Raw genomic sequence first — 72,089 nt, 5'->3', positions numbered from 1 at the left:
ACCTGTCGCAAGGTATTCTTCCATATGGACGATTCTTGCTCTCTCAGCGCAGATGGGGTGGCACATTCATCAGATGGATGTGAAGAGTGCGTTCCTCAATGGAGTCATTGAGGAGGAGGTGTACATTGAGTAGCCCGAAGGTTTCGAGATATTCAGCAGCGAGTCGCATGTGTGCAGGCTCAAGAGAGCGCTGTATGGGTTGAAACAAGCACCACGTGCTTGGTACACAAGGATAGACAGTTATTTCACGAGACTTGGATTCTCCAAGAGTGAGGCGGATCCTAACCTATACCAGATTGTGGTGGAGGGTAAGTTGCTTATCATTGTACTTTATGTAGATGATTTGATTCTAATAGGTGATGAGCTGTTGATACTTTCATGCAAGGATGATCTTGCTAAGGAGTTTGAGATGAAGGACTTGGGCCTCCTTCATTATTTCCTGGGATTGGAAATTTGGCAGTGTAGTGATGGACTATTTGTTTCTTAGGGTAATTATGCTTGGGAGATACTGGAGAAGTTCAACATGCATGGCTGCAAGCCTGTTGATACTCCTCTTCCTGGAGGTTGGAGGAAGGAGGATTCCACTTCAGCAGAAGAAGTGGATGCCACTGTTTATCGATAGTTGGTGGGGTCGCTTATGTATCTGGTCAATACATGACCCGATATATGCTATGCTGTTAACCAACTTTCACAAGCTATTGTTAAGCCAACCAAGCTCTTTTGGAAGGCAGGCAAGCATGTATTGCATTATTTGAGAGGCACATCGGGATATGGATTGTGGTATAGACAGGAGGATGAGGTGAAGCTATGTGGCTTCACGGATGTAGATTGGGCAGGGAGCCCAACGGACAGAAAGAGCACATCAGGAGGGGTCTTCAGTATCGGGTCGACATAAGTTTCTTGGTACAACAGGAAGTAGAGATCCGTGGCACTCAGTTCAGCAGAGGCCGAGTATATGGCAGCAAGTTTGGCTGCATGCGAGGCTATATGGATGAGGAAGATCCTGGTCAGGTTGTTCGGTTCTCACTTGGAGCCTACTATGATTTATTGTGATAACCAGAGTTGAATTAAACTCTTGGCTAATCCAATATTTCATGATAGATCCAAGCACATTGACATCAAGTACCATCATATCAGAGATTGTGTGCAGCGGAGACTCATGTTACTTTCATACATTCCAACGGAGGATCAGGATGTTGATATCTTGATGAAGGCACTCACCAGGAGAAAATTCAAATACCACCGAGTTAGGATAGGGGTTGCTGATAATCCATATCTTGTTGAGAGGGAGTGTTGAGAATGCAACAAGATGATGGAGCTTAGTGGAAAGGAGTCGCCTTCACTAAGTGGGCCCGCAGGCTATTTTTGGCTCAAAGTCTATTTTTAGACATATGGATCATGGTCTATGAGTTGTAGGATGCTATTTGTGGATGATTGGTCATGTTGGTAAAAATAGATGGAATTCTATTTTTAGACATATGGGAGGTTTCTATTTTTAGACTACCAAGCTAAAATTAGAACAGTCGAATATTATTGTCTCATAATAATATTTAGACTATAAACATTATCTTATCCTCTTGGAGCATTTCAGTTTGAGCTACAGATGTGGCACATGCAGCTGTCAGAAGGAAATATGCTTTTCTTGTGGGTCAATTGAGCTATTGCATGCAGGACTTCAGTTAGAACTCATGTGGTTGAGTTTGGTGGAGTTGATTGTGGAGTTGATGGAGTTGTGTTCAGTTTGACTTGGTTGAACTAGTTGTATTTTAGTCTAACTAAAGAATACAATAGTGATGAGTTGTGTGAATTAAATTATTAATTAATTCACTAATTATTAACTCATAAAGCAACTGAAGAATACATCAGTTAACTCAGTGCATGTATAGTTCAGTGGAGAAATGTGTTAGAGGTTGAGATTGCTATCAGTTGTGACTATAGTGTGACTATAGTTGTGCATGAGATTTGCAGATGCATGGATGGAGATTGCCAATGATGGCTTGCGTAGTATACCATGGGAATTTGTTTTTACAGAGTGGATGACTTCTCTTGCAGATTGCGCAGTGGAGGCAGGCAAAGCAGTGGAGGAGATTTGAGCTGTGATTGATCAGATCTAGGTAGTTTTGTGTGTAACAGGTGGAGATAGTACTGAGTACTTGTGAGGAGTATTTACTATGTATTTTTACATGTTATCTATCATTATAATATACAGATAGCACTGTGGGGTTTTCAGCTGTATGCTTTCCCCGGGTTACATACTGTGTTAATGTGTGCATGCGATTGATGTTTCAATGTTTTTGATGCTGCTAAATTGATGATCAACGTAGAGGAGGTTATGTATTGTGCATGTATTCCACAATAGTGCATAATCGGGATAATCTTTGTGAATAAGTGACTAATTATTCAAAATTTCTACATCTATTGTTTATATGATGTGCGAACTTATATGATTGTGTTGAATAAGAGAATATAAGATAAAGTATATGTTTACGCCAAGATAACTAACATTCATAAGGAGATAAGTAAGATCCATGATGTACCTTGGGGAAATAGTGAGGATCACTACCTTAGCAGCACGAAAGCACCTCAACCCCTGGTTAGGGCTGCGCGAAGGCAATTATTATAGATTGTGGAGGCCTTGCAGGTCAGGGCAGTGCACAAAGTGACCTGTGCGAAGCCATTCACAGTTGGGCTAAATCGACCCCTCAGACATCTCAAGGGTGCAGAAAATTGGTTCCAGCATCCCCCCATACTGCTTCGGGTGAGACCTCAGTCTGCACTCCGCGTGCTGTTGCCGAAAGGCCCAGTAGTGTAGGGATTTGTTTGGCTAATTAACTTTGAACCTAGGTCAGGCCCCCTCAAGCCAACAAATGTTTCCATTGCTGGGACAGGAATCTGCATAGAGATGTCTGATGTCATAACATTGAAACCCAAATAAGAAGGAAATTGAAGGTTGGTTGGACAGGAGAATTCATGAGTTTGTGGCACAGGAGAATAGGAATCCACAACTGAAAAAAGAAGAGTGGTTAGACTGCTACCTATACACAGAGGCCCATGAAATCTTCTTTGCATCTTTCCCTATTGAGCTGTACTAGTGGATCGAGAAGCTAACAAATAACCAAGGAAGGCAAAAGCTTGATGATCCTATTGCATGGACCCCAAAGTTGGTGCGCAGATTGGAAGCATCGGAGGATAAGATTGTGCATGCTATTGATCATTGGCTTGATCAGATTATAGGAGGATTCATTACTGAGTTCGCGGTAGATAATTCAGTCAGCTATAGTGAGGCAGAGTGACCCTTTCTCAAAGGACTGCAAAGTAAGTATGTAAAGTATTTGAATACTTGGATTAAAATGTTATTTTGTGAAAAGAGGGTCATGCAATTACCTTGATGTTCGGAGCTACGCGAAGTGGAAAAACCTACAGAAACGAAGGAAGTAAGGAGCCAGAGAATAGCCCTTTGATTTCACCTCCGCGAGGGGATGAAGAAGAGCTCGCGAAGGTCTCTCCGCGAAGTGCGATCCATTTGATAAGGTAGAGGATTCCATGCATACCACCCCCACCCACACCACCACCAGCTTCACTGCCTTCACCTCCATCTTCACCCATACCACCTCTCCCACCACCACAAGTCAATATGGAAAGCACGATAAAGTTGCCTATGTTTAAGGGAGTACGAAATGAATATTTGGACCAGTTTTGATTTGTGATAAGAGCCGTATGGGAAGCACAAGGAGTTACAGATGAAAATATAGAGAAAGTGACACTGGTTAGCGCCTTGTTGTTGGAAATAATACTTAGAGGGGGGGTTAATCAGTATTATCAGGTCAATTATTTTTCATTTCACAATCAGATTTTTATACGCTACTTCAGTTAGTAAATACCGCGTATGTACGCAACTTCAGTTAAGGAAACAAGTGTATATGAGTAGACTTGTACTTTAAATTATTCCTCAGATGTTGATCATTAATCTGTGCATCAAACCATATGAACAGTAACCAGGAACCAAACACCAATCCTGAACCCAGAATACTGCAGCAATAAACAGAAGCAGCTAAAACATATTTCATGAGAACCTGCGTGCATACGCTTCTGTATTAGGGCCATCCAGCGTATATGTTGTTTTACGTTAGCGAACCGGCGTGTATACGTGCCTCTGCTGCGCTGAACTTGCGTACAGATATATAAAAGATAATTTATCTTTTTACTTATTCAGACATTAGTTATACCTAGATTATCATATTTATAGATCACATCATGCGTCAAATATAACAGATCAAAGATTTCACAAAGATACTTCTCTTAAAACAGCCTTAAGATCTTGACCCATCAATAGAACTTATCCTTCTCCTTGCACTCAGGTTCCTCCTTGATTCAGATCTAGTTATGCACCATAACCCAATGACAGTATTCTCGATCTTACTCTTCATAAGATATTCAATGCTTCAGTTGATCCCTTGCCAAATGATCTCCTTCCCTTTTTATAGACTTAGGCCTTACTCACACCATGGTCTAAAACCATAGAGATCTAATACTAGGGACTCAATACCTGGGTTCAACACTTTGGATGCAATACCAAGGACCAAAACCATAGGTTCAAATATGATGAACTAAATACCATGAACAAGCCATAAGTTTTCCCACATGTACACACTTTTATTTGCATGAAAGTGTGTGCATATGTATACATGCCTTTTGATCGGTACACCCACGTGTATACACGATTTTGTTAAGATGAACCTACATATACCTCATTTTCTTTCATTCTGAGAGCCTGAACTGTGATCTGCCCTTTTAGTGAGTTACCATCAAGGGCAACACCTATGCCATAATGCCAACACTTGCAGGACCACGCGCTAACCTGGTATATTATGCATTCTAATGAAAATCCGAATGCGGGAATCATAGATATCCAAATTGCGCTAAACAGGGAATTTAGCAAGCCGAAGTTAGAGGCACAGTTGATCATTGGATTCAAAGAGATCACAATGTTACCAGGCGAGAATCCTTGGGAGTTGGATCAGAGGCTGAAGTGCATGATTTGTGAAGCTAATATGAATCTGACGGATGGATAGCACTGCAAATGGTTTGCAGTGTCACTAATGCCACATCTGAGGAGCGTGCTATTGCAGAAGAAGTTAACGGCTCAGGCAGAGGCCTTAGAAATTTTGATGAGGCTTCATGATACCACGATGCAGGATCCTAAATTAGGATTTCAGCAGATCCACACACAATTGAAAAACTTATGCCTTGAGATGCACAGTCTGAAACAGGACAGAACAACTCAACTGAAAGTGCATGAAGAGGTGTGGTGTGTAAAATGCAAGGGTCAGGGTCATGATAAGGACCACTGCCCAGTGTTCGTGAGTTACCTTATGGGAGGAGGACTGATGTTGTTAAGGCCGAAAGCATAAGCAGGACCTAGCATGATGCTTACTTTGTGGTGTGTGATTTGTCAAATAGGAGGGAAACACGCTATGGACAGCTACCATTTGTTACAGAAGTATACACAAAATTCACAGCAATTGTTCTATAACTTTTGTAGATCAGTGGGACACGATCAGTGCACTTGTAGAAGCTATGAGTTAATTTTGGATAGAACTCCCACCTATAAGGTTCAGGCTGAAACGCGACTCCTAGACCCGAATATAGGAGTGGCGCAAATATGATTTCACGGGCGCGGACGAGGCCGAGGTGGAGGAGGACCTGGAAGAGGTCACAAACAAATGATATGCTACAATTGCGGGCCAGGACATTATGCCCATGATTGTATGAACCCAACACATCCATCATGTATGTATTGTACCTTGTTTGATCATGAGATGGAAGATTGTCCTACGCTGATAGCTACGATACATGACAAGGGAGCGCTACCACCTCCCCCAACTCAGAACCTGCAGATGATGAGGTCTAAGATGCGCGAGGAAGATTCAAATGTGAACATTGTGCTCTGAAGTGGAATCGCGACGGGAGATGATAAAGGAAAACAACCTAAAGATAGTACTTGGGTTTACAAAGCTCCCGTGAAAGAAGTAGAGTTTGATTTGGAGCGCCTTCGAGAAACCTTTATGGAAGCTAAGAAGAGCTTCACTGATGCCTCCACTTCAGGAAGCAAAGATAGACCGGAGTTGAAGATGGAATCATCTATGCTTACGACGTTCTTGGAAACATGCATGAAGCTATTGCACGATAGTAAGGCTATAAAAGGATCGCAGGAACTCATTAACAGATGCGCTGGGACCGCACCAGGAGAATTGCGTGTAGTTTGGAAGATTGGAAAACATAAGACTAGGATAAAGAGAGAAATGAGGCTAACCACGCAGATTGGAGAATATGAGATGGACCAAGTAATTCTAGACTTAGGATCAGATGTCAACATTCTGCCGAAGCAGACATGGGAGTGCATGGGGAGGCCTATGCTGCAGGGGTCTCCTATTCAGCTGTGAATGGTGAACCAACATAAGATAATACCCCTGGGATGATTCCAGGGAATCATCATGGATATTGAAGGAGTGAGCATGCTAGCAGACTTTGATGTAATAGAGATTGTTGATGACAGCAATCCCTACCCCGTGCTCTTAGGAATTGATTGGGCCACTGACATGAATGGGGTGATTAATCTAAAGAAGCGCAGGATGATTTTTTAGAAGAAGTCTCTGCGCATAGTGATACCCTTAGACTATGTTGAGGGATCACGCCAAACAAAGATGGTGTGTGACTATGAAAGCGACGACGATTTGGACTACATCTACAAGATAATTGCGCAAGAGAAAGATGGGGTAAATCCCACCGCGGACAGACGGATCTCATGGGAGTGTGAAAGCTCCTATACTTCGGATTCAGGTGAGGAGATAGAGCGATGTCATAACCGATTACATAAGGTAACCACGCTTAATTGCAATATGATTATAAGATCACTACACTGAATATCGACAGAAGTGAGAGATCTGCCTACTTATGATGGTTTAAGTGAGGTGGATGCCTTCTTGAACAGATTTGAAAGGGATGTGTCAGAAAAACAAAGTTTCTAGCCCTTGAATTGGGTACTGTGCGCTACGTCTGCGAGGTGGTGGGGTACGCATAAAGAAATCTTTGAAGACTGGCGCACATGTAGGAGGATGATGCGCACATGGTTTGGAAAGCCTAGGGTGTGATTGGCCAATAAATACAATGGACGAGATGGTCTGCACGCGCATCTGTCCAGGTGGGTACAAGCAGGTGGCAAACAACCTGCGTGAATGCACATGAACTTTGCGTTGGGAAATACGGTCAATAAGCATGTGTTGGGGGGGGAAATGTGTAAAAAACTCCTTGAGTTACAATGAGAGAGTGTGGAGAGAACAATCACACAAAAGGTTATCCATGCGGAAGCATTGAACAAAGTGCGTGAAGTGTTGAATGAGGTATGTAGTGCGTAGCGAAATGATTGGGACCTGCACGTACCAGCAGTTTTATGGGCTTATAGGACAACGTACAAGAAACTGATGGAACAAATGCCTTCTAGGCTGAGCTATGGAGCAAATGTTGTAGTGCCGATGGAGTATATCATGCCTAGTCTGCACAGAGTAGCGCCTGTGGATATGACGGATCACGGAGCCTTGGAAGAAGGGATCGCGCAGTGGGAAGAGCTCGAAGAAGAACGCTTGGGACCTTATGAAGAGATCCAGTAGGGTGATCTTAGGCTCCAAGAACTCATGAATGAAAGCACTCGGTTCAGGAAGAAAAGTTCTCTTGCAGAAGAAAAAGTCTGGAAGCTTTAGGAATAAATAAAGAGGGACTTTCTTGAAAAAAACCGTGGTGATAGAATAGGATGAGTGCGACTACGTTGACAAACTTGGGGACTACCACCGAGATTTTATCGGTTTAACGCATTGGATGGGACCGTATGTTATTAAGGAAATCATAGATGGTGGCGCGGTGCAGTTGATGAAGTTAAACGACAAACTCTTTCGAGGAAAAGTAAGTGGTAGTCGGCTAGAGCTGTATACAGGTGGTTTGACCACCTGACTAGCCATGGGAAGCACAGTATTAGCACTCCACATAGTTGAAAGGAGGCGCAAGACTATAAACTACTCTGCCCAGGGGCTGCGTGATGTCAGGACTGCATGCAGGAGCGAAGTGTCACAGGGTCCACAACAGCACAAAAGTAGTTGCGCTGCCACACGGGTCAACTGGGAAGTGATCATTACAGTCACTATTCATGATGTGATGCTTGGTTTGAGACCAAATGGAGCGGGCGACAGGCATTTAAGGCAAACTTTTTGGACTAGATTTGGAAAAATATGCTGCCAAAGGAGCATTAATGGACAAGAATTGGAGGGAGCGGTCGAATTTGAATTAAAAATGCACTATAAATTGCAAAGGGCTGCCCAACAAACAACACTTAGCCATTTGAGAATTGAGCTGTCGTGCACCCAGAGATTTCTAAACCCATACCTGTTTGACCTGTTGGGGTTGAAGGCGTTGTTTGAGCACCTACATGAGTGGTTGAGAGATTTGTGGAACAACAAGATGGCAACATCTAAAGAATCCAGGGATATTGGAGAGATGACCGTTGTGCACGACGAGACCCAAGAAAGATAAGTAGCCCATGGTTCCAGTGCGTGTGTCCCCTAGAAACTCGCTACGAACTAAACTGATCATGGAAGAAAAGGGGAAAGCGATTAATTTGGAAACTAATGAGGAGGAGGAAGACCTTGAGGATATCCTGATAGAAGAGGAGGAAGACAAATACATGGAGGTGGAAACCGAGGGCGCAGACCCTCTAACCAAGCTACTCACATATGTTCCTCCACAGAAGGGGAAGGCAAAGGTCCCTAAGGACCTAGATGAGAACAAGAGCTCTCTGCAAACTCCGTTGCTACCCGATGATATCGTTTTTCAAGGAGCACACTTGGGATGGGTGTCGCGTCTCAAGTTTGAAAATTGGGATCTCGCGAACCACCAAAAATTCCCACACTTGGCAACCGTGCAGCTCATGAGGCCAAAGAAAAACACTGCGGTGGGAGTCATAGAGTTGGAGCCGCACAAGTGGTTGCACGAAGTAGAGAAAACAGGGTTGTTAAACCTGCTTTGGGTACAACATTACCATCATGCCCTAGTAACTATCTTTATCATCAGGAAGCTACTCTGCCTGCTGCACGATGGATGCTTGTGGCTGGAGGAGCCCATCCCCATCATGGACCACCTAATTCATATAATTACCCAACTCCCTTGTAAGGGGGAGGACCCAACAGATATTTTTGAGGCTAAGAGCAACAACTTGGCCATCGCGGAGGCCATGAAGGCAAAATTAAAGCTGGGCAAAAAGAAGAGAGCGTATGTGATCTCCAGTATCAATAATAAGGTAGTCAGAGTTTCCACCCAGATACTGGTTGGCAAGGTTATGCGGAAGTGCCATGCGGATGAGGTGCTTGCGCTGATGATAGCACTTGATGTGCAGTGCACGGAGGGGGTCCATTTTAATTGGTCAGAGTACTTTTGCAAGGAGTTCCTAGAGAATTTTCGCAAGGCACAGGAATAGGGGAAGACCTTCCACTATGCATGGCTTCTACTGTCCATAGTGCTAGTGGCTTGGGAATTGCCTGAGGACAGCCAGTTCCCCACAATTGTGCGGGATCTTCCAGATGTAGTGAAGTACGCTTCACTGTAGGCCACTAAAGACGTGCAGAGGATCTGAGACAGTAAGATATTCTGGGTGTTCATGGAGATGAACATTAGAATGAGGATTAACTGTAAGCCACGGTTATCGCCCACTATCTATAATAGTCCACAAAGCTTTACAAAGTTCAAGGTAGACTTCCATCACGTGTATATCAGGGTGCACAAGGACCCCGAAAAGAAGTGGAAGGAGCTCCCATACCTGGCCACGGATGATGTCATATTCATCGCACTTGAGTCGTGGTTGTCGGAGTGGCGCACTCGAGCCATCTCCACATTGGAAATGGAGAATTCGGCTGCACAAAGGAAGAAGGAAGAGGAAAAACTATGGATGGCACAGTTAGCAGAGAAGAGAAGAAAAGAGGCAACAACAGGAAAGGCGCAAGGGCATGGGACGATGTGAAGGCAGGAGCAGAACAACAAAAGGCATCCAAAGAACAAAAACAGGCAGTAGAGAAGGAGTGTGAGGGCCATAATTCAAAATCGCCTGAGGAAGAGCCTGAGACAGAGGAAGGTGGCGCAGACCCATAGACAACATCTATGCAGTTGAAGCGCCAATGCTCGAGAGAGTAGGTGGGGCCGCGGAAGAAGTCAAAATCCTCCAAGACTTCTTTCGACCTGATCACCCTCTCCGAGGGGGATCTGCATGACATAGGGAAGACGGTGCGCGATGTCACCATGGATGCCCTCCGACAGCTCGTGGAGGAAAGTCATGTGGTATTGGGGGCCCTCTAGGCATAGATATAGGAATTGCAGATGTGCACTCCTCAGGTTGGTACTCTATTGACCAACTTCATAGTAGGAATGACCGCAGTTAAGGAAATGTTGCACGCCTGCATGACCAATACTATAGTGTTTCCAGAGGGGGCACTAGTTATAGAAAATGAGGCCAACAGGCTTATGGTCAGTGCACGAAAAGGAGTGTGGATCAAAATCGCTGCGCTTCCTCGGGAGACGCTCTATGTTCTACAGGATGGAGTAACTGCATAACTATGGGCTAGGGAGGGCCACACGCTACAGGTGTTGAGTGAACAATGAATTAACATGGAACAACTAAGCCAGAAATGCGATGAGGTCGTAAAACAGAATAGGAAGTTAGTGCAGGTGGTTGAAGAGGCCTGCCAGATGGTCCCTGAGTTGGCTATCCCAGCAGAGGCACGCATTCGGAGGTTAGCAGCAGGGGTGCATGAAGCACAAGAAGAAATGGCTAAGGTTCAACTGGAGGTGAACCTTTAGATCGCTGAGTTGCAGTTGAAGGTGCAACCTTCAACTACACTAGAGGTGAGGGAATAGCGTGCTAGTGCCATCACAACGGGAACAAAGGAGATTAGTAGTGCAGTGAAGGACTACACCAAACTTTTGGAAGAGTCATTCGAGGTCCTCACCACTTTGTAGGAGGACCTGAACATATAACACTTAGAAACAGAGGTGCGTGAGCTGCACCAAAGATATTATGATATAAAAGGGATCACGCAGATAGTTTCCCTTACATAGAGGCTCGCACAAATGCAACAGGAAAAAGGACTCAAAGCGTAGGTAGACGCGGCGTGACATAAGGAAGCGATGTTGAAGGTACGTGTCCAACCATGGCTCAATGAGGCCTTTGTCATTATAGCCTCGATTGAAGCCAAGATCGTGCAGATGTAGGGAACGTAGGAGAAGATGCAAGGTATCAGTTCAGATATCATGGTCTTTGAACAATGCATACATGAGGTACAATAGGAAACTTCTTAGTGTGCTTCCGACCTTACAGTAGTTCGGGCAGAGTTGGGAGGTCTCCGCGTGAAGATCTCCGCACCGACAGAGTGACTCGAGGCCGAGTCATGATGTTTGTGTTGGGGGCCTGTTGGGCATGGGATCCCCCAAGGGAAGTTTTGGGGACTCCACGTTTTGTGGGCACGGAGTGCAAATTTGTAAATGAATCAGAGGGTTGTCTGCCCTCATTTTTGTAATGTAATGTTGGCTCTAGAGATCTACCTATGGTCCATGGACCATGGGATTGTATAAATAGAGCAAAGCTCTAAGTTGTAAATCACTGAATTAATTGAGGAATGAAGATGAAGAATTGAGTCTTATCTAAGTGTAGTGTCGAGTCTTGGGTCGTAGAATTGGAGAAGGCTCTACAGCTGAGTGCATAGAGGCATAGTAGTCCGCAGCTGAGTGTGCGGACCCTTGTAGATGAGTGTGCAGGGTAGGTTGAGTCTGTAACTGATTTAAGCATTAATAAAGAGAAGTTTTATACCATTCCTATGTATTTATTTACTATTTTCTGCATTGAATGTATTGGGTATAAATTACATTTCTGTTGTTTATATGATGTGCAGACTTATATGATTGTGTTGATTAAGATAATATAAGATAAAGTATCTATTTACGCGAAGATAACTAACAATTATAAGGAGATAAGTAAGATCCATGGTGTAACTTGGGGAAATGGTGTAGATCGCTGCCTTAGCAACACGAAAGCACCTCAGCCCCTGGTTAGGGATGCGCGAAGGCGATTATAACAGATCATGGAGGCCTAGCAGGTTAGGGTAGTGTGTGAAGTGACCTATGCGAAGCCATTCACAATTGGACAAAATTGATCCCTCATACATCTCAAGGGTGCAAAAACTTGGTTCAACATCCCCCCATACTGCTTCGGGTGAGACCTTAGTCCGTGCTCTGCGAGCTATTGCCGAAAGCGCCAGTAGTGTAGGGATTTGTTTGGCTAATTAACTCTAAACCTAGGGCAGGCCCCCTTAAGCCAACAAGTGTTGATTGATTTGAGTAGTAACCAAAATTTTATTCATTGTAAGATAGACAAGGAATTGAATTGCTTCTTATATCCAACACCAGAGTGTCAAGTGATGGTTGCAAATGGAGGAACTATAAATTTCTCTATAAAGTGCCATAATATCAAGCTAACTATGGGGAAATATGTATTGAATATTCCAATTCTTTCCATTCCAATGGGTGGTGTTGATGTTGTATTGGGAGTCCAAGGGTTACAATCTTTGGGGATGATAGATTTTATTTTTCAGGAACTTTTCTTGATTTTTTTTGGGAAGGAAAGGAAGTTGAATTAAGGGGTATTGTAGGGAAACTAGGAAAGATAATTAGCTCTAATGGCATGAAAAAGATTTTGAATAAAGAACAATGGGGCATAATTGCACAATTATGCTCATTTGAGGTTCAAACATCAAAATCATATATTTCTCCATAGGCTCCAAAAAATCTTGGACAATCATTCCAAGGTATTAGAGACTCCCAAAGGCCTCCCACCTATTCAAGATCATGATCATGCTATTCATTTGATTCCAGGAAGTGTTCCTCCAAATATTAGGCATTACATATATCCCTATGCCCAAAAAGTGAAATTGAACGTATGGTTGCAAAACTGCTAGTGACTGGTATAATTCAGCCTAGTCAAATTTCTTTCTCTACTCCAGTAGTATTGGTGCACTAGAAGGATGGATCATGGTGTATGTGTCCAAATTATAGGGAGATCAACAAACTCACTATTAAATATAAATTTCCCATTCCTGTCATTGATGAATTATTGGATGAATTACATGGAGAAATTTACTTCACCAAGTTGGATCTTCGTTCAGGATATCATCAAATTAGAATGAAGACTAAATAAATTCCAAAAATAGTATTCAGAACTTATGAGGGTCATTATGAATATTTGGTCATGCCATTTGGTCTTACTAATGCACCTTCCAAATTTCAAGTTTTGATGAATTCCATTTTCAAACCCTTCCTTAGAAAATTTGTGTGAGTACTTTTTGATGATATATTAATCTACATCAAGTCTTGGAAGGATCATGTTCAACATGTTAATAAGGTGCTCAAACTATTGGAGGAAAAAAAATTATATGCGAAAACCTCCAAATGTTTCTTTGGAGTACAAAAGGTGGAACATTTGGGTCATATTGTATCTCATGAGGATGTTAAGGTATACCCTAACAAAAGTATTCCATTAAGGAATGGAAAATACCCACAACCATAAAGCATCTTCGAGGATTTCTCGGGTTGACTAGGTATTATAAAAAACTTGTTAATAATTATGGGAGAATAGCAAGACCTCTAATAACATTACTAAAGAAAGATGAATTTTTTTGGACTCCAGAAGCAACTAAGGCCTTTGAACAACTTAAAGAGGCAATGCGTCAAGAACTGATATTAGTTACGCCACACTTCAAAAAAAACTTTATTGTGGAATATGATGCCTCTAGAAATAGAATTTGGTGTTCTTCTAATGCAAGAAAGAATACCCATTTCTTTTGAAAGTTGTCCAATCAAAGGAAAGTATTTACGAAAACCTATTTATGAGAAGGAAACGTTGGCAATACTACATGCACCAAAACAATGGAGACCTTACCTAATGGGAACACACTTCAAGGTAAAAGCATATCATGATAGCCTTAAATACTTTTGGAACAAAGATTATCTTCAAAAGAGTAAAAAAAATGGTTCATAAAGATGTTGGGTTATGATTTTGAAATCATATACAAAAATGGGAAAATGTTGTTGCAGATTCACTCTCAAGAAAGGATGAGGATGTGGAAGCATTGCTTTGTGTCATTTCTATTATCCAACCTGATTGGATAACTGAAGCAAGAGATGAATGGAAGAATGACGATGAGAAGTGGACACTCATTCAAAAGTTGCAGCAAGATCCTAGTACATTTGATATGCTCATCTTGAAAAATGATTCATTATGGTACAAAGATCACTTATCTCTTTGTAATAATTCCTGACTCAAGAAAAAGGTTCCTTTGGAATTACACACCCCCCCCTTAGGAGGGGACTTGGGATTTTTAAAAACTTACCACAGGGTCAAGAAGGATTTTTTTTGGGATGTCCTTAAATCTAATATTCATAAGTTTGTGGAAAAATGTTTAGTTTTCCAACAAAATAAAGTTGAGACAATTAAGACCTCGGGTCTATTACAGCCTTTAGCCATTCCAAGTCAGTGTTGGGAGGAGGTCCCAATGGATTTTATCATAGTTTTATGCAAGTCTGAAGGAAAGAGCATCATCATGGTGTTTGTTGATAGACTTACCAAGTATGCACATTTTGTGCATTATCTCATCCTTTTAAAGTTAGTACAGTTGCTACTGCATTTATGGAAACAATTCAAAAGCTACATGGAAAACCAAAGATTATTTTAAGTGAAAGAGATCCCAATTTCAATGGAATTTTTTGGACGAAATCATTTTCTTTTCTTGGTACTCAATTAGCACATAGTTCATCTTATCATTCTCATTTTGATGGGAAAACTGAGATAGTGAACAAAATTTTGGAATGATATCTTCATTGCTTTGTATCTGATAAACAAACAGAATGGTTCAAGTGGTTACCTCTAGCTGAATGGTGGTATAATAGCTCCTTCCATACTCCAGAAAAAATGACCCCATTTATGGCACTTTATGGATATCATCCACCATCCATCACACCATCTTTAAGAGAAAATTCTAAGGTTCAAGCAATGGAAGATCACATCGAGCATCAACAAAAATTTCTCTAACTGTTAAAGGGTAACCAAAATTTGGTGCATATTGAATGAAACAATAGGCATATCAACATCGCAGTGAAAGAAGTTTTGATGTAGGAGATTGGGTATTTTTACGGCTACAATCATACAAACAAATGTCCATCAAGCAAGCTAAGAATAATAATAAATTATCACCCAAGTACTATGGTCCTTACAAGATGTTGCAAAAGATTAGTACTATGGCATACAAATTGGAGTTTCCTGCATCTTCTCGAGTACACCTAGTTCTGCATGTTTCATGCTTAAAGAAGGATATTGGTGACAAGCTCCCATATTAAACAGTGTTTCCAGAACTTGGAAAAGAAGGAAAAAGGATATTTGAGCCTCAAGAAGTCATGGAAACAAGAACTCGATAGCTAGGGAATCGATTAATTTCCGAGTATCTCATTAAGTGGAAGAACTTACCTGTTGAAGATTCCACATGGGAGGATAATTTTTTTATATAGAATCATCTAGAACTACTCAAGCATTGAGGAAAACACTTTTTTGAAGGAGTGGGACGTGTTAGGTCCTTATAATACTAGTGTATTCCCCTTATTGTTATTATTAGTGTAACCCCCTATTATTATTTTTGTGCCCATGTATCCACCATGTTATTTTTGTACCCCATAGAAGCCCACTATTGTTATTTTTGTTCCCTTACATTATTATTGTTATGTAGGCTCCGATTATATTATGACCCCTTAGATTCTTATATATACCAAGGAGGTCTTATCATTTGTATCATCCAATAATTGTTCATTTGTGTAATGTAAAGGAGGTTTCCCCCTCAAAGAAGCTAATTTTTAAGTTGATGATCTATCTTCTATTTTGTGCGCTGGTTGCATAACATTGAGGGTTGTTACAATGTTGTTTTTATATATCACATTTAGAGTCTTGATGGAATTTTTAGGTCTAAAACTTAATTTGCCATATTTTCTTCTCAAAACTTTGTCTAGGATGTTAAGAGCTTACCAGGCCAAGCATAAAAACCCAAACAGTCTCTCTTCCATCATGGATTAATTTATATATTGGTTAGGTTTTACTTAGATCAAATTGGTGAAAATTGGGCTTTGTTTCTTGATTAAAATGGTTATAGCAGATCTCTTCCACTTGATCCATTTCAGTCCTCTACCACTACTCTCAACCCCTCTCTGATTGATACAACTACCCACGACCGAGGAGTTGCAATAGGATGAATGTGAGTATTTTCTCAAATGATAGGGTTAGCCTCTTCAGAGGACATCCAAATTAATGTTTCCAAAATATTGACTTCCCTCCAAGCTACTGGGCATTGAGCCAAAACTCATGGTTCCAATTATGGTTGCTGAATTATGCTACCATTAAGATATTTTTGGTTTCAGTTATTAATTTCATATCTTTCATTTGATGTAAAGGTCATGTGGAGACCTATGATGTAATAATTGTCATATTCAGTCATGTATGGACTTTTAAGGTCATGTCAAATATGTAATCCCACTTGGTTGGGTGGTTGAGTCAAATATGTATCCCCACTTGGTTGGGTGTTTGATTTACTAAGTATGAGTCCTTGATGATAGAAAGTTCATACTCAGTTGAGTTATAGAGTCATGTTCTTCATTTGAAAATCTTTCTGAAGATTTAGCATGTGCTCTAGGGGAGCATGGCTAGTATAGTGAAAATCAACTGCAAAGGGGAAGTTTTGGTTTGCCCTTTGCCCTTGATGTCAAAGGGGGAAAATATCTTGGTGTTTGATGTATCTAATAGGTTTCTATAGGCTGAGGTGATCAACACCAACATGGTTTCCATAAAGTCCAAAGGGAGAGATTGTTGGCATTATGATGCATGTCTTGTCCTTGAACAATCTAAACTTTGAAATGGGAATTATAAACTCAAAACGAGAGCTCTAGCCAAAAAAAACCCGAAAAAACATCAAAACAATGCTAAAAAACGAAAAGTGTGTATACTGGACCGATGTTTTTTTTTAGGGTCAATTTTGAACATGTTTTAAGAATGGTAGTGAAAACGAAATTTTCGTGCAAAAAACACCTTGAAAACGAAAAAGTGTTGATATTGGAACAATGCTTTTTTCTTTTAGGGTCAATTTTCAACATTAAAAAAAAATGCTAGTAAAACTGAATTTTTATGTGCAAAAAAACAGTTTTTTATGAGGAAAAAACACATTGATGTTTTTGGTAGAATAACATTTTTCTTTCCTAAGTATAAATTCACCATGTTTTCAACCATAACATTCTAGATTAAAAAAAAAAAAAAATGGAACTTTTTCAACCATAAAATTCAAAACCACGAAATTATGAACAAATTACATGACTAAATTAATCAAAATGTCATTAGTTGTATATTGAATGAAACATACATTATATCTCTAATTTAAGGTTTCATTGTAGATATTCTAAATAATAAAAATTATCATTTTACGACATATAATCCAACAACATAAAAATAACTCATAACTTCTGATTTAACACCATATGGAAAACAAAATTTTTATTTCAAGATATGATGCAAACGTTAGTTATATAAACTGTCTTAGACAATTATTCAAAATCAATCATATTTTCTTGCACACCATCAAAATCACATCTTCATATGAATGGCTGGATGCTGATAAAGATGTTCGATATTCTTCTCTTTCATCAACTAGTGCCCCATCTAAGTCCACATGCATGCCCACCATTTCAGGTTTCAAAATTCTTCTAGATCTACCACTGGTTTCAGTAGACTCCCATTTCAACACTGTTCCTTTTGGTAACAACCTTTTCAGAATCTCCATCATCTTGAAGCAAAGATTTCCTCTCTTTGTTAAATTGAAGTCATAAAAAAGTATGTCAAAATCCTCCAATTTTAAGATGTATGTGCGGCGACGATTTATAATTGTACCCTTTCTTTTTCTCTTTCCACCATTTTTTTTGTCAACTGCCATCTCCGGCTTATACACACCATTGAATGGGTGTGTATTTGTGGCATACCAATGTACTTCAACATCTATAACATCCTCATTTTCTGTAAAGACCCTTATAACCTTAGCAACCTAGAATGGATAACCATTGGGATCTCCATCCGCTAGCACTTCAATCATGCAACCCTCCTTAATATCCTGTATTGAACCCTTGTAAAGGTCTTCCATGGCTTCACGTTGTGCACGAGATCTTCTGGAACCAATAGACATCTCTCTTTCCTATGCCTGTGAAGAATTAATAATACCTTGAGATTGTTGTTGTTCAACAATGTTTATTTCCTCATGTTCATTTGACACATTTTGTGGCCAAATAAATGGATTTTTCAAAGGTATATCTTGTTGAAATGATATCACTTTGATTATTGAAAAATGACTCCCACCAAACTGAATCAGCAATGTCAAAGTACTCATTTGTATATCTAATACATTTTTTAATTTCTTCTAGGCAATCAAAATAATTTATATCTCTATTCTATTTGCGTGCATTATGAACTTCACTAACTGATTGTAATAACAATATTTTTGATGCAAATATTGGATGATCTAGAATGAACTTCAAAAATTCCAAACCTGATGACGGTGCACATTCTGCAGTAGTTGAATACTTCTTGCCCCATATTAGTGTTTTTGCATCAATTTGTTTGATACGAAATTGATGTTGGAAGCTAATGTCATTAAGTTGTTCAATGAATTTCTCCTCACCATGCGATCCAAGAATAAACCTTTTCATGTCAACAATTTCTTCCAACACATCAAAAGTAGGCTCTGGCATGTATGATTTCTTAATACATTCAATTAATGATGGAAATATCCCAACTTCCTTCCTCCTCAATGTGACTGAAAAATGACTGACCATCTGATCAATATGGTCATGAGTGTGCCTAACAAGAAGGAAACCAACCTTTACCTTCTGAAAATTTCTCAATTCAAAAAGCATGTTAAGATATCCAAAAATAACCTGATTTTTGTTTTCACGGAAAGTGTTGTCTAATTGTAGATACAAAACTTCAGGAAGATTACCAGACCAATGAGAAAGCACATCATGAATTATGGTTATTGTTAGATTTGCATCATTCTGAATATTTGGAGCTGTGAAGTACACCCTTGGCAACATTTTCCCATTGAAGTCCATACAACCGACAAAGTGATACTGAATAAAATTTTCCTCTTGTAAATTTTTGGGTGTGCGAACAAAATGTGGCAAAAGTGTATTTTTCTGGTCCATACCATCAATTATCAAACCTAGATATTTATTTGGATTACCATAGCACTTCTTTCGATGCTTGTACAAATTTTTCCTTTCACTTGTTTGTTGTTTGCAATGCTCCTGAAGTTCTTTGGCAATTGAATCTACACAACATAAAAGAAAGCCATCAAGAAATATGTTTTCATAGTTGATGACTATACAATTTTAAAAGTTAAAGTTATGAATGCTTACCTCTTTCTGACCCTTCACATTTGTCCCTTTTTTATTTAAGAGAAGCACATGTACTGCAAATCCCCATCCTTGTCTTCTTAGGAATACAGACATTGTTGAATTCTTTCTTCCATACCTTCACAAAATATTGATATGTAATAAACTGACCATGTCTCTCAACACCTTCTGCATATTCTTTGTATAAGTTGTATATTTCTCATCTTGAAAAATTATTTGGAATATCTATTGTCTCTCTATTTGGCATACACTCTCCATTCTTTGAAAATAAATCTTTCATCCATGACATTGCAGTATTTGATAATGGCCCAAACTGTCATTTATGACGTACTTCTTAATAAAATGTGGGATCCTTTTCCAAATTTTCTTGAATTTTCAAGAGACGAAAATTCCCCATCAAATGAAACATTTTGAAAGCCTTTATACAGATAAATAAAGACCCAATATGATAATCATAACTTGACAATGTAGATTGCATGCACCCAACTAAATATGAATTTTGCATGTTTTTATTCATTGACAAATATCTCTTCCTTTTCTCTAATGCAAATTTGAAATCCATATGTTTCAAGCAATCTTTTTGACAACATTCACTTGAAATGAGAGCGCTGATAGAACTTCTTCTCGTCAGATATTCTGCTCTACCCCTTGTATAACTAGAACATCTTGCATTGATATGAAAAGGTCTGCTCCAACTCCTCGATATAATTGTTAGGCCCCTATACTACGAGTGTAACCCCTTATTGTTATTAGTACAACCCACTTGTTATATTGATGTACCCATGTCGTGCCCATATTGTTACTATTGTGCCCCATAGAAGCCCACTATTGTTATTATTGTGCCCTTACATTATTATTGTTATGTCAGCTCTGATTATGTTATGACCCCTTAAACTCCTATATATAGAAAGGAGGTCTTTTCATTTGTATCATCAAAGAATTGTTCATTTATGTAATGTAAAGGAGGTTGCCCCCTCGAAGAGGCTAAATTCTAAAGCGTTGATCTATCTTTTCTATCTTTTTCTTGAGCTAGTTTCATAACAACAATATTTCTTCGCAACATCTCCATCATTGGATCATCATTTGTATAAGCATTTTCATCATCATTAAGAGGAATGTTATCCACACCATGATCAACTGTGCTTTTCAAATACTGACTTGGAGGATATTCTTCATCTTCCCCTTTTTCAGTGCTACTATCATAGTCCTTATAATTGGGACTAAATGGAAAATTTGACTCGATGTTTATATTCTTCCTCATGTGCATTGTAAGTGCTGCTCTCATAGTCCATAGAATTAGGACTACATCGAAAATGTGACTATTTACTTACTGAAAATGCTACATCCTGTCCTTTTTCACTGCTACTCTTATAGTCATTAGGATTAGGACTAAGTGCTTCATCATGTCCTTCATCACTACTACGCTCATAGTCTATAGGATTAGGACTAAGAGGACACCGTGACACTCCATGCTTTTGAAATTTTTCATCATGCTCTTCATCACTACTGCTCTCATAGTCCATAGGATTAGGACTAAGTGGACACCGTGACACTCCATTCTTTTGAAATTCGTCATCATGCTCTTCATCACTGTTGCTCTCATAGTCCATTGGATTAGGACTAAGAGGACACCGTGACACTCCATTCTTTCGAAATTTTCCATCACGCTCTTCATCAATGCTGCTCGCATAGTCCATAGGATTAGGACTAAGTGGACACAGTGACACTTCATTCTTTTGAAATTATTCATCATGTTCTTCATCACTACTTCTTTCATAGTCCATAGGATTAGGACTAAGTGGACATTGTGACACTCTATTTAGTTGAAATTCTTCATCATTGTTGCTCTCATAGTCCATTGGATTAGGACTAAGAGGACACCGTGACACTCCATTCTTTTGAAATTTTTCATCATGCTCTTCATCACTGCTACTCTCATAGTCCATAGGATTAGGAATAAGTGGACACCATGACACTCCATTATTTTGAAATTTGTCATCATGTTCTTCATCTTTGCTGCTTTCATAGTCCATTGGATTAGGACTAAAAGGACACCATGACACTCCATTCTTTTGAAATTCGTCATCATGCTCTTCATCATTTCTGCTCTCATAGTCCATAGGATTAGGAATAAGAGGACACCATGACACTCCATTCTTTTGAAATTTTTCATCATGCTCTTCATCATTATTGCTCTCATAGTCCTTAGGATTAGGACTAAGTGGACACCGTGACACTCCATTCTTTTGAAATTCGTCATCATGCTCTTCATCACTGCTGCTTTCATAATCCATAGGACTAGGACTAAGAGGACACCGTGACACTCCATTCTTTTGAATTTTTTCATCATGCTCTTCATCACTATTGCTCTCATAGTCCTTAGGATTAGGACTAAGTGGACACCGTGACACTCCATTCTTTTGAAATTCCTCATCATGCTCTTCATCATTGTTGCTCTAACAGTCTATAGAATTAGGACTAAGTGGACACCGTGACACTTCATTCTTTTGAAATTCGTTATCATGCTCTTCATCACTACTGCTCTCATAGTCCATAATATTAGGACTAAGTGGAGATCATGACACTCCATTCTTTTGAAATTATTCATCATGCTCCTCATCACTGTTGCTCTCATAATCCTTAGGATTAGGACTAAGTGGAATCTGTGACTCTTTATTTATTTGAAATTCTTCATCCTCTCTTTCATCAGTGTTGCTTTCATAGTCCTTAGGGTTAGGGCTAAGTGGAAGAATTGACTTTCTATTCATAGTGGAATAATTTCCATTATATTCATCAATATGGTTAGAGTTGTTACGCGATGAAGATGTTGATGCTTTACAAAGAAAAACTTCATTATCAGAAGAATCCATCCCTTTCAAATAGAAGAGGTTGAATGATACAAATTCAAATTCTCCTAAAGATATTATATAGTTTAGAGAATGAAATTTTCCCTCCGAAAATTTTCGCCAAAATTTTTTCCCTCCAAAAATTTCATTTCATGTATTTCCCTTCATTATTTTATTCTACAATTTATTGAAAAATTTTAACTAAATTTTTTTATGAGATAAATCTTTAAATTTAAAATTGTAAACTAAAACTTTTACCTAAACTATTTTAATAGTTAAACTATATAATATTTACTAAACAATTGAATGTTTTTTTAAATTTTTATAATACCTTCTAAAACAAATTAATCCCACATTCACTGCACTGTAAAACAATTCCATAATATTCACTTTATCATAGTTTCCGATATTGACATAACAAAATTAACATGTTAATTTTTTTTTTAAAACAAATTAATCCCACATTAACCGTATGGTAAAACATCTCTGTAATTTTACCTATATAATAAATTTCATTTCGCTATTACTCACATCACATCAAGGTTTTCCAAGGTTCGTTAAAAGAATTGGAGCGAATTTGTGGAGCAACTACATTGCTATCAACAACATATTCAACGGAGGATTCTCGCATTTGAAAGCTTAGTTAAATTTTCTGCTTTGCAAATTTTAAAATTAAATAAGTTTGTTTGTTTGTTTGTTTTTTTTTTTTAATTAGAACTTTTTGTAGACCAAATTTACCCACTAAGTTTACAGTGGGCATGGTGGGCTCGGTTATGATCACGGTGGCCAAACGGGGTTGTACATTAGGGGTGATGGGGATGGCTACTCAGCCGTCTGCCCCACCCTAACAGCCTGCCGGACTGTGGGATGGCGGGGTGATTCTTAGAATCACCCCGCCACTCAGCGGGTCGCTGGGGTGGGGCGGGGGGAGTTGCCGCCAGTTGCCCCGCCCCACCCTGACGGCCCGCCAGCCCGCGGGGTGGTGGGCTGCCGGGGTGGGGTGAGGGGAGTTGCCACCAACTCCCTTGCACCACCTCGGCGGCCCGATAGCCTGCGGGGTGGGGCAGGGGAGCTGGCCACTCTGACAGCCCGTGGGCAGCCTACCCGCCCCACCCCAGCAGCCCCACTGTCCGCGAGGTGGCGGGGCCGCTGGGGTTGGGTGGGGGTCAGTGGTTGGGCCGCCAGGGTGGGCTAGGGGGTCGGCTCGATTGGCTGGCCGATTTTTCAGAGTCGGTGGAAGGGCGATGTATTTTTTAAATTTTTTTTTTATAAATTGTTATGGTTTATAAAATTAATTATCATTTATCGTTTTCGTTGTTAATTTAAGTTACTATGTTTTTTCATTTACTGATTTATGTGTCTTTTTTTCTTGAAAATGGCATCCAAGAAGATTTCTGTGAATCTTTCTGGACCAAAGACTCTTAAAGGTGGATCTTCAAAAAACATTGGTGAATGAATCCGACCTGAGCCGATGGCTACAAATCTTTCAAGTGTCTCAAATGATAAGAAGATGATTTCATACTGGAAGAAACTAAAAGAAGTGAAACTTCCATCAAATGTCTGGTATGTGAAAGAAAGAGAAAGCTAAAATGTGCAGATATATCTATATGTTGATATACCTAATGATAATGGCATTTATGACGTGATGGTAAGAGTCATAGACATGTGTTCAGTACCGGATAGTGAAGTTGTTTACATACTTACAAAATCGCCCAAGCCACATGAAAGGATTAAATACTAGTTATCATATTCATTATATGACATGAGAGAGGTATCTACAAAGTTGTGTAAACAAATCGTAAATGAGATGAAACAAAATATCATAAGTATTGTCATTTATATTTGTGTTTTACGTTCTTGTAACTGTCTCACTATATTTTTTTAACTTTGTTTTTATTGACATATGATATTTTGTTTAGCAGAATTTTGTTGAAAGTTGTTCAATTAGGTTGGGAGGCATTCATTTCATAGAGCATGATATTATGAAAGTTTTCAACAATTTCTACTTTGTCTCAAAAGAAGGTATGGAAAACAAGAAAAATGTAGTAATTCATGATGCTACAAAACTACATCCAAGGGATCAGGAAAAAGAAAAAGAAAAAAAAAAAGAAAAAAAGAAAAAAGAAAAGAAAAAGTCTTTAGTGGATAAATCTAGCAAGGGTAGACAAGTTACTTTTGAAGACAAGGAAGTTGAAACTAGCAGTGACGAATATGTTGTTGTTACTGAGGATGAAATTGGAACTGAAAAGAGCCATAAAATACCAAAAGTAATAATGTCCAAGAATAAATCTGTTACAGTTAATGATGAGAATGTTATGAAGAAGAAAAGTAAAGTTGAACATTTTGAAGTAGTCATTACCAATAGTTAAGAACCTAGTGAAACTTCAAAAGGAAGCATAGAAATCATTACACCAGGAGCTGATTTAGAGGATTGCATTATCAAAACAAAACAAAATGCCATTCGACAGAACTTGACAAAGAGAAACTTAATTGAGGGTGGCTGTACATTTCAGCGTAATGTTAGACAAATCTATAACGCAAGCAAAGGATAATGTCAATGTCAAATCAAAAAGCCACACCATCTGCATGTTCACAACTTGAAGACATTGATGAGGTACAATCCGTATGCTCATGTGGTTAATTATGTGCTTCTTGTTGATCTAGTTCAAGTTCCCAACAAGAAGCATTTGAGAATTCAAAATGTTTTGAATGAAATTATTATGTGCTTGGGGGGAACCATTCTGTAGAAGCTCAAAGATAATTGCTGGAGGAATATCCCAATAACCCACATTTTGAAACAATGAAATGTATCATTTATATTGGTTTATCAGATACAGAAGAAAAGTTAGTGGCATGGGATCATAATTCAGATAATGAATATAGGATGTCTATGACTTTCATCCAAAGGGTTAGATTTATTCATAGTGATTTTGAAGAAAAATGTGATAGGGATAGGATAGATGTTACTGTAGATTTCCGAAAGGAATGTTGTATGGAAATAGGCTATCAAATTGAAGAGTAAATCAATTCAAAAGGCGGCAAAGGCAGAAAATTTAGTGATTTATTCAAAGGTGTTGATAACATTTTCTAGTTGGCATTTAAAATTGGAGAGATATGGGAGTTGATTAATGAGAGTTTTAGAATGTGGAAGAACATTGACATTAAAAACCAGAAGGTCAAAAAGTCTAAGCCATTGATATGTAGCAACAGTAAATCAGGTCCTGAAATGAAGCAGCGTCCAGAAGATATGACTATCACACCTTGGAGAGCATTACAAGAAGTGAAGGATGAAAAACTTGTCAAAGCAATATTATCTCGTGTGAGGTTAAGGGAATTATCATTGGAGGAAATGTCTGAGGAATTTCAAAAGTAAGTTTATTGAATTATTTTTATTTATTTCTATATTATAATTTTCTTTGAAATATAACATATTGTTTTTGGTAGTATTTGTTATACATATCATTATATTAACTTTTTTTACTTTATCTATGCAGTCACAAAGTTTACATGAAAATTCAAGAACAAATTGTTAAATTGTTGAATGAAGATAGTTGGGATGATGTTGTATGCAACTATTCAGATTCAAGTTCTACATCAACATTAATTTTTTTTTTATCTTGCATTTAAGAAGGTATGTTGATTTATACATTCATTTTTATTCATCTGTATACTATTTTTAATTTATAACTTACACATATATTTGTTTATTTTATAAAATATGAATAAGGATGAAAATGGAGCACCAGATAGTTTTATAACATTTATTGAAAAAATAAAGATCGAAAGATTGAAGAATCAACGTATTAAGAATGTTGAACTTGATCCAACTCTTACTCATTTCATTTGGAATGGGCTAGACACTATTCAATATCAAGTAATACAAGGCGACTTTGAAGACATTGCTAAACTCATACCTAGAAGAGATTATGCCCTAGTTATTGTAGATATTCCCCATGGTTTCAATATTCCAAACATTAACTATTATAGTGACCCTTAAACTTATCAAGCTCTTAGTAAAGTGGTAGCGGGATTTCTAGAAGTCACGTCATCACCATTATGGAGATTTGTGACATTCATTCAGACACACAATTGGCAATGTTATTGTCAAGTTTCAAGGGGAAAAAAAATTCAAGGATGCAACTTACATGGTAAGACGTTTGAAATGTATATTTGATTAATGTTAAAAAATTAATTTATGTATAGGTTAATTGAACTTTTACTATTTTATGTTACAAGCAAAATTCAAATCTTCTTAACCGTGAAGATCAACCATTTATAAATGATTGTGAGTTCATCCATATTGATAGTTGGGCAAAAGATGATAGTTATATGTCTATGATTTTTAATTGGGTAGATGGAAATAGTCATAGCCAAATACTGACTTATGATGTTGTTGTGAGAAAACTAACATATGAAGACAAAGAAGCAAAATGAGAGATAGTTAACATTTATCAAAAACCACAATTATTGATTAACTATCTTATAGACATATGTTCAAATGAAGGAGATTAGGTTTTCAATTTATTTTCTGGATTAGGTAAGTTTTATTATATGGAATTGTATTTCAATATGTTATTTATTAATTTGTATGTCATTGTACTAATTTACTTCATTATTTATTTTGTTCTTGATAATTAGGTACAACACTAGCATGTTTCCTTCAAAAAGGAAGAAATTGCATTGCCATTGAAAAAGATCCAATACAGTGCAATTTTATTCAGCAAAGAATTAATGCTCTTCAATTTCTTCCAGATGCAATGCAAGAAATTGGGTTGAAGAAAGGGGACTTTAGTGAATCACGTGTGGCAAAAAAGGCAAAGGAACCCCAACCACCATTACATGAAATGATTGGAAAGGCATACATTGGGAGATTCACAGACATCAAAGATCCATTAGAGGAGGAAAATGAGCAAAATGAAGCAAAAAATATTGTGGAAGAAGACAATGATGAAACTTTAGAGGATGAAGAGATTATGTGACATTGTTGATTAAATTTAAGTTATGCTTGGAAATCAAGCTCATTTTTTGTAACATTAATTAGTTATACTTGTAATGTTTTGACTTTGACATTTTATAAGAAGAATAAGCACTCAATTAAGGTTGTTATGCATTCAATATTGTATTATGTGATTTTTGCATTAATTTTTTATGTTAATCATTATTTTTTGAAAAAAAAGTGGTTATTATTTTTTTTGATATGAAATTCATAAAAAAAAAACTATTATTTAACTATTTTTAGTTAAAATTTTCTTATAAAAATTGTGATTTTGACATGTCATCTCTAGCAAAAAATTACAAAAAATTATCAAAACATGTAGTTTTTTAGTTATATTTATGTTAAAAATGGTTATTTTTATGTAAATTGTTAAAAATTATTGTTTTTTAGAGACAATTATTTCAAGTGGATTGAAATATTAATTAACAATGTATAAATATGTAGAATATCGAAAATTCAAAATATCGACCTTCTTCTTTAAATATGAAAAACAATAAAAACCTCACTACAAAAAAAAATTAAAATAAAAACAAGAAAATATGAAGAAGAAGACCACTTCAAAAATTATTAAATTTAGAAAATAATTATTTACATTTCATATATTAGAAAATATATAGTCAAAAAATAGGTCTTTTAAAAAAAGGGCCTGATGCAGAATTACTACTTTTTAAAATCAGCATGAAAATCACTACCATTTTAAAACGTAATGTACATAAAAAAAATTAAAGTGCCAAAAACTATGCTCTAAAAAAAACATGTGTGTTCTGCATCACCCCTTTTCAAAATTAGGTCACCTTTTTGCTATCTCTACGAAACGGGTAACAGTATCGGTTCCCGTTTCAATGTTTACATTGTTCTTGACGGAAACTCACTTGTAACAGAACAAGTATATGGTAACTAGATGAATCCACAGGTCAGTGAAGAGGTGATAGAATGATGGAACATAATACCAAAATGATGGGGCATAGGTTTACAAATCAGAATCATGAGTTTGATACAGGTGAACATTTGAAAATCTATACATGGGTTCACCAAGTTCATGTCACGTATACACACAAGTTTAGTGAAGAAAAGTAGTGTATGGTTTTTTCACAATGGTATTATAAATACCAGGGGTCCTTACCATGGTATTGGCCCATATTAATGAGCACAAAAATGGATATTGATTGCGTCAAATATTACCACAGGCACTAGTTTTGTTTTGACCCGTGGTATTGGATAAGGGCTAAACTATGTAAAGAGGTGAAGATCAAAGTGCTAAGAGTGCAAGTGATGGAAATATAATGAATAGTTAGATCAAAATAAAATAGGCATGTTATGGGTATTTTATGCTTTTCTTGATCTAAACTAAAGTATGCACTTGAGAGTTTGATGATGGATGAGATCCAATAGATCTGAAATAATTATGCACCAATGAATACAATGATGGATCAAGATCATGAGACCTGAAATAATTTTTCATTGTATGATGTACTCATGGATTGGCTAGATCTAAGTATTGACAGATGTTTTATCTTCGAATATTATGATTTGGGTCTTTGTAAAGTTCTAAAGAGATGCATAAATTTAGGTCAAAATTACAGATCTATATGTTGGTTGGTCTTGGGAAAAGCACGTATACACGCGGGTTAGCTTCTTCAAAGTCGTGTATACAAATTAAGGGGTTTCTGTTCATAAATCACTGATCAATCTGATCAGTGCCACTACTTCTCTACTATCTGTCAATGATGTCCTCGTGATTGATTTGGGTTAAGTGATAATGTCTGAAGTAGAAATGATTGAATGATGAAGTTGAATTTGGTTATTAATTGATTGAAAAACGTTAAGATTACTTGTTGATTGTGATTGAAGATCAGAGATAGTTCTGTGATTGGTTCAGAGTGTTACAGTAGATTTGAGTATGATTTAGTGTTCTTATTGGAAATTGCAGTGGTCAAGTTTTTAGTTTTCAGTACATTAAGACTTGTACGTGGGTTTATCTACAGAAAAGTGCATATGCATGTGGGTTGCCTTAAGTGAAGTAGCATATACATTTTGGAATTTGAATGATCAGGGTTGCAATTGATTTTGTGTGTTGATGTAGTGTTCTGAGTTCAATTCTATGTACTAGTTATAGTGATCTGATTGTTCTAGTTGATTAGTTGAGTTTTGATTAAGTGTCAGTTGATTGGGTATCAGTGAATGGTTGATTCAGTTGTGTCAGAGATTGATTATTGGGTTTTAGTGATTGATTTATTCAGTTGTGTCAAAGATTAATGACTAAGTTGCAATGATGAGTTAAATTTTGATTATTGATTGTTGATCTTAAGTGTTTATATTAGATCCAGTGTGAAAATTCATGAAACATGGTCCATGGATGATGCTAAGGGTTGAAGCCTTCAGTGAGAAAGTCGAAGCTTCCTTCCAGTAGTAGCTGGTAATCAGATTAGGGGGTTGGAGCTCCCTCCTAGTAGAAGTTGGAGAAAGAGAAAAAGTTGTAGCTTTCTGCAAGTGGGTGCCTACATACTGGTATGAGTCTGCACAAGTAAAAGATTGTAAAATTATATTTCTTTATATTAAAAATAAGATAGAGATGACAACAACATGTGGTTTTTTTCCCTTTTTTGGGGTTCCACCTTAAATATTAGTGTTCATATGTGTTGCTTATGTGGGATGGTTTATTTTTTTCTTACAACACATGGTTACTATCTATCGAATTTTTAATAAAGTACTGATGCACTGGCTGAAGACAAACATATGATGAATTAATTGAAACATAAGTTTATTGGATGTACACTAGTTGTGCTAATAATAATCGCGTACACACGCAGGTTCCTTTTAGTAAAGTTGCATATAGAAATTAGAATATGAAATGAAAAATTTATTGATTTGAAAATACTGATTCACCCCCCCCCCCCCAATTAGTATTTTTCCCAGCAATTGGTATCAGAGAAGGTCCTCAAAAGACGCTTGATCGCTTGAAGGAAGATCTTGAAAGATGAGCAATCAAGATGGATTGGCATCTATTAGACCACCACTCTTCAACGGAAATACTTTTATATATTAGAAGAGAAGAACCATATCATATCTTTAGTCTCTTGGAGCAGATGTTTGGGCGATTGTGGAGGGAGCTTACCAATATACAACTACAATTCCCACAGATGTAGCAGAAAAGAATACATATGAAACCAATGCCAAAGATGTCAATGCATTATTGGGAAGTCTAACAGAATTAGAATTTGTCAAATTTATGTAGCTAAACATAGTAAAATAAATATGGGACAGAATCATTCAAAGATATGAAGGTGATACCAAGGTAAAAAGTTCTAAACTCCAAACTCTCATAATTGAATTTGAAACTCTCAAAATGCATAATGATGAAAGTATTTCCAGATTCTTTCTATGTATAGATGAGATTGTAAATCGCATGAAAAATCTAGGTGAAGAAATAAAGGACACTACTTTAGTAGAGAAAATATTAAGATCTCTAACTCCTAAATTCGAGTCAAAAGTGTTTGCCATTGAAGAGAAGAGGGATCTGCAGGCTCTTACTATTTTTCAACTTCATGGGATTGATTGCTTTTGAAATGAGGAAAGGAGGTCCCTCAGAAGTCAGAGAAGCCGCATTTAAAGCATCTGCAAAAGGAAAACAAAATGAAGAATGCAATGAATCAGGATACATATCAGAAGAAGATGAGGTGGAATTTGTAAAGAAACTTCAACTGGGCATCGAAAGGTTCAGAGATAAGCTTCCCTTCAAATGTTTTTCTTGTGGTATAGTTGGTCATTATTTTGCTAAATTTCATCATAAAGACAACCATGACAAAGGGAAGGATACTGAAAAAGGTAATAGATATGGTTCGACAGTAGAAGAAGTTATTATGGTTTGTCAAATAGTGAAGAAGGTGAATCAGATCAAGATCTTAAATTACTCATGGATTTTGAGAAAAATACTAATGAATCTAATGATAAATTTGTGGATGCATTAGAAGAAAAATATTTCTTTGAAGAAATTACTCAACTCCGAATTTGCTTGGAAGAAAACAAAGTAGCTATAAATACTTTGAAGCATTAACTCATAGAAAAGGAAAAACATATTGAGAAGTTAGAATGTGAAGTAGTAAGTCTAAGAAAGGAACTTGAGAAAATAAAAACTCTGAATCTTAGATTTGCTAAAGGATCTGAAACCTTAGATGAAATTATCAAGGTACAATGCTCTCCTCTTATGAAGCCAGGCCTTGGATACACTGGAGAAACATCTCAAACAAAAAAGTCTTCAGCCATCACTGGAAGCTATCTAAATGTAGCAAAAACCAGTAAGAAAAGCTTTAGTAATGCAACAAAAATCAGTCAACAAAGCTTCAGTAATGCAGCAAAAAACTAGTCAGCAAAACTTCAGCCCTCAGCAAAAGAATAAAGGCATTCCACAGGTAAATCATGTTCACTCTAATCCGAGGATTAACAACGACAAAAGCACCAGTCAAAAGGTAAACAACACCAAAAGATTCTATGATCACAAAAAAATCTTCTTTAATGGACATTTTTTCTCATGTCATAATTTTGGTCATAAGGTTGTTCAATGTGTTGCATACAAAACTATCATTACTAGAGAAGTAAGAAAACAAAGGAATGAGATAGGAGTCAAGAAGAACTCTTATAATATCTTCTCACCTCTTATAGATGAAATTGAATGCTCATTTTGCAATAACTTTGGACATGAAGAATCAGAATGCAAGAGTAAATTACAACCAACATCTCAAAAGAAGCAAATTCTAAGGTATGGAAAAGGAAGGAGTTATAGTATGAAGATTTGGCATAGAATTGTTTTCAGAAGGACAAGAAAATCAATGGTACATTAATAACGGATGCTCAAAACACATGACAGGTGATAAAGATAAACTTATTTCATATGATGCTTTATAGGAAGAAAGGTATGTCACTTTTGGAAATGACTCACCTGCTATCACTAAGGGTAAAGGTTATATTTTTCTAAAAGAAAAATTTAAAGCTAGTAATGTTATGTATGTTGATGGATTAAAGCATAAGTTAGCTAAATGTGTGATCAAGGAAATGAGGTGGTATTATGATCACAAGAATGTGTGGTTCGTGAACTTGACACAGGAAAGACTATAAGAAAAGGAACAAGAACCCCTAGCAATCTGTATATATTGAAAGGTGGCCAAGAATAATGATACCTAGGAAAGGTAGAAGAAAATTGGTTATGGCACAGAAGGTTGAGACATCTAAGTTTCTCTCAAATAAGAAAATCAAGCAGGCTCAAAGCTATTCGTGATCTACGCTACACCACCATACCATAAAGTACCATATGTAAGTCATGTCAATTCCGTAAGAAAACCAGAGTTAAATTCAATTCCAAAGAAGGATCAGCAAGTAAGCCTCTTGAACTTATACATACTGATTTGTCTGGACTAGTAAGGAAAAATCCACCTCGTGGAGAACAATACTATATATTATTCATTGATGACTTTTCTAGAATGTGTTGGATTGGTCTATCGAAACACAAAGATGAAGCATTTGATAAATTTAAAGTCTTTAAGGCATTAGTTGAAAATGAATTAGATCTAAAAATCAAATGTCCTAGATCTTACCAAGGAGGAGAGTACATATCAGATTAATTATTTGATTTATATGAACAACATGGCATAAAAAGACAATTTTTTGTAGTTATAACTCCTCAACAAAATGGTGTGGCAGAAAGAATGAATAGAACCGTTCAACAAATGGCTCATGCTATTCTTGATGAGTCTGGAACTCCTGACACCTTTTGGGGTGAAGCTGCACATACTGCAATAAATATTCTCAACAAGGCTCACGTTCGTGTGAATAGTGATAAAACTCCGTATGAACTTTGGTATGGTGAGCCTCACATAGTAAAGCATTTTAGAGTATTTGGAAGCAAATGTTTCATCAAAAAGAATGATGAAAAACTTGGTAAGTTTGAAACTAGAGTAGATGAAGGAATACTTCTTGGTTACTCATCTAGAAGTAAAGGATACAAATGTTACAATAAGAGACATTGGAAAATTGTTGAGTGCATCTATGTTGTGATTGATGAAGCATGCACATGGCCAAAAAAGGTAACATCAACAAAAGAGGATGATGATGATGGATGCTTTGCCACATAAAATTGCAATGACATAGAAGAATAAATTAATGAAGCAATAGAATAAGATACATCATACAAGGAAAAGGCTCCATCCAGGTATGTTAAAAAGAATCATCCTGAAACTAAAATTCTAGGACAAAAGGAATCTGGGGTATGAACAAGAAGAACCCTTGTAGTATCTTCTAGTTATCTAGCTTTATTATCCACCATTGAACCACAAAATATAAATCAAGCTAGTAAAGATGAATGTTGGGTTAAGGCCATGAACGAAGAACTTGATCAAATTGAAAAGAATGATACTTGGGAATTCGTTCCAAGACCTCATGATAAAAATGTTATTGGGACAAAATGGATATTCAAAAATAAGTTGAATGAAAATGGAGAGGTCATTAGAAACAAAGTAGACATGTTTGTAAAGGTTATTCTCAACAAGAGGGTATAGAATTTGAAGAAACATTTGCACCAGTAGCCAGACTTGAACCCATAAGAATGTTTCTTGAATTTTCAAGTTTTCAAAATTTTAAAGTTTATCAAATGGATTTAAAATCTTCTTTCCTTAATGGGGATATAGAAGAAGAAGTATATATTGAACAACTAGAAGGATTCATTTTGGGGAATGATGAAAACCTTCTATGCAAAATAAAAAATGATTTATATGGGCTAAAACAAGATCCACAGACATGGTATTATTGTCTTGACAAATATATTCAACAACAAGGTTTCACAAAAGGATTTGCAGAAAATAACTTGTACACAAAAATTTAGGGTGATAAACTGCTAATTATTGTTGTTTATGTTGATGATATCATTTTTGGTAGTAATGAAGAATCTATGAGTCAAAACTTTGTTTCTGTTATGTAGCAAGAATTTGAAATGTATTTACTTGGGGAACTAACCTATTTTCTTGGTCTACAAGTACAACAAGCAAAAGATTGCATCTTTCTCTCACAAACAAAATATATCAAGCAAATTCTGAAGAAGCATGGGATGGAATAACACAAACTTCTATGTACTCCCATGATGATAGGATGTAGCCTCAATTCTAATGACGATTCTCCTGCAGTAAACCAACCAGACTACAAGTTTATGATTGGCAGTCTGCTTTATATAATAGGTACCCGACTAGATATCATGCATGCAGTTGGGATTGTTGGACATTTCCAAGCCCATGCAAAGGAATCACATCTTCAGGCAGTAAAGAGAATATTCAAATATCTCCAAGGAACCCAAGATTTTTGTCTATGGTATCCTAAAGATGCAAATCTTACCCTTCATGCACACACATATGTGGATTGGGCAGGAAATGTTGATGACCAGAAAAACACCAGTGGAGCTGCATTTTACATGGGGCCCCAATTCGTACCTTGGTTAAGCAAGAAACAAAGTTCCATTACCTTATCTACAGTAGAAGCAAAATATGTAGCTACTACATCGCGTTGCATACAACTTATCTGAATGATGCAAACATTACAGGATATATAAATCAAATTTTCTCCACCCATCTCCATCCTATGTGATAATACAAGTGCTACTAGTATTTTGAAAAATATTGTTATGCATTCCAAGACCAAGCATATTCCTATTAAGTATCACTTTCTACGAGAACAAGTGCTTGAGAAAAATGTTAAATTGGAGTATGTTCCCTCCAAAGAACAAGTTGTTGATATACTTACTAAACCCATTTCCAGAGAATCATTTGAATATCTGAGACAAAAACTGGTAGTTGTCTCTACCTCATTTTGTTGTTAATTCAGTCTGCTCAGTCTACATGTGAAAATTCAAAAGGTTGTTGGATATAGTCGGGTTTCATGAGGTATAGTGACATATATACCCTAGTTTCTTTGCATACAGTTGCGTATGGTTTTCTCTGATAGAAAAATAGTGTGACATACTCAAGATCTGCCTCTGACATGCTTCTGACAACTATGATTTGACTTCTCTTGGTCTGGTGTTGATGGGTACAATTTATTGATATGACATTGAGTTATATTTTTCTCATTGATAGTTATCTGATTTATGAAGATGCTTTGATGAATGAGTTCTTAAAAATGAATAGGTAGCACAGGTTTAGGGGGAGAATTCGCCTTGCAGAATATAATGGATTGTTGGCATTCTAGTTGCTGAATTATGCTACTATTAAGATCTTTTTGGTCTCAATTATTAATGTCACATCTATCATTTGATGTAAAGGTCATGTGGAGACCTATGATTTAATAATTGTCATATTCAGTCATGTATGGACATTTGAGGTCATGTCAAATATGTAATCCCACTTGGTTGGGTGGTTAAGTCAAATATGTATCCCCACTTGGTTGCGTGTTTGATTTAAGTATGAGTCCTTGGTGATAGAAAGGTCATGCTTAATTGAGTTATAGAGTCATGTTATTCATCTAAAAATATTTCTGAAGATTCAGCATGTGCTCAAGGGGAGCATGTCTAGTATAGTACAAATCATATCCAAAGGGGTACTTTTGGTCTGCCCTTTGCCCTTGATGTCAAAGGGGGAGAATATCTTGGTGTTTGATGTATCTAACAGGTTTCTATAGGTTGAGGTGATAAACACCAACATGGTTTCCATCAAGTCCAAAGGGGGATATTGTTGGCATTATGATGCATGTGTTGTCCTTGATGGTAACCCACTTGTAACAGAACAAGTATATGGTAACTTGATGAATCCACAAGTGAGCTCAACGGTGACCTAATTATGGAACAGAATAGCATAATGATGTGTAAGGACCAGTTATAAACTATATATATTATTATTATTTTTTTTTTAATAAATACCAATAAAATACAACCAGAAGAGAAAAACACTGGGAACTCAAATTTATTCAACACTATCTAACACATCCCTAAATTTTCATTTCACTGAACATATCATAAAATTTACATATATTTAACTAAGGACATAAAGAAATCATAAAAAAGAATATTGTAACACATATGTACTGTTCACCAGAAGACGAGACTCCACTTGAATTGCAGTTACTGATCTTCCCTTGTTGTCGGCCACCTCTAAGTGTGAACGAAAATGTACTTGAACCGAATGTAATGACCCAGCGGTTAACCTCCCACCCTACTCCTTGGGTACTCTTCTTCCCTGCGGACCTCGGAGCTGCAATGGGGTTGTACAATGGAGGAATGCAATAGCTGGTAGAGGAAAGCAATCCTTGGCTCAAGAGTCCCCTCTCTAAAATCCTCTACCTCACCAAACTCACTATAGTATCATAATCACTGCTCTAACATAGTCTCATCCAACCAACAATAGGGTTCCGAAAGGTCCCTTCTCCCATGGCTTGCCCCTTATTTTATAGGAGTCCTCATAGGTGACACTTGGCATGTCATGCATAATTAATTATTTTTGATAATTCAAATGTTTGATTATTCACCCACCCGTGTGTCACTCTCTCATCAAGGATCTCCAAAATTATTTACTTAAATTTTAATTTAAAAATAATATTTTTCCTCACCTCAACAAGATTCCTATTTCTTCTCCTAGTTGTCTCTTGATCTCCCTTTTTACCCCTTAATTTGTGTTCGTTACTAAAGTCAATTAATGAGTAAAGATTTGATCCCCTATCTACTCCCTAATTTAACTCAAGTTATCTCTTAGATGGATATTCTTATGTTGGTTGTTTCCACATGGAGGTTCTCTACATTTCTCTAAAATTTAATTTATTAATCTTACTCACCATCCTCTTCTCTTAATTAGGTTTAACTATTTTAGGATTAATCTTTATTCTTACATTTATGTCCCTCTTTCCCCTTTTTATCTAATTAAACTACATAATCTACCTAATATTTTCCAACATGGGGAGGGTAGAGTTTTTAAGATAAAATATTTTATTTCTTCTTATGATCCTCTTAACCCAAGTTTTATTCTTGATTTAATTACCTCGGTTTCTAACATCATTTACCCTTGATGTAAATTTACCTAGTTTTCATTTCTTGATTATACTTATTACTTAATTTATTTTTAATGATTCTAAGGTGCCAAGTTTGGTCGTGCCCTTCAAGAACTTCCCTTGAAGCTCCAAGGGTGCCACACCTAACAATTTATTTGTGATGCCAAGGGTGAAAAGTTGGTTGTGCCCTTCAAGAAATTCCCTTGAAGTTCCAAGGGTGCCATGCTTAACATTTTATTTGTGATTCCAAGGGTGCCAAGTTGGTCGTGCCCTTCAAGAAATTCCCTTGAAGTTCCAAGGGTGCCATGCCACTTGCCCTTCAAGCATTCAGTGACTACGAGGGGAAAGTATAGGTGCAATGTCATAGACCGCTATTATCTCTTATGTTTCATGCTATAGTGAGACTAATGGTGTCAAGGATCAAGGAATCCACCTTGATGCACACCCCCCAGTAAAATCCTCATGAGCGACCCAACTTTGGGACCTGCCCTCATGGCATCGTGATCTTCAAGGCGAAGGTGTTTCAACCTTTCCTGCCCAAGTCACGGCGGGAGTGCTAGTGGGTGAGATCAGGGACACTATCCCACCCCTCCCATATAGTTCTATCCACTTGTACAACCCCATCATCCATATGTGAGTCATTTGGCCAAGCAACTAATATGTGCCTGCAACCACTAACATATCATCAAAATATAGATAAACATATATAGCAGGTTTCAAAATTGACTTAGAATTTCAAAGATAAAATAATATAATTTTTCATCAAACTAGGTGCCATCAACTCGTCATATACGTGTGCCTCTAGTGGTTTCCTGCCATACTCAATAATAATTAGTAACAAGGTTTCTCAGTGTTAGCCATTGTCATAATAACATCATCACCATCACCTAGTCATTCACATCATTGTTCATTGTGAACCAGAACTAATGCAAGTAGGTAACATAGGGGACACATCGATCATGGCTATCGTCATCATAACATCAATGGAAACATACATATCCATCAAATCTATCGACATCGTAACATCAATAGAAAACATACTTATCCATCATAGCTATCATCATCATAATGTCAATGGAGAACATACATAAACATCACAACCACTAATATCATAATCACTAATAATAGAGTCATGTGTCCAGATCCTCAACCTAAGGTCCTCAAAGAATAAAGTATCTAAGATAATGTCATCCTAAGCATGGCATCCTAATTGTCACAGGATATAAGTTTTGGTTGTTAACTCGGTCTCGTATTAGTCTCACAATCTCAACATATATAGATTCCTTCAGGTTTGTTTATTTTATGATGGGCTCAGAAGATTTTGTTCCTAATTTTGTTTTAAAACGTATTGAGCTAATGCTCTCAAGTTTGTAAGAGCCAAATTAGCTCCATTGCTTCTACACTCTAGCAATTAAAAATTGTGTTTGTAACCTGCAATTGAAAATTGTGTTTTGTATCCTGAAAATTGGTTCCGTTCCCTTTTGTACCCATGCAATTCACCAACATTTGTTACTCATAGTGTTCTCTACACAGATCTGGAGCAGTACACAAAAAGCTCCATGCTATGGTGGCCCTCACACTCCAACATTCCATATCATAATTAATTTTGGCTTAAGGTTTCATCTCGTGGAAGGATAATGACTAGAATTCCAGAATTGCCATCACCAATTACCAGCAACAAGATCAAATCTGCAATATGCTTTGCAATCACTCAATCTTTATGTCTTGCATATCTCTATGGAATGCACATATCATAACATTTTGATTGTTGAAAGAGCTCTTAACAACTATATTATGTTTGAGAAAAAGATAGGACTTGAATTTTGGAAAATCACAACTTTGTAAATCTCGTTTAAATCTTGTAGAGGATGATTTGTTTTGTGGGATTTACAAAATTTATAAGATAAATATTAGAGAAGATTAAATTGGCAAATTTTATTTCCTTACCAATTTAACTTCCTAATGAATAATGCAGCTAAAATTTTCCAGTTGATTATAGATGACAAATTTGTCATCAAGAAACAACAGTGTACCAGCAATATCAGAGGCCATTAATAATGTTAGTCCAACTATATATATTTTCAACCATCAAAGGGAGATAAGAGAGATTCCTAGAGGTTGGGGGAAGGCCAAAACCAACTCATTACTACATATGACCAAAAAGTGATATTTCACCTAGTCGATGTGTTACAACATTAAGCATGAAATGTCCATAATCTAAGGGATCCAAAGTCCCTAAACATGTTGTTCCTACCCCTAGAGGAACAAGGCTAACAAACCACAACAATTCACAGAATTTCTCCACCAGAAACTGCTCAAAAACAAGTCAATTCAGGATCATTTCAGTGGCTCCACTAGCTGTTTGCGCTGAATGTCAAAGCCAACACTGGCTACCTGCGCTAAATGTCAAAGGCAACACTGGCTACCTGCGCTGAGCAAGAGTGGACATGTGGAAAGTTCATTTCTCAAGGTGTCAGAACCCAGGAAGCTTCCAAAATGACACTTGCCTCAGGGAATTCGACTGGTGATGAGTAAGAGGTTCCAAATCTCCAAGTGGAAGCAAGAACCTCCAAGTGGAATCAAGAACTGACAGAGGGAGAGGACACTAGTCATATCTCAAGCTGACTCATCCTCTCTCCAAACATCTATATATGGATCTCTCCTCCATGAGATCTAGAGGCTGGAATTTTGTTATTGTAAAGAATTGCTGTTGGTTTGAGACTGGAACTATTGGGTGCTTAATGCTTTGAAGGGGGTGAAGATAGGAATTCCATTTGCTGGGAAGGAGATGCTGGATTGGAGCCCTCTGGGTTGTATCTCTTCCTGAACCTTGTTATTCATCAATAAAGCTATCTTGGTTTCTCCTATATACTGATGTATTTTTGATGTATGAATGCATTAGTATGTTTAGTTTATTTCTAATCCTGAACTAGTTATGAATATGAATCCATGTCTTGTGTAGTGTTCTCTTCTTGTGATCTTGCAAAAACCTCTTGAAGCTGGGCGAGCGAGAAGGCAAGTAGCTGGGAACACTCAAAGAGAAGAGAGACCGGATCGAGGGACAAATGGAAGACACCGGTTAGTCCATCTATCTCTCTTCATTCTAAATTCATAAAGGAAGGATACTAGAATAGCTGTCTCTGTTTGTTGCTAAGGCACTGTCACACCTTAAGTGGATAGGATCGTCCTGCATAGGCATTTTTCCCCACAACAAATTGGCGACTCCACTGGGGAGATCTGTTTAGTCATTTTATTTGTGTTTCTATCATTGTTTGTTTCATAGACTTGACAGCAACAATCGAACTGCATCTGCTATTCCCAGATGCAAAGTAGAGAGTTGCTGCTTTGATCCAATTACTGGACTTGTCTATGATCTGAACAATGGACTCACAAATGATTTGATGATCCTTTGTGATAGATCTTAGTACTCCCTCAAAGCATCCCTTTGATTGTACCTTGCTTGTTGCTTTTATTTGGCCTGAAACAGTAGATTAAATAGCAATCTGTGACCCAGAACCCAGTGAGAAACGAGAGTTTCTCCTTCAGCGCAGACCCTGTGAAGGGATTCTGCATTTCAACGCAGGTCCTGTGAAGGCTACCTGTGCTGAATGTCAAAACCCCTGTGTTGAGGTTGCGCTGAACCAGTTTGGCCTTGTGCAGCTGGGGTTCTCTGCTCTGTTTTGCCTTGTTTTGATCTCTGATTTTTGCAGCCTGTAACCAGCATAGGTACCAGTCTGATAACTCCTTTTCTCTGCTTAAATTCCGCCTCCTTTTGTACAAAAAGACTGTGAGTGTTTTTATGTGTTTGTGGCATCATTCGCAGTTTTCCTTTGCATGAGTGAAATAATCATCCTGTAGCCCTTGATTCAGATCTGTTGATTGTGATCTTAGGAGAGAGTTCATTGGCTGTTTACAGTTGATTATACATTTGCTTTTGCTTATTGGTTTGAGTTTGTCTCTTTTAAGTGTCGAAACAAGTGTTCATTTCGGAAATCGTTAAGTGTTGTAATCTCTTCTACCCTCTCTGATTTCGAAAAAGTAAACTTGTTTGTATTGGTCATTTAAAAGCAAATTCAAAGTTGTGCAAAAAGCTTTCTTTGTAGGCATCAATACTAAGAAAGAGGAAAACAAACACCTGCATTGTGCATTTGCATCTTGATAGTTTGCATGTTTGATTTAGGAAAAGTGCATTAGAGTGTGCTGATTGCTCTTTGAGAAAAGATGGTGTCTTTCTTTTCCCTTAGTAGCTAGGATTTTCAAAGTTGAAAAGATATAAAGCTTTCTTATCATCTTTAGACTGCATTTAGGAATTGTATCATACATCTCGTGGTGAACCTTGAAAGGCAAACTTCTAAAAAGATCAACCTAAAATAAATTGAATGAACTTAACAACGCTTTGCAACATAACACACAACATAGATGTCTAGGCTAGAGACGTGTTCCGGCGTCGTAAAGCCTGGTGACTCTCGATCTCGTTGATGGTGGGTGATTCCTCCTGAGGGACGATAGCGCCAGTACGGATTGTGCTCCCACGTACCGTCGCGTATATATTGGGAGACCACTATAGGCATAAAACCTTTATCCTTAGGAAGCCGTGTCGGCCGCCCTACTGATCGCAATGCACTGAACACAGCATTCAGGAAGATCGACCGCCCGTACCCTAAAAAGTATTCTGCGGTTTTGCGAAAAGTTTGGCACACCCTCTGCCTAGAACTCGAGAGCACTTCCTTTTGGCCTTTTTCAGACTCTATAACGGAAAAAGTCCATTCGAGCATTTGTCACTTCGGGCTCGTTAAAACATCGAAGGAGACTAGAGTCATCTTTAGCTTTTTCTCGACTCTTTAAAATTGAAAAAGCAAGTTGTGTCTAAAGCGTCGTTAAAATTTATTTTAAATGGAACAATCACCCCTATTCCTGCGTTGATCTTTAGGTTGAAAAAATGGAGCACACCAACCAAGGAATTCCCCTTGGTGGAAATCCTAGTCCCTTCTCCTCTTGGGGAGATGTTGGTGCGCCTCATATGGCCACATTGTCGCTTCCAGGACTGACAATTGGCCTGCCAGTCTGGCTCTTTTCAACCAATGTCGTTCAGAACACCACCATTCCTGAACAGTCAAGTCAATAGTTAGACCAGACCAGAGTTGCCAACCAGCCTTCTACTTCATCTAACTCTTCCTCTCCTCTTTCCTCTTCGCTTGATGGAACTGGTAAAACAAAAAACCAAGTTCCTAAGGAGAAGAAGGAAAAGAAGAAGAAAGAGAAGAAGAAGAAGGAGCTGAAAGCGACTGGGGGCAAACAAGTGTCGTCTGACAAAAATCCACACACAACACTGACTAGGCCTAAATCGCCATGTGTCATATGCAAGGGAGACCACTTCCACAGAGATTGTCCCTGCATCCCTCGGATACTAAGGGACTGGTCTCCCCGTTTGCACAATTCCGTAGCGTCAACCTCTGATAGCCATGTTGACTGCTCACCGTCAACTAGTGAAAGTGAAGCCACAGGACAGAGAGGGAAAGCTAGATTTCCCTGCAAACTGTGTGAAGGCGACCATGCCATCCACCGTTGTCCCTTCTTAGACGAGGCTAAAAGAGTTTTGGAAGATCGCCCGGTTTTACCAGTGCAACTTCCTCCTGGATATCAAAAACTCCTGCCAAGTCCTTCACTAGTTGAGAACCCCGCTGGCCCGCCCAGGTGGTTAGCCGAAGCACCTATCATTGAAGATGAACCGTCTGGATCCATGCCTGACGAAAGTCAAAAGGTTGAGGCGGCAGTTGACCCGGTTTTGCCTTCAGAGGCTCTATCTTCGAATGATACCATCACAGAGGAGAATAAAGACGACACCGTCCAAATTCTCTTCATCAACACAGACTCCGACGAACAAGGGGGCAATTTTCCCATTCCTTTATCACAGGAAGGAACTTCGTCAGAGTCATACCCGGTCGTCTACTTGGTCCCACCACCAAGCAACCTAGTTGTCTCGTTCGACTGGAACCGACTAGGCAGACCCCGATTGCCAGCAAGCACACCATTCTGAATTATCGTTCAAATATATAGAATGGTAATGGCTGGCACTATCATTGATGAGGGGGCATCTGTGAGTATCCTTTCCTCTATTGCTTGGAAAGCGCTTGGTTTGCCAGTGCTTTTGCCTGAAATGAGAAATCTATCAGGCTTTGATAAAGGAACCAATCGACCTTTAGGGATCCTCCCCAATGTGCCCATAACATTGAAAGGGAAGACCGTTCAAATGAACGTGATGGTCGTTCAAGGACCCTTGGATTATAACCTACTCCTTGGACGAGACTATATATATTGCATGGGGGCCCTCGTCTCCTCACTCTTTAGAGTAATGTGTTTTCCGCATGAAGGAAGAATGGTCAAGCTCGTGGACCAACTTTCATTTCCCGGATCACACATCGCAAATAGTCATGTACCATCCCTAAATGGTCTCTTCACGCAAGAAGTGTCTCAATCCACGGTCTGTCCTCCTGATGAGCGCGAGTAATCCGGGAGGATATGACTAGAACCCAGGGGGCATGCGTCCTGGTCTGCTTTGGCAGGAAAACTTTGGGTATAGAGTAGGTTTCCGCGAGAGAATATGACTAGTCTGTACCCCGTCCATCTAGGAAGAGGGTTATTCTAGAATAATATTCTTTTGTCAAAGTTATGTGAGTTGGCGGGCTACGTCGCTCACCTTTGTCTATTTCGGTAGACATTGCCGAGGAAGTGTTTTGTTTGAAAGATTAACGAGACAATCTTTGGGTAACCTGAAAGAGGTAGGCCTCTCTTGGTGAAACGAATGTTTTGACGGAAATGAAGTAGAGGTAACCTTGAAATCGTACTTTATGCCTGGGGGCATGCAAACCTTTTGGAGTGCAAGAAAGGGGCGGCTATTTATTTTTTAAATTTTTAGGTCCTCCCTTTAAACTTGTAGGTCTAACCCTTTAAACTCGTAGGATTAGTCGTTTCCGAACTTGCGTAACGAAAGGATCCGGGGCAAAGCTTCGTGAGATGAAGCTCCATAAAAAATAGAATCTCAATGAGACACTCTTATCATATGACTGGTATAATCGAGCAGTTTTAGCACACAGTTCATGCTCGTTAAAAAATAAACGCAAGATCCGAGCAGTTTTAACGCGGACTTCATGCTCGTTAAAAAGAAAACATAAGCAATGAGCAAGTGTTTCCACCAGCGTTTAAGCTCATTTTAAAATAAAAAATGAACCTACCCGGTAAATAACCACTGTGAATGTAACCTTATCAGCCATTAAAGCCTTGGTCGTGTTTGCACCGTCACCTCCACTTTTCACTTGGCCGATCGTTCACCTCCATATGATTGTTTACCCATTTTGAGGAACAGCTGCGAAGAGTGATTTCACCTAGCCATCCTTGTGACACTGCCGTGATTGGAAAATTCCAACCTGTACCTGGAATCAGCTGCTAACCCTGTTTATCACTCGTTCCTCAAAAGACGAGTCTTCTTTAAGCTCTTTTCATCTGACTCGTAAAATATGAAAAGATTGCCGAGTCTTGGCCTTCCAGCTCGTTAAAGGGACGGGAAGAGCTATCCCTCCTCTAGATTTTAATCTTTTTGGACCTGAGGGATTATTGCACAAAAAGATCGAGCGCTTCTTTTGTTCGGCTCGTTAAAACTATCGAAAACTCATCCCTTCTGTATTGTTTTATACTTTTTCGGACTTAAGGGATTAGATGACGAAAAAGGACTTTTGGAGTTAACTTTATGTACCTTTTTAGACTCTCTAAAAATGAAAAGGACCGAGTTATCTTTGTCGTTAGACTCGTTAAAATCATTAAATAGCGACAAACTTGTCTTTAGACGAGAACAAGTTTCACTATCGCTAGGCTCGTTAAAACATAGCGATGGGCTTGCCCGAAGGGCAGGTTATAGAACAAGCATATGTTATCCTCCTCAAGCTTGACAAAAATAAAGAGGTACTGGTCAGTAATGACTGGGGAAAAATTGGGAGAAACTAAAGAAAACTTTGATGGTAGCAAGTCGCTCTTGAACATGACACTTTTCCTCCGTACCACAATCGGGTTGGGTTGTTTCATTCACCGGTCACATCCATGGTCTCGCCATACCATCCATATTTGGGGTAATGCTACCGATCCATCGCATCAGTGTCGCCACATGTTCAAGAGAAGTCGTTCAGAAAAGTCAACCGTGTCCCATCCACTGCCATACATTATCCTTCATCCTTTCATGACCGCCACCCTGAATCATATGTCACAGATCGTTTTCACCTCCATTAAAATCATTAGCTCCGTTCCGTGTCACTGATGTGGGATTCATTAAGGCCCTCCTTTGACGGATCGCTTCTTGTCGACATCAGCTCATTATCCAAGAAGTTGATCTAGGAACAACTCCTTCAGTACTTTGAAGCTTGCATGCCTCAATGGCAAGTTTCTCACTTCCGGCGACAGGTATACATCAATGACCTTCGACCGAAAGATTTTGCGTAGGTGTTCGATGCCAAGTCCTTTATTCACACCATGTGAATTGTACTGCAGTACCTTGAGGGTCATTATCATTATCGGTGATTCCTCTCGCGCTTGTTAACGGTTTACATCATTGACCGGTAATCGAGCGATGTCTTTCCATGTTCGACTTCAGAAAATTTATCACATGGATTGACTTGTACTTAGAGTGAAGATCGAACGAGTTTGAAGACCCCGGATCTAGTTTCATCCATCCGGGCTGCGATATATATTCAGGAAAGATAAAAACATTGACATGTACATCATTGCAGCAGATAATCATCCTACTCAAAGGATGATAATTTCATCAAAATTATCAGTCTACCATCAGACGATTGTCTGTTCTATGTACAGAAAAATGAATTTATAAAGCTGAGCATCGGAATGCCCGCCTCAGCTAGATCATGAAAGCAGTATGAAAAATAATGTATTGTATTGTATCTTATTACAGGTCTCCTCCCAGCATTGGATGAACTTCGGATCCCCCTGATAAAGCATTTCACCCGATAAACAACCTCATACTTTAGGGGGCAACTATTATAGACATTTTTGTGCGTTACAAAATTAAGCATGAAATGTCCATAATCTAAGGGATCCAAAGTCCCTAAACATGTTGTTCCTACCCCTAGAGGAACAAGGCTAACAAACCACAGCAATTCACAGAAGTTCTCCACCAGAAACTGCTCAAAAACAAGTCAATTCAGGATCATTTCAGTGGCTCCACTAGCTGTTTGCGCTGAATGTCAAAGCCAACACTGGCTACCTGTGCTAAATGTCAAAGGCAACACTGGCTACCTGCGCTGAGCGAGAGTGGACATGTGGCAAGTTCATTTCTCAAGGTGTCAGAACCCAGGAAGCTTCCAAAATGACACTTGCCTCAGGGAATTCGACTGGTGATGAGTAAGAGGTTCCAAATCTCCAAGTGGAAGCAAGAACCTCCAAGTGGAATCAAGAACTGACAGAGGGAGAGGACACTAGTCAGATCTCAAGCTGACTCATCCTCTCTCCAAACATCTATATATGGATCTCTCCTCCATGAGATCTAGAGGCTGGAATTTTGTTATTGCAAAGAATTGCTGTTGGTTTGAGACTGGAACTATTGGGTGCTTAATGCTTTGAAGGGGGTGAAGATAGGAATTCCATTTGCTGGGAAGGAGATGCTGGATTGGAGCCCTCTAGGTTGTATCTCTTCCTGAACCTTGTTATTCATCAATAAAGCTATCTTGGTTTCTCCTATATACTGATGTATTTTTGATGTATGAATGCATTAGTATGTTTAGTTTATTTCTAATCCTGAACTAGTTATGAATATGAATCCATGTCTTGTGTAGTGTTCTCTTCTTGTGATCTTGCAGAAACCTCTTGAAGCTGGGCGAGCGAGAAGGCAAGTAGCTGGGAACACTCAAAGAGAAGAGAGACCGGATCGAGGGACAAATGGAAGACACCGGTTAGTCCATCTATCTCTCTTCATTCTAAATTCATAAAGGAAGGATACTAGAATAGCTGTCTCTGTTTGTTGCTAAGGCACTGTCACACCTTAGGTGGATAGGATCGTCCTGCATAGGCATTTTTCCCTACAACACGATGGAAGCAACAAAACTTCACATATATGCATTCTAAATGCTTTCTTGTATCAATTATTACTTAATGCTATCCTGGACAAGAAAGCTAATAATAAAATATATTTTTCTCGAATCACCTATCTTAGATAATTTCCTCTGAAGAGGCCTTCATATAGAAGTTCCATGCTAACATTGAAGCACCTATTGCTGGTTCCAGCTTTGGCCGAGTTGGAAGCACCTCTGGAAAGTCTTTGGAAATACAACTAATTAATTCTTCACCTATGTCCCATCCCTCATTGGTCTCAAGGACACCACCAACCATAGCAAGTGGAAAAGACTCCAATCCATCTTTCCCACTCAAACCCAGTCTCTGGACAACAACTTTTACGCTAGCAGCAAGCTCTTGAATAGTAATGAGAAAAATATTCTGTGCCACTTTATCACCTGCTCCTGCACAAGCCTTTACCACAGGAGCAAGTTCAGCTATGCTGGCCCAAGAAGGATCTACATAATTCCATCCAATGACTTCATCTGGTGAGTGAATTTGGAGCTTCTGTAGAATTGCAGAAGTGAGACTTGTGGGAGGCCCCCATCCATCATGAGCTTTTACTATTGTTGTTAAAGCTTGAGCAGCAATCTCGTAAAGTTAAATTGATTAATGATGTTTTCGCTGTCTTTCATAATTCTTAACTAATGAGCTTTTGAAATGTGTCTAAATGATATTTCAAACATTTAGTCAAATGGATTAGGAAATTCAAGTTCTACTTCAATCAATATTGGTTTCCACATATAGGTATTTCTCAGGGATTATTTTCTTCACATATATATTTAAATTATAACTTTGTGCAATGCATTTTTGTTTTTGTTTTTCTCAATCCAAAAATGGAGAGACCAAATTGAACAATGAGTATCCAATCAATTATATTTGCAACTGTACCTTCAATTTCTCTCAATTTTCAAGCAGAATTCTTTTTAAAGGGACTTATTGGAATACCACCCTTACTGGAATATCAGCTAAATTTAAGACAAATAGAAACTTCAAAGCAATATCTAAACATGCAATTTTATAATACTTTAAGTAGCATATTGTTCCTTTCTTCAGTCCATTCTCTTTTATCTTCTTATACATCTTCCAAATGGTTGAACAATATTTTGACCCTCCATTTTCCTATTCATTGGATATACTCCATGTAATTTTTTTTAGGATATCAAACAATGCAAAAACATTTTGTGATATATCTGAATAAATAAATGATAGTTATAGCATGTGTAGAATAAATGTATATTCATATATAGAACTGTGAAAGCTACAGAATCAGAGACTCTGTTTAGGGTGGTATTGAAATATACAACTGAGAAGCCCTCATCCTTAAAATGAACTGGTTAATGAACACATTTTATGACAACTAAGGATGTTTAAATGTGCTCAATATATATATAATAATCTAATGATTAACAATCACTAGAAAATAATAATAAAATAAAACATAAGAATAAGTTTAACTAATGAAACTAGTTCCACCTCATTTCAATAAGTTGTCCTTTTTCGTCGTATAATACCAAAAACTTAATCTTGACTTCGTCATACGCTAATTTTCTTGGTTTAGGCTTTATGAGTGGTTGGATGTGAAGCATTTTAATGCTCTAACAATAATCAAGCCATTCTTTTAAAAATTAATAACGAGTCAAAATTGCCACATTATAAATTGACATATGGAAATTATGTTTTATGTATTAATATATTGGTTAAATTTAATATTTACATCAATTGTATAGAATTTTTTGTATTAAAGAGAAGTCAATAATTAAATATTGATTGCAAAAGGATGTTTCTTTTATGGGTACATGAAAAGTTAGGAGTGTGTTTTAAAATATTATTAAATTAATTTGTTTTGAAATTTTTAATAATAATTTGAATTAAATTATGGTTTTCATAAATATCATTATTGATATAAATATATATTATAATTTGGATATCATATTTTCAATAGGTTTCTATGATAATTTTATAATTTATTTAATTATTTATGCATGATTAAGTGAAGTGGAGTGGTCACTGGTCACAAGTTGTGATCACTTAATAGTATCGTTGGTTTTTTTTTGAAAAAGGTTGGGATCTTTCTTTGGAGATGAACTTAAGTGATAGCAGGGATGTGACTATCTCTTTCTTGATAGGTGAGGTGTGGTAGGTGTTATAACCAATTTGATTCCTCTCGATAGCTTTTATGTAGCTAAAACAAAATTTTCCCACATTTGCAAATAGAAGACAACTTCCTTGGATTGGGAAGCATGTTTTTGTTTGATTTTCATAACTTCCTTATTTAAAGTATTCTTCTTTATGCCCAATTCAATGCTCGATATATTATCTTCTGCATTTTTAGATTATTCATTTGTTAAGTCATGTGCCACATCATCTCTAACTAGTTGAGACACTAACATCATTGCTTACTAGGATATTATCTATAATTAAGTAATGTGGTGATGTTTCAAAGAGTTTATTGGTTGGATGAACTCCTAGGAACTATTCATTGAACACTACATCTTGATGCACAATCACTTGCTTTGTAATTTATCTAATTATTTATTTATTTACAACTTCTAATAAGAATGTTTTAATTTTTAACACTTTTGACATCAAAGTCCTTCATCTTTTTGCTAGCTCGTAAGCTCAAGTTCGCCATTTGAATTTCTTATGCTTACTTGTCCACCTCTTTCGACATTTTTCCGCCTATGACCTAATTGAAATGCTACAAATATCATTTTAGGGAACATACTAACAAGGGTCCAAAATGACACTTATTGAGATATTGGGAAAATATTGCAGAATTATCAGAAGGGATAACTTAGAAATTAAGACTTCTGAAAATATCAAATGTATGGACAACTTTTGGAATAATTTATACGATATTTCTTCTACGACAATATTATTGCAACATCTATGACAGTGAACTCTACCATATTCAATGATGATTATACAAATCACTTTGTGTTACATATCGTCCCCGACATTGTCACTTATAAGGTCATGTAGACATAGTTTGAAATGAACGACTATAATTGGAGGCTACAGGAGTAGAGTGTGTGGACAACTTTACTTGGTTGAAAGCATCATATATTAATTGTACCATGAGATGAATATTGATTGTGATTATCCTGCCCTTGTTTTGTTGTTGCTTAGTCCATAAAAAAAAAAAATTGGGCTGCAATGTTCCCTAGATATAGTCCTTTAGTTATAACGGAATTCATGGTATAGATACCTTGGGAAAATTATAACCTTCCCACCAGAAGGTTAGCAAGAGTTTCAGGAAGGGTTCCTAGGATATGTGTCGTCATTTTTCCTTTATGTTCTAAGGAATTCGGGACGAAGTCCATTGTTAAGAGGGGGTGTATGTAGTGCCCACTCTAGTTTCCTGACCCTAATATGACATTATCTTAGATACTTTAGTCTATGAGGAACTCAAGTTGAGGATCCAGAAACGTGACTCTATTATTAGTGAATGTGATGGTTATGTATGTTCTCTATTAATATTATGATTACGATATAATTAATGGTTATGTGTACTCTCTATTGATATCATGATGGTGATAGTAGTAAAGGATAGACATGTTTTCTATTGATGTTATAATGATGATAGCTTTGATCTATATGTATGGTTCCATTAAGGTTATGATGATGCTAGCCATGATGGAGGTATCCCCTATGTTAGCTACTTACATTAGTTCTGGTTCACAATGAACAATGATGTGAATGACCAGGTGATGGTAATAATGTTATTATGACAATGCCTAACACTGAGAAACCTGGTTACTGATTATTGTTGAGTATGGCAGGAAACCACCAGAGGCACTCGCACATGACGAGTTGACGACACCTGGTTTGATGAAAATTTATATTATTTTATCTTTAAAATTCTAAGTCGATTTTGAAACCTGCTATATATGTTTATCTATATTTTGATGATATGTTAATGGTTGCAGGCACAAATTAGTTGCTTGGTTGAATGACTCACATATGGGTGATGGGGTTGTACAAGTGGATGAAACTACATGGGAGAGGTGGGACAGTGTCCCTGATCTCACCCACTAGCACTCCCGCTGTGAATTGGGCTGGAAGGGTTGAAACACCTTTGCCTTAAAGATCACGAAGCCATGAGGGCAGGTCCCAAAGTTGGGTCGCTCATAAGGATTTTACCAGGAGGTGCGCATCAAGGCGGATTCCTTGATCCCCGACACCATTAGTCTCACTATAGAAGGCAACATAAGAGATGATAGCGGTCTATGACATTGCACCTATACTTTCCCTTCATAGTCACTGAATGCTTGAAGGGCAAGTGGCGTGGCACCCTTGGAACTTCAAGGGAATTTCTTGAAGGGACCGACCAACTTGGCACCCTTGGCATCAAAAATAAAATATTAGGCGTGGCTCCCTTAGAACTTCAAGGGAATTTCTTGAAGGGCACGACCAATTCGCCCCCTTGGCATCACAAATAAATTGTTAGGCATGGCACCCTTGGAGCTTCAAGGGAAGTTGTTGAAGGGCACGACCAAACTTGGCACCTTGGAATCATTAAAAATAAATAAATTAATAAATATAATCAATAAATGAAAACTAGGTAAATTTACATCAAGGGTAAATGATGTTAGAAACCAAGGTAATTAAATCAAGAATAAAACTTGGGTTAAGAGGATAATAGGAAGAAATAAAATATTTTATCTTAAAAACTCTACCCTCCCCATGTTGGAGAATATTAGGTAGATTATGTAGTTTAATTAGGTAAAAAGGGGAAAGAGGGACATAAATGTAAGGATAAAGATTAATCCTAAAATAGTTAAACCTAATTAAGAGAAGAGGATGGTGAATTAAAATAAGATTAATAAGTTAAATTTTAGAGAAATGTAGAGAACCTCCATGTGGCAACAACCAACATAAGAATATCCATCTAAGAGATAACTTGAGTTAAATTATGGAGTAGACAGGAGATCAAATCTTGACTCATTAATTGACTTTAGTAAGGAACACAAATTAAGGAGTAAAAAGGGAGATCAAGAGACAACTAGGAGAAGAAATAGGAATCTTGTTGAGGTGAGGAAAAATATTATTTTTAAATTAAAATTTAAGTAAATAATTTTGGAGATCCTTGATGAGAGAGTGACACATGGGTTGGTGAATAATCAAACAATTGAATTATGAAAAATAATCAATTATGCATGACATGCCAAGTGTCACCTATGAGGACTCTTATAAAAGAAGGGGCAAGCCATGGGAGAATGGACCTTTGGGAACCATATTGTTGGTTGGATGAGACTATGTTAGAGCAATGATTATGATACTATAGTGAGTTTGGTGAGGTAGAGGATTTTAGAGAGGGGACTCTTGAGCCAAGCAGTGCTCTCCTCTACTAGCTATTGCATTCCTCCATTGTACAACCCCATTGCAGCTCGGGGTCTGCGAGAAAGAAGAGTACCCAAGGAGTAGGGTGGGAGGTTAACCGGTGGGTCATTACATTCGGTTTAAGTACATCGTCATTCACACTCGGAGGTGGCCGACAACAAGGGAAGACTAGTAACTAAAATTCAAGGAGTCTCGTCTTTTGGTGAACTGATACATATGTGTTACAATATTCTTTTGTATGATTTATTTATGGCCTTAGTTAAATATATGTAAATTTTATGATACGTTCAGTGAAATGAAAATTTAGGGATGTGTTAGATAGTGCTGAATAAATTTGAATTCCCAGTGTTTTTCTCTTTTGGTTGTATTTTATTGGTATTTATTTAAAAAAATAAAATAATGTATATATAGTTTAGAACTAGTCCTTACACTTGGTATCAGATCCATGTTGAACCCTTGAGGCCTATGGGCCCATGCATGTGTTTAGTCAATTTAGTGTTTCTAAATTGATGTCATTAATTGTCAACCCGGGGCTCGTAAGCTGATGAAGTGAAGGTGTACTATATGTACTTAAGCAACCTCTTAGATCTTTTTGTCGTTTGGGGGTGTTGTTTGTGGTCAATTTATCTTCCTAAGATGAAATGGAGTTTTTATAAACAGATGAGTGAGTGTGTGTTACAGGTGATTTCTAACTACCTTCTAAACTGCAAAGAAAAAGCTTGAAAGAAATAAATAACTTGAAATGAACTGAAAGAAAAGAACCACTTTCTAATGGCACTAGACACCATTCATGCTGCTGCAAATAAAAGGTAAGAAAATCACTTTAAAAACCAATGATAATGTTTATCTCTTCCTAACTCTCTGCTTCTAACATATGGTACTATGTAAAACACGATTAGGAAGTAGTTAGAGATGAGTTTAAAAAGTGATCAAAAATGAGAAAAATCTACTTTAAAGACTAGTTATAATGTTCAGCGCTTCCTAACTCTCTGCTTCCAACATATGGTACTATGTAAAGCACGATTAGAAAGTAGTTAAAGATTAGTCTAAAAAGTACTCAAAGCCAGCTGTAATTTATTAGTATTCTGATCTCTAAAAGATGAACAATTTATGATAAAGAGACCATCAATATGTTAGCAGACAACTTTGAGAAACTAAACTAGAAATCAGCTATGAAAATAAAGTAAAGGCAGCAACTTTGAATCTGTCAACTGAAAATACCATCAGATATAAAGCAAATACACAAAGACAAAAACAATCCCGGGTTAAAAACCTGCAAAAGAACAATGCTGATCAGTTTAAAATAAAGTCTGGAAATGAAATGACATGAAATCAAATGGTATGCTATTATACATGATAAAAGAAATAAAGATTGCTGAAAGCATGAAAATGAAACCAAACACTATGTACACGGGCTGTCACAGATGGGGGCCCTCCATCCACGCAGCCAACTTGAAAGATCAGCTACTAAAAGGTGAACAGAACAGTCTTCTTTTATAAAAATAGCATGTCAAAAATACAGTGAAAAGTGCTGTAGGAACAGCCTTCTTAAAACAAAGTTTTTATACAAAATCAGCGCAGCAATTACAATAATCCAAAAGCTAATCTACAAGCGTTGGCACACGCTTATTTATAAGCACAGAGGCAACTACTCTCTGCGTGAACTACGCAACTACAGCTTAACCTATTAACTACGCAGCAACACGCAGTCATAGCTAATTAACTTGTGCAGCAAACACGTAGGTAACCCCGTGCACTTTTGAGGGAAATGGTCATCATGGGAGACGAATCTATGCTTGGATCCTGTCTTTAGCTGTCCTCGTGGGATGGAAGAGGTGCCAGCTACAGTTTCATGTCCCAACTGCTCACGGCTCCTGTGCCACCGTTCAGAACTTGACCGTTTGACCGAGGGAATACCTGCGTTGACCAAGGGCATTCGTGACTGGTTTGGCTCAACCAATAGCATACAATCCATGTGTACATCCAACCCAACATGCCCATGTGGCTCGTTCCTTGAGAGGACACGTGGAGCATATCAAACAACAAAAAGGCTACGGGATCACCAGATGGCTGCGGAATCGCTGAATGGCTGTGGAATTGCCAGACAGCTGCGGAATCTCTGTAAATATGTCAAAATCTAAACAAAACAGTCACACATTAGCAAATTTCACTTGATCATGCTTAAAGACATCTAATGTAATGATCTGGGTAGGTTTACAAGGAAAATGAGGCAAAAGAGAGAGATAAGTGAGGAAAAACTGTAGGTAATAATGGATGATTAGGTGCAAGTTAGAGGCTCTACATACCCCCACTACGAGGGCATTGCATGTCCTCATGCAATCAAAAACACTGTTTAATCCACCTGCTGAGATGCCTCTGCTAAGACATCTAGTCTTCTCTTCTTCCTCTGTGTGGCCACATTGACTCTCGGTTTCTTTACCAAGCATCTGAACTTTAGATTGACCAAGGCTCTATTTAGCTTTCTGCATTTCTTCTTTAGCTTTTTGTTTTTCCTTTGCCACAGGCCCAGATGTAACATGGTATTATCGTGGACCATCTTATCCACTTTAGCTTGCTCCTTCAATTTTTCATTCTCTTGTATGATATGGCGATTTAAAACTTCAATCTCAAAAATTTCCTGTTTGAGTGAGTGGACTTGCTGCTCCAAAGGTTGAACAGTGCTTGGACCAGCAGCTGCTTGTTCCAACGTCTCCAGGTAATTATAAACTTTCTGCTGATCTGGGTCAACCTCTGGTGTCTTCTTTGGACTAGGCTCATACTCAAATTCGGATCCATGATCATATTCAGGTTCATGCTCAAAAGGACTTTCCTCACGTGGAGGACTAGTCTCAACATACTCAGCGTGTGGAGGGCTTTTCTCAAAGTCAAGTCTTGTAGCAACCTTTTCAGGTGTGGTCAAGTCAATGATGAGTGACTTTTTACCCTTTGTGGCCCCCACTTTATCTTGTATCCTTCTGCTCCTTCTCACGGTGGTGATGCTCTGTTTTTCTTTTTGTGCCTTTTGCTTTTGTTTTTCCACCTTCTTGGAAAGGGCAGTCTCATGGAGTTTGGCCATTCTTTGTGCTAAGGGCTGAGTGTCTTCTTCGCTGGAATTTTCAGGAGTAAGGTAAGTTTCTTGGACTACAGCTTTGCCTTTATCTTTCGTTTGTCTCTTCCTACTCTCCTTTTTCTTTTGAGCAGCTTCTTGTACAATTTATTGCAGGGTTTCTGTAATGATTCCTTGGGCTGTTTGATCAATGTCTACAGCAGGTTCAGGGTCAATTTCATGTTCAGAATGATGGGCAACATTTTCTTCTTCAACAAGGTCCTGGACAATTTCTTCTTGGACAGCAGTTTCTGGGGTAACCTCTTCTCTTTTTCTTCTACTCTTTCTAGGCACAGAGGTTTCTCCTGCCTCCTTGAAGTGGTTTCTCACAAGAAATCTTTCCCAGGTGTCTCTTTTTGATTTCAACTGTTCTTCAACTAGCATCTTAACAAGACCATGATGATACAGATGTGGCTCAATGTTTCTTGGGTTCCTTTGGACAATTGAACACATTTTTCTAAGACTTGAGAGTAGAAAATATGGAAGGTTAATATCATCTCCTAAGAAATGCATCATGACTTTGGCATGGTAAACATATAAAACTCCAAACCTTCCCTCACAAGTAAAGAATTTTTGCACTAATAAAAGTAAAGTTGTCCATTCTTCCTTGACATAAGTAACAGGAATCCCTTTTGTAAAAATGCTGGTATCCATACCTGGATTCTTTAAAATTTGCTTCCACTGTTGATCTTGTACTGACCGGTTTTTAAACCATCTTTCTCCAGTTTGTGGGAGTGAAGTGGCTTGTGCTATGCTGCTCTCAGTGACTGTAAACTTTAGATCCCCTACCTCCACTTGATTGTCTTTGTCTCTAAAAGACCGTGCAAAGGCCTTCGTAACCTCTTTGTGGTAACCTCTGAATTTCTGGATGCATTGGAGCCAGTTTTCTTTCTGTAATGCTTCTTTAACTTGAGGATATCCCTCCAGAAATTTTGAACCCTCTGGTTCTGCCCTTAAGAGTTTACCCATTGGCTCTACGGCTCTGTTCTAGAACTTTTGGAAAAGAAGGTTACACGACTTCAACAGTGGCCTTAACACAGTAGATTTACGGCTCTAATGTAACAGCCGTAACCTACTTTCACTGGTAATCAAAATTAGCAGAGAGGAAGGAGTAAAACAGAGTATGGCTAAGGTAGCAGCGTAGTGAGCACAGCGGAATAAGGGAACTGTGGAAATGAAACAGCGTGAATGGAATGATACGAGCGTAGGAGGGTTATGAAATGATGGGTAGAAACGGTTAGGTCCTTAGGTATCGGTCATGAATTTACACTTGGCTGCGGGATTATGACGTAGAGAGACGTAGTACAGTAGTCTACGTCACTTAGGTACAAAAACCTTCATGGAGGAGCAGCCGTAATGGAGTTTCAAAATCGTGATGAACAGGACCGATAAGTTTGGGGAATATGTGGATTTTTGGTCGCATGATGGGAAAGACTGGTAATCATTACATTAAATGGCAAAAACATATCCCGGAAACTTTGCAAAATGAGATAACCGTAGGTTTAAGATTTAGATCATACCTCATATCCGCGCTTGGATTGCTTTTAATCATTTTCCACTAACCCTTCATTGGTTTATTGCTGTTGCATGACTCTTTTCCACTTATTGTTGATGACTTCTGAACTGTAAATTTTTTCAAACAGACTGTGTTTCTTTTGTGCAGGTGCAGAGAGCTGCGGAATTGCTGAATGGCTGCAGAATTGCCAGACAGCTGCGGAAATTGCAGTGGTACTCTCCGGCTACACAAAACAACTTTAGCTACCTAAAAAAATGACTTTATTGGTGGAAAGAAATGTAATGAATGGATAGATGGAAAGAAATGAGGTGGAGTGAGAGTGATTAAATGAATGAGATGGTGAATGAAGTGAATGGAATGGCGAAATGAGATGGAAGAGAGAGAGATTTTTTTTTTGGAAAACATGAGGTGTCAGGTGACCCTGATTTTCACCTCAGGTTTTCTGCATAATACTGTCAATCAGAGATTGGTTTTCAGGCTTATACATTTATGCTTTTTTACTCTTTTTTTTTTTTTTTTTTCAAAAACCAAAGATTAGGCTGATGGAGGAGAAGAATCCTTCTCCACCAACCTGATTGCAGAATCTTCTTTAAACAACTTGACAAATTCCTCTTTTGAGAGTGGCCTTTGGTAGACTTTCAATCTATGGCCATTCACAATAAGAGGAGTATGAAATTCATCAATAGTTTTCACTCGAACTGCTCCATTGCTAAAGACTTCATCAATCTCATATGGCCCAAGCCAATGAGTTTGAAACTTTCCTTTGAAGTCTTTGAACTTTGAATCAAACAATAGAGCCTGTCACACGGAATTGGTCAAGGGTGCGGACACAGCTAACCTTCCTAGAAGTCTAAGACATTCTAATGACAAACAAGACAAAATGGAGTGATCTTTCTCTAAATACACCTTTTACAACATGAAAACTACAAGTGTTTAGGCTTACCTTATTCCAAAACGCTGTTGTTGAAGTCCGTTCTTGACGATCCGGATGAGCTCCTCCTTCAAGTCAATTCCTGCAACCACAAACAATCAAACAATTACCAAGCACTTGCATTTCATATAATAAAACATATATTCAACATGCAGACCAAGGAACACATGAAATAACTCATTAACACGAGCTATTGAGAAAAATAAACCAGTTTGTATTAATAACGAAACAAAGAAACTCTTACAACCTGGCCTTGGTGTTGTGCAAGTTCCTCCCAGGGTCCATCAAGGGTTTTCCTCTACTTTGACAAAGCTCACCCACTTCCAAGTAGAATCAAGCAAAGACAATCTCTCCTCACAAGGTTCTAAATGGGAGTCCTAATTCCTGCAGCATTTACCCAAAGAAAATGTATAGCTCCAACCTCTTCTCCTTCTGGCTCAATGCCTTTATTTATAGTGCTGTAAAGAGGTTATTCAGGTCCACTATCAATGGGATCATCCCCCTCTATGGGTGGGATAGCTCCCTTATTGATGGGATAAGTTCCCCCTTAATAGAGATACATGAACCAACTGGAGGCGCATCCATTTCATCAAACCGACCTCTAGAATGTTCTAGAAGTAACCACAAGTAACTTTTTCAAGATAAAACTCGCGCATTTTGCCTTTTACAGAGGGACGCACCTATCCCTTAACATACAGAGCGTCCATGGACGCAGATTTTGTGAACATGGGCAGCGTCCCGCAGGTAAGGCTAGAGAGAACCTGCGACCCCAGAGATAAACATAGTTTTTACAAGACTTTCTCTCTTCTTTGAGTTTGAGATGGATAACAAAGGCATGAGACTTGCCTAAGAGGGTAGCATGACTGTTGATTTGAGCCATACTAACTGTAAGTAGTCAAGGTGACATTTTTTAATGTAACAGATTGCCCCCTAAAGTGCGAAGCCTGGAATAGATTGGTGTTTTGTAATTCTAGGAAGGGTGAAGCGCTTTATCATTTCAAGGATTGACTTGTGGATGACCTGGTTAGAACCTGCAATTTTCAACACAAAATACATGTATAAGATTACATCATCACTGAGGTAGGCATTCCCATACTCAGATTCAAAACTTTAACTAATGGACTAACTATTCTGATACAGGAATGATCTTGCAGTACATCATTTTTATAGACTTTTGTAGACACAGTATGGACGCAGCCATCTGTTTATGATTAGTCTACATAGATAATGGATACAAAACTCCTTGCAGCCTGGATGGTAGAAACTAGATCCAGGGTCTTCACTTCTACTTCCCGAATTGGTACGATTCTAAACATGTGATTAAATGATTTGATGTCGGACATGTTAGAAACCACTTGATTACCAGTCGATGATGTGAACTGTTAACAAGCGTGAGAGAGACCACCAGTAATGTCAATGGTTCTCAAAGTACCAAGCACAACCCGTGAAATGTGAATAGATGTTCTGATGTCGAACACTTCACGGAATCCTTTGATCGAAAGTCAATGATGTAAACTGTCGTCAAAGGCGAGAAACCTGCCATTGATGCATGCAGACTTCAAGGTACTTTCGATTCCTAAGTCATCTTTCTAGATAATGTGTCGATGTCGATAGAAAGCGACTCGTTGCAGGCAAGCCTACAACACGAAATCATTGTTCAAGTTGAAGAAATGTTGCTGTAAGGACTGACTCAGGGATGGTCAAATGGATGATAAGTATTTTGCAGATGAAAGTTTTGCTTGCAGACCTCTTGAACACATAACGACACAACAGATGGTTTGGTGACGAATAACTCAAAGTTGATCCCTGAACCCGGTTAAAGATTTTCAAAGTGATTTGGTCAACTGTGACGTAAAAGATTTCCCAACCCAGGTGAATGAGACAGTGTCGTGTTCAAGAGCGGTGATAAAGTTTCTTTCGAGACAAAAGGTAACAAACAGGTTCATTCTTCTCTCTTTTCCCCCACCATTTCTGGCAAGTACCTCTTTATTTTTAACAAGCTTGAGGAGGATAACATATGCTTGATTATAAGCTCATCCTTCGGACGAGTCCAACCTAGTTTAAATTCGAACCCTAGGAAGGAGTGGTTCGTTCCTGTTTGTAATTGAACAGGTCCTCTACTGTAAAAGTTTAACGAGCCCAGTATAGGAGAAACTCGGCGTTTTTCAATTTTAGAGAGTTTGAAAAAACTAAAGGAGACTCCACGTTGAACTTTTTCGTACATTTGTGCCCCTCAAGCCCGAAAAAGTATAAAATAATACCTGGGGGAACCGCTTGATCTTGCGACCAAGGAGTACTTTCATAATAGTGTCGTTGACCTGAAAAGTAAAAAGCGATCAAGGACACGTCGTTTTATCTCCAATATCGAGTTTGAAACGACAAAAACCCGGAAATCTTTTCCTGTTTTTACGGTCAGAAAAGGGCTATAAGGGGACCGTCTTTTAATTCCGTTTTAACGAGTTTAAAAGAAAAACTCGGCAATCTTTTCATATTTTGAGAGTCTGAAAAGGGCTTAAAAGAGAACTCTAAGGTTTCACTTTTTCGTAAGTTTTAACGAGTTCGAAAAAATGACAAAAATGTACTCATATGGCCGACTTTCAATTTAATTTACGAGCAGGAAAAGACGGAAAGAACTCGGCATTTTCATTTGTTTTACGAGAATGAAAAATAGCAAAATAATCTCGAGATTTTCATGAGTTTAACGAGTCTTGAAAATAACTGAAATTGACTCGAGATAGGTTTCATTTTTACAAAAGCTTGAAACAGATAGAAACTATGCTTCAAAGTAGTTTCATTTTTTCACAAGCTTGAAACAGAGAGAAAACTGTGCTTGATGCCCCCTAAGCGTAACTGCTAGAGTGCATGCCCCCCTAGCTTCATTTCATTCAACCATTTGGATGAAATGAAGGTTTAGTGACGAGATCATTTAAAAGACTTTGACCTAAAACTGTAAGAAAATTATGCAAAACACCGAAACAACTAACCTAAATATACAACTTAACATTTACGAGATCTAGTCAATCTCTCGACTCAAGTAGAGGAGGATTTGTTTCATTTTTTAACGAGCTTGACACAGGAAAAGAACTATGCTCGGATTCGGTTTCATGTTTACGCAAGCTTGAAACGAAAAACTATGCTTGTTATAATTTACATGCCCCCAGCATAATGACGCAAAACGAGGTACATGCCCCCCAAGCTTCATTGCATTCAATGGGTTGATGGAATGAAGCTTTACTTTCAAGATCTTGTAAAGATTTGTGGGAGATGTTTCATTTTTTAGTGAGGTTGACACAGGAAAAGAACTATCCTCAAAATCCTTGTTTCATTTTTTAAACGAGCTTGACACAAGATAAGGAACTATGCTCATAACTACTCTCTACAATCTACCTAACAAAAACTCTACTCTAAAAACCTTGATTCATTTTTTAACGAGCTTGACACAAGACAAGGAACTGTGCTCTAAAAACCTTGATTCATTTTTAACGAGCTTGACACAAGACAAGGAACTATGCTCTAAAAACCTTGATTCATTTTTTAACGAGCTTGACACAAGACAAGGAACTATGCTCTAAAAACCTTGATTCATTTTTTAACGAGCTTGACACAAGACAAGGAACTATGCTCTAAAAACCTTGATTCATTTTTTAACGAGCTTGACACAAGACAAGGAACTATGCTCATAACTACTCTACAATCTACCTACTTAACCTACCCTTGTTTCATTTGTTAACGAGCTTGACACAAGACAAGGAACTATGCTCAAAAATTTCGCATGCCCCCAGTTTAATGATGCAAAAAGAGGTACATGCCCCCCAGGCTTCAGTGCATTCAACCGGCTGGATGAAATGAAGGTTTACTTTCAATATTTAACTTGAAAAGGGAGTTGTTTCATTTTTAAAGAGGTTGACACAAGAAAAGAACTATCCTCATACCTGATTCATTTTTTAACGAGGTTGACTCAGTAACAGGAACTATCCTCGTACACACTTATTTTCTACAATCTACCTACATGTCCTAAAACCTACTTGATTCATTTTTTAATGAGGTTGACTCAGTAAAAGAACTATCCTCATCAACTGATTCATTTTTTAACGAGGTTGACACAGTAAAAGGAACTTTCCTCGGACACACTGAGCATGGCTTCTAACTGGAAGAAAGACATGTCAATGGACACACCTTGATCATGGCTTCTAATAGATCTTCATCAGAAGGAAGAACAATTTGTTGGAAGGAACACACGTCAAGGGACTCAAAAGGGATAAGAACATCGTGTTCAAATAATCCCATAGAGTTTTCCATGTCAATTACCGGATCTAAATCAACAGTGAGAGGCTCACTTACATTGGTAACTGAAAACATGGGACCAGTTGCCACATAATTAACCCGTGGCAGGGTAGATACCACTTTAGAATCAGGAACATTTAGGGGTGTCATATTATTGGTAGTTGAGAAAAGACTAGGGAACGAAAGCTGGTCTACAGTCACAATATTGCCATTGTGAGGGAAAGACATCACGCGAAAGAGTGTCGATACGACAACTTTCATTGCATAAACATAGTCTCGCCCAAGGAGTAAATTGAAATCCAAGGGACCTCGAACTACCATAAGATCAATACAGACAGTTTTACCTTCCAATGTAATGGAAAACTTAGGAAGGATCCCTAAAGGTTCACTAATGGTTCTGTTAAAAGCTTTCAGATTCTGCGTAATAGGCGCAAGCTGAGGGGAACCCAAAGCTTTCCAAACAGTTGAGGATAAAATACTAACAGAAGCACCTTCATCTACCTGAGTATGATGTATGTCCCTACCACCCGCCTTGATCATGATTTGGAAAGGGATGGAGGAAGGAAGACGAGGTTCTGTCAGTCTATTCCAATCAAAGGAAAAGACCTCAGTACTTGGAGGGGGTTCTGTAGAAACAGGTGAAATGCCCCCCGGCATAGAAGAATCTGATGTAACAAGAAGAACCTGAGCAGTATGAAGTTCACTCTCCAAAGGGAAAGTGTGATCGATCGAATGTGAAATTGAATCGATCACCTGATCAACTAATGGATCATCAACCTGAGTGACATGAGTTTCACTCTCCAATGGGAGAGTGTGATCGACTATACTTGAATTTAGATCAATCACTCCGTCAGTTGACGGTAGGTTGGGAGAAAGTTTACGGTAACGAGTTGGAAATTCTTGCTGCGGAACCGGAAGATTTTCCAACAATGTTGAGGCTTCATCCATGTGAGGGCAAATGTGAGTTTGATGACTCCCTTTGCATAACTTACAAGGAAACCTAACTTTACCCTTTTTCCCAGGAACCTGACTATCACTGGTTGATGGATCAACGGAAAGTTGATGAGATTTTTCTGACCAAACTTCCAGGACCTTTGGAATACCAGGACAATTGACAAGGAAGTGGTCACCCTTACAAAGCCTGCAAGGGTATTTGGGTTTACGATGCATGTCGGAATTTTCCTCAACACAACTAACACTTACAGCCATGGTTGGTTGGTTGACTTCTTTCTTATCATGCTTCTTCTTCTTCTTCTTCTTCTTCCCTTTCTTCTTCTTCTTAGCCTCCTGGTTACTAACATCAAGGCTTTTACCAGGCGAAGAGGAAGAAATGGAGGAAGAAAAATTAGGCGAAGAAGGTAAAGGGTCAATAGAAGGTTGGTGATGTTGAGATGATGAACTCTGTTGAGGTGAAGCATCTGGTTGAGATGGAACAATTGGAGTATTTTGGGCCAACGAAGTTGAAAATAACCATATCGGTAAACCTATTGTAAATCCAGGTAATGACAAAGTAGCCATATAAGGAGGACCAACATTTCCAAAGTAAGGAAAAGTACTAGGATTCTCATTAGGAGGGGTTCCTAGGTTGATAAATTCCGGAACATTTGCCATTATATGCAACTTCAGTGAATTTTATTAACAATTTAAAACTAAAATTAACAATACACAATTCACACCTAACAATTAAAATTCACAATTCACACCTATGGTCTCTAAAAGTAAAAACAAACAAATTAACACGCGCTATCAAATCTAGGAGTCAAACCATACACAAACAGTAGCCTTCCGGACCGAAAACACTAGTTGGTGATGAAGCCCAACATCGCCGAATTCATTACAGAAGTGGTGGGTGGAATAGTTACCCCGGCAACCTGCTTAATGAATAGACTGGACCAAGTTCCTCCACTTTAACCGTCTCGAGTGAAGTGAACCCCCCAGAAAATCCAAGTGAGTATAACCGACGTCTGCTCCAGGTACAGTGGGACCTTCCCTCCACCGTCACCTCGGTAGAACCCTAAAGATTATGGTCACTAAAGTTACCAATCACAACAATTACACCTGGGGGAACAGTCTAAACTCCGACAGCACGCAAGGGCAGAGTAACAAGCTCAATCCCCTTACCGGCTCCTTGACAGTAATCCAAGGTTTACCGATAAGTGACCCCTGGCTCCTCGACAATGGTTAATCCGAGGTTTACCGTTTGTAATACGTACTGTCTGGCGTCGTTCCCAACAAGGGGGGAATGATCCCCTCACTGGTTCGGACACGAGCTCGTGCTTCTCCTTTAAGAGGAGCTTTCCCAGAGTGCAATTGAAACAATTGGATTTATTCTACTTAAGATAAACTATCTGTTTGGTTTTGTAGTCTTGGAGAGTTAAGTACTCACCTACTCCAAGACCCTAGCCTAAGCTATGTTGGTGTTTCAGAGCCCTAGAAATGTAAAAATTACTAGATGAATTTTAATTAAGCGCTGTGTTATTAAGGTTGTTATTACTCAAATGGGTAAATGGAGATGAAACCAATGGTGTTATGACCCGACTCAACTGAATGCAATCAAATATGATAATGTGATCTTTTCAATTCGATGAATCCTATCTAGAGTAAGGAGAGAGTTTCCATTCACTTCCAACAATGCAAAAAATTGATCATTAAGAGAAAATTTAACAAATTCTCTAATGCACTAATTTCATCAAGAAAAACTAATGCAAATCAATTCCAAACCAATTTTTATTTTTATTTTTGTGTAAATTCAAATCAAAGAAAGCTGATCTAAATCTACGATTGATTTTTCAGAATGTAAACTATGCAATTGTAATCTATGCACAATTCACATGAAAAGTATGCAAATGTAATCTATGCACATTTTTCATTCATATTCTGAAACTGAGAACTCTAATTATGCAAATGTGATCTATGCAAGAGAATTCTCAAACACAAGATGATTCTAATGTAATCTAAGAACCAATCAAGTGCAAGTCGAGAAAATTGGGTGAGAGTTCCAAAGATCAAAACATAAAAACACTCAAAGGCGATTAACACTCATACAAAAGCAAAAAGATGCAAAATTGTGAAAAGACTGAGAGAAACCTCCAGTAATGATCAAAGGAAATCAAATCAAGAATTTCTCAAGAAAGAGACTCAAAACACCCAATTGATGAAAGCTAAGAGCAGGAACAAGATTAGGTGAAGATTCTGGACAAGGGACTAATGAATCTGGGCAGAAAAAACTAAGAAAAAACAAAATCTAAAAGCAATTAAAGCAAAAATGGAGTTTTCCTAAATTTTTACAGGAAGACGCAGGCAACCCGTTAGAACAGGCGCGGGCCCGCTCTGTGCAAACGGCAACAGCGCGTCCAAAGACGCACTGTGCAGTACTCAGAGGGTGCGTCTGTCTGAAAAACTCAAGAAAAACCAAAATAAAACTAATCCTAAGCTAACCCACCCAGAGACAGAATCACAGAGCCAAAACCAGAAAAATAAACCAATTTTCTCAAAGCAAAGTTCACATAAAGGAAAAGACTTTTCTCATCAATGGAATCTATCCCCAGCGGAGTCGCCAATTTGTCACACGGAATTGGTCAAGGGTGCGGACACAGCTGACCTTCCTAGAAGTCTAAGACATTCTAATGACAAACAAGACAAAATGGAGTGATCTTTCTCTAAATACACCTTTTACAACATGAAAACTACAAGTGTTTAGGCTTACCTTATTCCAAAACGCTGTTGTTGAAGTCCGTTCTTGACGATCCGGATGAGCTCCTCCTTCAAGTCAATTCCTGCAACCACAAACAATCAAACAATTACCAAGCACTTGCATTTCATATAATAAAACATATATTCAACATGCAGACCAAGGAACACATGAAATAACTCATTAACACGAGCTATTGAGAAAAATAAACCAGTTTGTATTAATAACGAAACAAAGAAACTCTTACAACCTGGCCTTGGTGTTGTGCAAGTTCCTCCCAGGGTCCATCAAGGGTTTTCCTCTACTTTGACAAAGCTCACCCACTTCCAAGTAGAATCAAGCAAAGACAATCTCTCCTCACAAGGTTCTAAATGGGAGTCCTAATTCCTGCAGCATTTACCCAAAGAAAATGTATAGCTCCAACCTCTTCTCCTTCTGGCTCAATGCCTTTATTTATAGTGCTGTAAAGAGGTTATTCAGGTCCACTATCAATGGGATCATCCCCCTCTATGGGTGGGATAGCTCCCTTATTGATGGGATAAGTTCCCCCTTAATAGAGATACATGAACCAACTGGAGGCGCATCCATTTCATCAAACCGACCTCTAGAATGTTCTAGAAGTAACCACAAGTAACTTTTTCAAGATAAAACTCGCGCATTTTGCCTTTTACAAAGGGACGCACCTGTCCCTTAACATACAGAGCGTCCATGGACGCAGATTTTGTGAACATGGGCAGCGTCCCCGCAGGTAAGGCTAGAGAGAACCTGCGACCCCAGAGATAAACATAGTTTTTACAAGACTTTCTCTCTTCTTTGAGTTTGAGATGGATAACAGAGGCATGAGACTTGCCTAAGAGGGTAGCATGACTGTTGATTTGAGCCATACTAACTGTAAGTATTCAAGGTGACATTTTTTAGTGTAACAGAGCCCAATCTCCTTTCTGAAACTTTCTTTCTTTGATATGACGATCATGCCATTTAGATCTTTGGTGCTGAACTAGATCGGTCCTTAGAATTGCATCTTGTCTTATTTCATCTAGCTCATTTAGCTAGTCCATTCTGTGTCTTTGGGCTTCTGAGAGGCTCATTCCCAATTGGACTGCCATCTTGAAGGTCTTGATTTGGAACTCAATGGGGAGCAGGACTTCCTTCCCATAAACAAGTTCATAGGGAGAATGTCTTGTTGTGTTCTTCCATGTAGTTCTATAGGCCCATAAGGCTTCAGGAAGCCTTTCCGCCCAATCTCTTCTATGAAGATGAACAGTCTTGGTGATAATGCCTTCAAGAACTTTATTGGTAGATTCCACTTGGCCATTTGATTGTGGATGGTATGGAGTAGATGTTCTTTTCTTGATCTTATATTCCCCCATCAGCTTCTCCATCAATTTAGATGTAAATTGGCTGCCCTGATCTGTTACAATTTCCCTTGGGACACCAAAACGAGTGAAAATATCCTCAAAAAGAAATTGAACAACTGAATTTTCAGTGGCAGAAGGTAATGCCTTCGCTTCTACCCACTTAGTCACATAATCAGTACAAACCAGTATATACTTCTTTTGCTTTGATGGAGGATTAATTGGTCCAACGAAATCTAGAGCCCATTTCTCAAAGGGTTCGATGCATACCTGAGGTTGTAGTGGCATTTCATTTGAAGGAGTTGGTTTCCCAACTCTTTGGCAGCTGTCACACCTTCTAACATACTGCTTTGCATCTTTAAAGAGAGAAGGCCAATAATATCCTAGAGAAAGGATTTTATAGGCTGTCCTCTTGTCAGCAAAGTGCCCGCCGCATGGTTCATCATGACATGCCTTAAGGATGCCAGGCATTTCATCTTCTTGGACACACCTTCTGATTATAAAATCTGGCCCTGTTTTGAACAATTCATTAGAAATCCAAGAATAATATGAACTCTCCTGAATGATTTTCCTTTTCTCATTAGGAAATAAGTGTAGAGGAAGCTTCCCTGTAACTAGATAATTAGCCATATCTGCATACCAAGGAGTCTTGGTAGTTACTGCAAACAAGTATTCATATGGAAACTTATCTTCTACTGGAGAATCCTCATTAGTGTTTTGGATTCTAGACAAGAAATCGGCTACTGTGTTTTGCTTTCCAGGTCTATCTAACACAGTAATGTTGAATTCTTGTAAAAGTAAAAGCCATCTTGTAACTCTACCATTAGTGACAGGTTTGTTCATTAAATATCTTATGGCAGAGTGATTAGTATGGAAAAAGGTTTCATAGCCGGTTATGTAGTGTCTAAACTTATTGATTGCATGTACCACAGCTAAGAACTCTTTTTCTGTAACAGTATAATTTAACTCAGTGGGAGTCAAATTCTTACTTGTGTAATAAATGGCATAAGGGATCAAATCCTTTTGTCCCAAAACAGCTCCTAGAGCTGTATCTGAAGCATCAGTAGAAATGTGGAAAGGGAGTTTCCAATTTGGCCCCCTTAAGATGGGTGCTTCAGATATTCTAGTCTTTAAAGCTTCAAAGGCAGATTGACATTCAGGATCCCATTTGAACTCACAGTCTTTGGTAAGCAATTTGAAAAAAGGAGATGCTATCTTAGTGAAGTTTTCAATAAATCTTCTGTAATATCCAGTAAACCCAAGAAAACTTCTAACATCTTTCTGGCAATTTGGAACAGGTAACTTAGAGATGACTTCAACTTTAGATCTATCAACCTTAATCCCATCTCCTGAAATATGATGTCCTAAAACAATCCCTTCAGTAAACATCATAAAACACTTTTCATGACTTAAAGAAAGATTTGTTTCCTTACATCTTATCAGTACTTTTTCCAAATTTTCCAAAGCTTCTTCAAATGTATTACCATAAACTGTGAAATCGTCCATGTATACCTCTACACAATCATGAATCAGATCTGAAAAGATTCCTAGTACAGCCCTTTGAAATGTAGCGGGTGCATTGGACAATCCAAAAGGGAGTACTCGGTAGGCAAAAGTTCCCCAAGGACAAGTAAATGTGGTCTTGTCTTGATCTTCAGGTGCTACCTGAATCTGATTATACCCACTAAAACCATCCAAGAATGAGAAATACTTTTTACCTGCTAAAGTGTCTAGTACCTGATCAATAAAAGGTAGAGGGAAATGATCCTTTAAGGTTGCCTTGTTCAATTCTCGATAATCAATGCAAACTCTCCATTTACCATTCTTTTTGGGCACTATAACCAAGGGAGAAACCCATTGGCTATCTGAAATGGGGTAAATGAAGTTTACCTTGAGCAATTTCTGGAGTTCTTCTTTCACGATTTCCCTAAGGTTTGGATTCATCCTTCTTTGTGGTTGCCTAATAGGTCTGCTATTTTCTTCAATATAGATGTGATGAATACAAGTCTTAGGATCGATTCCTTTCATGTCAGTGTATTCCCATGCAAAGGCAGTGGAATGTTTTTGCAACAGTTTAGTTAATTCTTCTTGTTGTGGTCTTTCCAAGTTTTTGTTAATGTTCAATGTTTTTCCTGGAAGGATTTCAACTGTAGAACTACCAAACTCTTCCATTGAGAAGAGAGACATCTGTCTAGAGGAGAGATATTCAATGTCTGCATCTAACTGAAATTGTGTAGAGTCATATTCTAAAGGTATTTCAAAATTTTCTAATGTATTTAGAATTTGACTATCCTCACTGATCTCAGAGATGGTTAGAACAGGTTGAATAGTATCCTCATCATCAACCCACTCATCTTCTCCTATTTCTGTTATTGCCTTTGCTGGAGGATACAAGTTGAATTTCTTGGTGGAATTACCATCTGATATATACATGTCCCCAGACCTACAACTGATAAAAGCGTCAGCTGTTGCTAACCAAGGTCTTCCTAAGATAAGAGGATGTCCTCCTAGATTGTTCTTGGGAGTTAAAATCATAAAATCGACTGGATATTCCCAAGAGTCTAGGGAGACTGGAATGTCTTCCAATACACCATCAGGTTTAATAATTGATCTATCTGCAAGCTGCAGTAAAGTAGGTGTAAAGAGAAGGTTAGGAAGTTTTAACTGATCCATGGTCTGTCTACTCATGATGTTGATAGAGGCTCCTAAGTCAATCAAAGTATTTGGGATTTCAACCCCATTAATATGAGTTTTGACAATAGGGCTACCGGGATCCACATACTTTTGCATGGTAATCTTACCCATCATAATGTCTGCAATTTTTCCAACTAGATGTATCCTTTTGGTATCTCTGGTTCTTTTTACTGTTTTCTTCAAACTCAACTCCTTTATTGTCTTTGCTAGAATGGGAATTTCCTTAATGGCTTGTAACAAGTGGATCTTGATACAGACATTCTTCAATTCATCTAGGAAACTATAGTCAGGCACCCATATTTTATTTTCCACTCCTTTGTCAATTTGTAATCTTTCGGGAAAAGGAGGTGTAGCTAAAGATGTAGGTTGCTCAACTATGGGAGTTGTAGAGGTTGATTCTTTTTCTTTTTCTTTTTGGATATTTTGGTTTTGAAGTGATACTTCAGAACCCTTATTGACTTTGAGAGATTCTTCCTCAGAAATGCTTGGTTGTTGAACACTTGTAGAAGGTTGATCTAAGATTCTACCTGATCTGAGTTGTACTTCATTGAGAGAAACAACCATATAGGTAGGAAATGGTTGACCTTCCATCATGTAAGCATTTTGAGGGTTCCTATTATTTGGATTTGGTAATGGCTGAGAGGGAAGTTGATTTGATTTCTGCTGGGATTGAAGCGATAGTTGAGAATTTTGATTTTGTGGAGGAGGTTGTTGTTGTTGAGGGTATGGCAATGATAGTTGTTGACCTTGATTTGGAAGTTGTGGAGCCTGCTGATTCTGAAATGATGGAGGATATTGATAGAATTGAGCAAATCTTCCATAAGGATTTTGCATGCTTTGCATCCATGCTTGAAAAGCATTTTGAGGTTGAGGCCAAGGTTGTTGCCAAGGATTCCAATTTGGTTGGGATTGAGAATTCATAGAGTTGTTAAACCCTTGATTCTGTTGTCCTTGCCAAGGTCTCCTTGCAATAAAACAGAGAGATTCAAGTGTATCTGGATCCTCTTGAAAGACTGCTTTGAGGCCAGGTATTGAAGGACAATCCTTAGTCTCATGAATTTCTGAGCAAATTACACATGTTTCCACAACGTGTGTGTCCAAGGGACATTCCCTTAAAGCATGTTTCTTTCTACATTTCGGGCAAAAAATGGCCAAAGCCTCAGCTTCTGCTTTTTGTTTATTGTGAATCTTAAGGGTATCTAGTTGTTCACTAAGACTCCCTAAGATGTCAGTTTTGAATTCATCAAGCATATTGCCGATTTCAGCCCTACTCACTGATCCTGTTGCAGATTTATTTGCTCTGAGGAGAGAAGGATCTCTAGGCCCTTTTTGAGTTTTTGATTTGCCTCTTGAGAGATGGATACAAAGTTCTGCTATATCATTGAGTGAAAGTTGAGAAATATCCCCTTTCCCCATCATGTTTAAGATATCTATCCATTCATCCCTAATGGCTTTTAATAAGAGGGCTTTTAAGGTCTCTTCATCCAAGCTACTCATTTTTGCTCTTTTCAAGTTATATTGAAATCTTTCAAGTAAATCTTCTAAGCTCTCATCTTCTCTTTGCATCATTTTAAATACCTCGTCCTTGTGATTAGTAGGCATACAGTAGTCCAAATACCTATCCAAAAATG

This window comes from Pinus tabuliformis, chromosome X, assembly GCF_031772625.1.
Source record: "Pinus tabuliformis cultivar Carrire ecotype Pingquan chromosome X, CPIR1, whole genome shotgun sequence".
Taxonomy (NCBI): domain Eukaryota; kingdom Viridiplantae; phylum Streptophyta; class Pinopsida; order Pinales; family Pinaceae; genus Pinus; species Pinus tabuliformis.
This window is presented reverse-complemented; position numbering follows the sequence as displayed.